Source organism: Xiphophorus maculatus, chromosome 8 (assembly GCF_002775205.1).
Source record: "Xiphophorus maculatus strain JP 163 A chromosome 8, X_maculatus-5.0-male, whole genome shotgun sequence".
Classification (NCBI taxonomy): Eukaryota; Metazoa; Chordata; class Actinopteri; order Cyprinodontiformes; family Poeciliidae; genus Xiphophorus; species Xiphophorus maculatus.
In genome coordinates this window covers 18685691-18737629 of record NC_036450.1, presented here as the reverse complement: position 1 = coordinate 18737629, position 51939 = coordinate 18685691, and the positions used below count along the sequence as shown (strand labels likewise).

Here is a 51939-nt window from a genome sequence, read left to right as displayed (position 1 = left end):
GTGAGAAGGAAGGGAGCAGATTGAGCAAAAGAGGGACGGAAAGTGAAAAGGAACAAGAGCAGTGAAAACATACAGGAAGGGAAAATAAACTTTAAAAAAAACAAAACTGTGGCCTTTAGAAAACCCAACAGTAAGACATGCCTCTTCTTAGTCCAAATACATTTTAAAAGTAATGCTGTAAAAGTATGCCTTTATAACAGTTTGCTCAAAAAATTTTAAAGAGAGTTTTGATATTTTTATTAGAAGTGGAGTTCTTGGATGTGCTGTGGTGGCGCAGGGGTTAAGCACAACCCACAAAAGGAGGCCTTAGTCCTCAATGCGGCTGTCGCAGGTTTGATTCCCGACCTGGCGACCTTTGCCGCATGTCTTCCCCTTCTCTCATTACCCACTTTCCTGTCAATTAACTATCAAATAAAGGCCACTAGAGCCAATAAAACCTTTACAAAAAGAAGTGGAGTTCTTTGGAGAAGTTATGAGGTGTCAAGGTTTCAGAAAGTCTTTCAAATGAGATATTAGAAAAGGTCCCTAAATAGGTTTTTCTCTCTTATTTACAGCCAGATGGTGTAAATTTCCCGACTTACAACTAAAACAAATTTGTGTCTTTGAAAACTTTCCAAGTTGTGAAAGTCAACCATGATGTGCCAAATAAAGGAGCGCTGCCTCCTGTCACTCATCGCATCGAAAGGTAATACTGTTTAGTAAGCAAACCATGAGTGGCATGTCTCCTAAGCAGCTGGCTGCAGGAAAGGTATTTGTGGAGCAATTAATAAATAAGTAAACAGTTATTCATCATATTTGTGTTAACCTATAGAGGTTAGCATTGAGCAAAACATTATGTGCTAGTTAAGCTAAGGTTAGGGTTAAGATCTGCTCTGAATCTCTCCACAGAACCCGAAAAAACAAAATCTGAACCGTCTCTTTAATTAGAATGGCTTTCAGCATCTTAGCTCCACTCCTTCAATTATTTATGCAACCAATAAGGCAGGGGGCTTCATGGACTGATTGTTGTTGGTGGTTTCAGTGTCATGGAAATATCTCAGTACACCTAAAGCGAGGCACTTGTTATGCTTATGTCTTCGAAGTTTTTTTTTTGTTTTTGTTTTTTTGAAACAGAATCCAAGATCGCTAGAATCAAAGACAAAGACAAATACAAAAGTGGCCAAAAAGGAACATGCTTGAATAAGACGTTAAGACAGTGCGCTGTAAGAAGGAGAGCATACAAAATAAAAGCCAGTTAATTTGTCTAAGCAAAAGATTTTTTTTTTGTTTGCTTGCTTTTGCCAGTGAGAGGGTTCCGATGTATATCAAACAGGTGAGTGCAAAACAGAACACAAACTAAAAGACTGGTTCACTTCATTGCAGTTTGTCCACATCACAGCATGGGGGATCAGAGAGATTGCATTGAATGGAATGTAACTAAGATCCACAGCACCACATGGGAGACAGACAGAGAGCAGGCTCAGTAGCTCAGTCTGGGGCCGTAAACATCGCATAGCCAGCTTGTGGAGATCAAACAGCAGGGCTATTTTTTTCAAAAAAATTTTTTAATATACTTTAAATGTTCAAAAAGTACAACTGCATGCAAAGCATTCCCATTTCCAACAATGCAAAAATGAGGTAATCGTTTTTTTCATAGCATTTCTTTTCGTTATTTCTAAATAAATAAATTATGATTCAGTCGCTCTCTCTCTCTTTTTCTCTCACTCTAAAAAAAAAACTCTATGAAATTAAATACATCCCCACAATATCTACAATTAGTAATAAATTATGATTGTTAAATACTTAAGGCATTTCAGCTGACAACACCCTGTGTAAACTATGAAAACTTCATCACAGATGTCTCCACCATGGGAGGAGGCAGTGTCAACACTCGCAGTGCACAAGACAGGAACTGAAAGGTCTAATAATCCTTTGCTATCACAGTGCATTGGATGGTGCGGGTCCTGAAGGTGATCTTTAAAACATGGCTTTGTTGGACTGAAGGAAAGAAAAAAAAAAGACGTGATTTCTTTTGTTTTTTCCTGCTGTGGCGTCGTCTTGTGTCTGTGTGCACTGCAAGAGCGAGGCTGCCTTCGTCGCCTCACGCCCTATGTGTTCTAGGAGTACAGCGTAGCAACCAGCAAAGCAACCACAAAGGGAGGCCTGTCACACAAACACATGGGATCAGGATGTAGAAAAAAAAAACAAACGCTCCTCTCCCATCTAAAACACTGCATGGATCTACATCTAATGCAAGTTCAAGGAAAACAGCTTGTTGCTATAACTATTATCATATGTGCTTGCTCTTCATAGGCAATAAGGTAAACATCAAGAGAGTCCCGTCGTCATCGAAGGGGGACAGGACGAACACAAGCTACGAGTCAGGGGAGCAGCCGCTGACTGACCTTTTTTTTTCTTTCTTTTTGTTAGTGTTGAGAAGATAGTCAGAGCTCAGATTAACTAAGTCATGCGCAGGAATCTTTTCACCCATCCCAGTTAAGGTGACACTGCCCAAGCTGACAGTTAAAAACCTCAATGAAACATGCAAGTCAGTACACTTTGTTTTGCCGTTTGGGTCAATTCCAGGTGAAAAAGAAATGCAGGCAGAAGGAAAACTACATCCTCCCACCTACATCTGCAGTGCATGAGAGGCATGGGCCAGTCTCTGGTATCCAGGGTTTTTTAAAAAAAAAATTATTTTCAGTTTTAAAACTGCTGAACATTCAATCCTTTCATTTAGATGCCCAAAAGTGTGTAAAATTGAGCAAAAGGAAGCCTAGTGCTTCAAAGGTGAAATAACTAAAACAATTGTCAAACATAAAAGCATGCCTGATTTTCAATATGTTCTAATATTTTAGAAGCATTTGGAATAATTGTTTATTTTCTGTCTTAAAACAATAAATTCTTTACATTCTTATAACAATTTACTGTGTAAATACAATAATACCATGACCCTCTGGTGTATTTACTGAAAGTTATGGTAACTTAAGAATCTCATATCACCCCATGCCTATTGCATAAGAACTTGTAATTTCATCCCTTTTTTTTTTTTTTTTTTTGGTTTTGTGTCTTATAGGAGCTCTGGCGGCTGCAGTATTTAACCTCTTAACTCTTAAAGCAAACTCAACATGCCACTGACACATATTTGTTTAGTTACACACACACACACGCCCACACGCCTGCACACACACAAAACTTGTGTGCAGACCCAAGCTAACTTAATAAAATGCATTTTGGTAAAAAAAATAAAAATACTAAAAAAAAACAAAAAACACTTTCTGCCTATTTTTAACATTTTAGACACAACACCACTCAGTCACCAGGGTTCTGGTTGCACAAGAGGGCAACCAAGTGACACCGCCCAGAGCAAAAAGTACGACTGTATTGCAAAAAGTCAAAGCTGTATGACGGAATCAAAACACTCAGCTAGCTAGTGCTTCGACCCAAGAAGGCGAGAGTCCACCAAGTATCACTTATTGGTTACTGCTACTCTACTACGACCACAGAGATCTTTAGGTAAACATGGCATCAGAGCGGTTAGTAGCTGTTAAGCTTATGTTTATGTCAGAGTAAGAAAAAGACAGAGAAACTAGAGAAAATAGAGAGTTCGGTGGGTTACGTGTTTACCGCTCTGCAGACATAAAGTCATGGCTTTGAGGACATGCTACACAGCCCGTGGCTACCTACAGTACAACACCACAACTGCAACAACACCCCACTCACGACCAGCAAGCTACAAGTAAACCCTGTGTACATGAGAAAGTGTGTGGTTTTGTGTTCCAGTGTCGTTTGCGTCCCAAGAGGATGTGCTTCTATATAAAGAGAGTCTTTCGTGGCCTCTCGTGTAGTCCTGGCTTGGCTCAATAAAGCATTAATTAGAGGGGGGGTTTCGTGTCGCGTGAAGTCTGGAGACATTTGGCAAAGCACCCACCAAGTGGAGAAGGAGGCATGGGGGTCGGGGCAAGGCTGCTGAGCCGAGATGGAAGAGAGAGAGGAATCTCACAAGACTGAGTGAATCACAAGGAGTCAAATCTCATCAGCTGTCGGGGTTCAGCTGTGTTTCGATGTCAACCCGGCATATTGGACACTTCCTGCTGGTAGCCAACCACTGGTCCACGCAACCCTGGTGGAAGAGGTGCATGCATGGCAATCGCCTAGAAGACAAAGAGACAACATTATGGAGTCACATAGACTCTCCTAAAGAGCCCCGTTATGTGGTTGCTAGAAACATTTAAAACTAAGGGAGATGCATTTGTTTATCCAGGCATAGATATAGCTTATGTTGAGTCATCATTCCCCACTCACTTATCAGACAGCTGAGTCTCCATTTGCTGTAAACCAACACTCTTTCTTTCCCCCATGGGGTTCTGCTTTCATTCCCCTATAAGATTCCGTTCCTGAACTGGTTCTTTAAGGAATAGATCCACACGCTACTTAAGTGTTGCTCGTAGAACTGTAAAGTTTACAATTTTCATTGTGTGTGTCCTTTAAATTACAAAAAGTAACTTTACTTCCACTTAGTACAAAAGAGCACCTGGTGGGCTCAGTGCAAGGGGAACAGTTCCTCTGGTTACAAAACAAGCCCAAGTCATGAGTCTTCCACCACCGTGCATGACAACAACAAATAAGCACAAGTGCTTGATAATACACTTTTGCTTCTTTTTAAAATTTTGAATAGCCAAATAAATCTGTTGTTTCTGCAGGTTGAGGACTTTGACATTTGGTAAATTCATTGGGTATTTTTCAAAAATTCATGGTCCCGGAGAAGACCAAAAATTATATTGAACAAATTTACTTGTGATTAGTCTTTCACCTACAATACTGAAACTCAATCTGATTTAAAATGTCCTTTATATGATGAAGAGAATCTACAACAAACTTTCTAAAAAATAAATACTTATGCTGGCATTGTGTTAACACGCGCCTGAACGTTTCAGAGCAGCAAACCGCCAAAACAGACATCAGAAAGGTGATTTTATAGCAGTGAGCCCATAATTTCATCAGCAGTTTTTTACCTCATTTTAAGGTGCAGTCAGAAAAAGATAATATTATTCCTGATATATCCAGCCTGATATGAAATAAAGTGTAATTGATTTTTGCTGTGAGTGTAAATTGAGGGTTAGGAGGTGGATCACTTCTTGGCCATCATCAGCAACATCAATATCTACTACTGTAGTTGCCTAGCAACTGCTCAGAGCAAAGCATCATCCCGTGAAAACTGAGCAAACTGACATTTTTACACTTGTACCCACTGCATGTATCATCCAGTCTAGATTCTAAGATAAATGAGCCAGTTGCTAACAGGACTACAATCCCACTGATCTATTTGTTTAATTCAAGAGGGACAAATAAATAAATAAATAAATACATATATTGCATCGATTTTGCAGCTATGGAGCATCACCCACCTGACATCTTCTCCATCTTCCAGCATGGACAAACAGATGGTACACTTCTCATCCACATCTGTTTCCTCCTCCTCCTCTCCAATCTTTAGCTGCAGAGGCTTTCTCTGTTAGCACATCAGATGACAAAAAGTAAAACCTATCTGAAAACAATCAAAATCTTGAATGCTTAAAGTGTGACTGCACAAATCTTGTCATCTGCAGTACCTTCTTGTATTTATGTGGAAAGGTGAATCTCTCTATGGTTGTTTGGACAGCTCCTCTGCTGACACTTCCCAGTCGATCCTCGAGCTGCAGCAGCTCCTGTTCAAACGGCAGACGTTCACGAGAATGACGGCACGCTTGGAGGAAACACTTAAAGGACACTAAGGTGAGAATTATTTTGTTGTTGAAGTGAAGACAGTAGTTAGTGATTTGTTGACTGACATATCTACACACTTAAGAGGATTTACCTCGTAACTTTCTCGCACAGCAGTGGCGTGCCTCGAGGGATTCAGACTTTGCAGTGCTAACAGATGCAGCTGGGGATATGGATAATTTCTGATTTCATGAACAACCTGGTCGAAGAACAATGTTTACAGAATTAGAAAAGCTAGAATTTACGTTTTTCTAATAACGAGACATGAAATTTTGTAATTTCATATCTAAAATCATTGATGCCCCTGGCATATTTTTGATTTAGTATGACTTTAATTGAGCCCAGAGACAAGAGATAACTAAGCAATGTTGAAAGAGTATCATATTTGTTCAAATGTGTCATTCATATATTTTTGTTTACATTATGACATGGCAAAAAAATATAATATCTCTCCAAATAATCATTAAAAAATCTTTATCGTGAATGGCTATCAAACCATTTTCACCCTGGTTTTCACTATTTATGATAGGGTTAAAAAAAAAAAAACCAGTATTGGCTTTTTCAGCTTCCTATCTTTTGCTTTCATTGTGTGACTCGTTTCTGTATCCTTAATTGTTCAAACAATTCTATGTTGATCATTATTCTTGGTCTTTTGCTGTTGTGTTTTGGATTGCATGGCTACTGTTCATTCTTTACATGCATCCAGAACCTAGAACATCAAAAAAGACACCCACAGAGAATAACACAGCATACCACTTGGGCAGATGATGTGTTCCTGGGGAAGTGGTGCATTCGAGGGGAGGCCAGGTAATGCTGATAGTGCTGCGGAAGCTGCTGGAGTTGGTACTGATGAGGGAGGCCAGCGTCAACACTGAGATCCCTGCAGAGACAGACAGGCATGGGACTAAATCAGCATTATTACTCTTGCCAGCCAATGTGACAGACAGATGAGTACAAAGAGGAATAGCTGGGACAATTTCTCAACTCTGCAGAATTCCTGTTAATGTCAGATGGGGACTCACCAGTCGGTGCCTTCCGCCAGGTACCGTGGCTGCTGCGTTATTGGCTGAGGGACGTGGATGGGAGGGGAGTACTCATAACCCGAACGCAACCGGTGAGAATTCAGAGGAATGCGCTCCTGGGTTCTTCTGCAATGCAATTCAGAGGGTTTGGATTCAAATCTCTGAGCGTACGCATGTGCATTTGCATGCGGCACCTTCACTACCTGGAGGCGTGGGGAAGGATCCTGCGGTGCTGCGCTTCAATGAGCTGCTGCTGGATGAGGTATTGCTGGTGTAAAGCCTGAGGTAGGAATGAAGGCCCTGGCACGTCCTGAAACTGAGGGGGTGCGGGCAGGGCAGTGAGAGTCGGGTGGTGCGTAGGGGGCAGGTGGGCGGCCAAGCCTGCCTGCGGAGGCTGGCCGGCATGTCCGAGAGGGAATTCTGCTGAGATGGGAGCCTGGGGAGCGCCCAGGTGAAAATGTCGGCAGGAGGTAGCATGGCTGTGCTGATGCCTGCTGAAGTGCGCTCCTATGTGACATAAAGGCAAGCGGTGAGAGGCCTGTGATCCTTTAAATAGAGAGAGAAACCTCAGAATGGACATATTGGCAATACGAGACAGCAAAAACGAATCTGAAGCTGAGTAAGAAACGTCAGGCCTCACTTCCACACTCCTCAGGGCCTGCATACCGTTTATTCAAAGAATAATTTTAGGATGGCACTTATCTGCAGTCCGGGGCTTCTTAACCCAAAGAATTTGAGCTCTATATTGTGCCAGCTATTGGAAGGAACATTAAACTCCTTACTTCTTGTAATGAACCTGATAACAAAAAGGCACCTCAGAAGATACAGCTGAGCACGCTGAAAAAAAAAAAAAGACATGCCTCCATTTCCACTTAATATGAGAGAGAGAAAAGCCATTAGATGGCATCAAAGTCAATCAATACAAATTACTCTCTGCTCAGACAAATTGGGGCTGGAGAGAGCTTAGAGTAGGAACAAAAAGAAAATGCTATTTCAACTTTCCAGAAAGCTCTGAGGCTTTCTGGACCAGTGGGATTTGGAGGGTGGACTGTTCATGATGTCGTACTTCAACACCAACTAGATTTTCACTGTTTCATGCTCAATTAGACAATTATAATCTGCTCCTCAGTAATATAGAGTGACACTATGTGTCTAAGTTGGGGGATTGGCTTACAATTTATTTTTCTAATAATTATTTTCAAACTACTTTAACACTAGAAGGTTGTTCAATGTTTACAGCAAAAGTTAGACATTGTTTAGGACAAGCTAATAGTCAATACAGAAGTAAGGCTGTCAATAAAAAAAGTTGTAGTCTTCTTTCATACCTAGACCACTAAATGCCATTTTTTTCTCACTTGTTAGGCATTTTTCATGAGCTATGGGTTTAATGTCCATGACCTAACACAAGAATACATATTTCTCACATTTATTTCTAAGTTATTTATGAAATATTTTATTTTACAGACTGTTTTGTAATGATTGTGGTTCTGATCAATGTGTGTACCAGTTTACTCTTCTGAATTTCAGAGGATTATGAACACTGATTAAATACAGATAACCAGCTACCTCCTGTTGGCCGAAACTATTATTGAAATCAAATGATCACATTTTTTATTTCAATAATCAAAAATGAAAAAATAACTCATAACTTATGAGTTATCATAAGATAATACTCTAGTTCTATTAAAAAGCTAGGAACCAAGCAGTACAGAGGGCCCAACCCTGTCACTGGTGACCCTTTTCAGGATTTGTCTGTGGGGGGAAAAAAAAGCCTAGACAGCAACATGATGTTACTTTGATCTGTACATTATAAAACCAGGAGAAATGATTATTCATTGAATGCTTTTCGCAACGTACCAAGCCTTTTAGCTAACATGCTCTTAAGTTATATTTAACATATTTTACCCACGATGTTTTGACAAAGCTACGCTAATTAGCTGCTGATAATTAACCAGACATAACATTGCTGCCTTTTTTTTCCTCCATGTTTTCACTTAGCTGCATTTAGCCCCAGGACAGAAGAAGCCAGTGAACCCAGAAAGGCAGAGCTAAACATTTGGCTGAGGAAGTAGAGCAGAAATGGCACACTTGATATTTCACATTGGTTTCTGGCTGCTGTACCTAAGTTGCTGTGTGCAGGGGGCATCTGACTTTGTAAAAGTGGACACTGTCTGAAGCCTGTTATAAACATCATGTTTTCACACCCTGACCTGCTGATATTTGAAACTGAGGTAATGCAGAGCTACAAGGACAAACTGCCATGATGTGAAATTTCTGACTTTCAGACATAAAATCCCTTTTTTTTTTCTGGCAGAGAGCAAACCATCCACCCAGAAACCCAGTAAGCCTAAGAAAATCAGCTCGTCATCCCAAAGCCTAAGCCCTGGCTGCCCCTCCCCCACAATCTGGCTGCAGCATGGTTTCCCTGCGTGAGTGACAGCCGATAAGCCCCGCCCACTTGAGACTGCAGCAGGCTGACATGAAACCTGCCTCATCTCCTCCAGCTTCCATCGCTGCAGCTCACCGGATCCCAACATAATCGTGTCCTGTGTTTCTTCCATTCATCATCACGTCACACAATAAAACAAAAAATCAGCTCACCTGATGAACTCACAGGCGTAAGCTGCGTCGTCGTGCAGCTGCACTGCTTGTTAAATAAGGACACGGGATAGTTTCACAGTTGGAGCACAGCCACTGCAGAGGAGCATCATGCATTGCAGCTGTTGAGTTATTTAAAACTCTTTGTCGCTGGAGTTTGGGAAGAAATGTGCCACGCTTGCATGGCTGCATCTCACTGAAGCACTCCTTCTGTCTCTGCGCATGAATAATATCTGACTCCCTGAACTAGTAGGAGTGGTAAAACTCAAGACAGCAATTAGCCCTAACTTCTAACACTCCTTACATTTATAGTTGCATATTTAAAGTATCTTAATATTTGATAGAACGTGCATTTAGAGGCAAACTCGAAATACTTTCTGAGATGAAAAATCACAGCCAGACCGTGACGACAGTGTAATGAGATACTCTCGACACCATTTTGACTTGCATGGTTCAAATCAAAGGTGACTTACAATGTTACAAAACCTTATCAACTTCTCTAATTTCAACTTAATGGGTTTTGCTTTCCTAAATTGCTGGTACACACACTGCGTGCTTTGCTTATTTATCTTCCAAAACGACAAACAGCATCTCGCTGCTTCGCAATTGAAGTGTTTATTTATAAATTTGACAAAATCTGTTCTACTAATTTTCAAAGACAGTTGGATGAGAAAGATTAGTTTTTTTAATAACCCCTACATCTTTGCTTGTAGGTATCTTGCAAAAATATGAATGCTTATTGAACTTTTCCACATTTTGTCAGATTTCAGCCGTGAAATTTGATGTGTTTTAATTAAGATTTTATGTAGTAGACCAACAAGTCAACAAGCCAGTCTTGTCAGGTGAAACCAAACCTGCACATCAGCCATAACACCTTTGGCTTGGTAAAATGTGGTGGTGGCAACATCATGGTTTGGGATGCTTTTCTTCTGCAAGGACAAGGAAGTTGACCAGAGCTGATGGGAAAAAAGATGGATGGAGCTAAATACAGGGCAACCCTGGAAACAAAAACTTCACATACAGCCAAACCACTATGAAGTGGGTTAGATCAAATAGATGTGCTGGAATGGTCCAACACATCTATCAGGAATCTGTGGCAGGACTTGACCGTTGCTGTTCAGATGATCTCCATCCGTTTTACAAAAACAATAGTAGAGATTGTCAGACACACCAAAATACCAGCAGATGTAATCGCATGAAACCATAAATTTCCTTCCACCTCACAACTATACGTCATACTGGGTTGGTTTATCACATAATTTCCTATTAAAATAGGAGGCTTGTGGTTGGAACGTGACAAAATGTGAAAGAGTTCAAAGGGTGTGTCTTTGACATCACCTTCATAAAACCATAAGTGAACTGTTAAATGTTTGATTCAAGTTTCTATTTTAGTCTACCATTACCTGCATTATTCACATGATACAGACAAAAATAAATAAAGTAGAATGATCTGACTAAGCTGACTTGTCTGACTGCTTCTTTTAATTTCGCAAATAATGGCTGAATCCCCGTATCGAAGCTTTGTCGTAGACCATTTCATTCCCATTACCTCGGATGTGCTCAGTTTGAAAGAAAAGCACCTCAGTTCATAAAAATCGGATCATTTGACTTCAGAATTAGACATATGGTGCACCAATAAACCCAAACTGGGGTTTTGCTTTTTTTTTTTAGTCCTTTTATCACCTTCTGTAGAATTACACAAAAAGTACGGCTTTTTGAAGGTTTAAAGGAAGAGCTTTTAAATACAAGGTAACCAGTTGGTTAAAAAAATATTTGAAATATATATATATTGTAGATATCAAATTTAACATGACCAGCCATGACCAGAGTAAAAAAAAACCCACAAAAAAACATTTGATATATTTAGTACAGTATAATAAATTTGCCAGATTTCTTTTTTTGTTGTTTATTTTACTTTATGATACATTTTTAACAACTTATTTGTGCAACCAGGGAAATACATTAATGTATCTGCAAATACCCAACTAGTTTAAAAGCAAATGAGACAAACAGCTACAGCACCTGGCACAGTTATTGGCCCCCTTGTAGAGATATGTGATAAGTGCTAAAATAAATTTGTAACCTAAACCCGAACTAAAAAAAACCCATCAACCTTAAATGTAGGTCTTTTGATTACTTGAGGAGGAAAAAAACAACAATAATGAATATTAACAAATCTTAAGGCTCCTCAATTATTGATGGTCTGCAGTATTAAATGCATTTACTGATAGATTTTTGTATTTATTTTTGTTTAATCACTTTTTGATTCCTTGGGGCATGGATATGATGTGGCAGAGGTAATCCACGTTGGCTGCTTTTCAAAACAAAAATGCTATTTAAGAAGGACATGTCTTGACCTTCAAAAGTCCGGAAATTTCAACAGCTACTCACCCACACTTTCTTAAGTTTACAGTGAGAGCAATAAATAAAAAATGTAAGCCAACTGAAAAAAATATCATCAAGGATGGAAAATAAAGTTTATTTTGGCACCATTCACGGAAAGGATAGTGAGAAAGTTTAAAAAAAAAAATAAATACTACAGCAAAGAGTTGGGGTCACCAGGTCTTTGTATCGACTAATGGACGCCGTGTAAATACCAACCAGTGTTTTGGAAGCCATGTCTTTTCTGTGAATGTCCTACTATCACAAACATAAATGTGAAAGATGTTAACTTGTAAAACTTTAACTTGTACCAAGTGCTCTGGTTAGCGCAGCCTGAATTTATTTATTTTTATTTCAACTAGCACTTTGGGTTTGATGTAAAACCAACTTTAATACGAGAAAAAGAAAATCTCACGGCCACCATCAAGTACAGTGGAGAACTGTAATGCTGTATGCTTGTATATCTTCCAAAGACTTTAGCAATCATGATAACACCATGAAGACTGTAAAGTACCATAACCCACAATCCTATGGGATTGTTTTCTCAAAGACTCATCCCTGTTTGAAGTTAGCAAGATGTACGAGACGACCAAGTCCTTTCCTACGGGCAAAAAGAGTGAGAATGCTATCAATTGTTTTAATCATGAATTTAAATAAAAATATATTTCTTAATGTGGAATAAAGAGCATTTCTTAAACCAATAACTGTGGAGGGTGCTGGATGTGGTATTTTTCAATTAACAGAGATCCCTATTGTAATTCAACACCAATAAACACCAATGAGTTGATGCGAAGGAGGAAGTGCTTTGTTTTATAGTGAAATGATTTAAGTTGATGACGTAAGAGAAAAGGAAATATCAGTCCTTTTGTTTTGTTTTTTTGTTAAATGGGTAAAAGGTTGCCATGGCTCCAAAAACAAGCCAAGTCAGCAACTTTGAGGAGACTCTGTCAAAGACGGCTGAGAAATGAGAGCACATACATAGAGTGAGGAGGACTGTCTCAGTGACAGCACAGTGGGCGAGGGAGGAAGGAGGGAACACATGGAAATCAGCAAAAAGCACACTGAAGGTTAAGAAGAGAACTACAGTCTTTATTGGGAAATATTAGTATGAGTGGCACTGTGTGATAATAGTAATAATAATATTATATAAACCTACAAAGCTATTGTAGTACCATGCAAATAAGACCAAAGACGAGGCCTGACCATGCTCTCTGTAGGGTTAACAGAAGAGAAGCAGCATCCAATGAGTAGATGTGTATGCTTACAGCACATTTCAGTACAGCAGGGACATCTCTACACAAAGATTACATTAGAATCTGCTGTTCAATGTGGAAAAAAAACAACAAAAAAAACAAAAGTATAAAATGAACATGCATTAGGTTCTAATACAAAAAAAACAACCCATAAGGTAGAAAACCACAACCAAAGAATAAAAAATAAGAAATTAAAGACATTTTGGTTCTAAAAGGAGTTCTACAGCAGTGCAGGATATACACATCCCTGTAAAATGGATAGCATTCTGGAGGCGCTGGAGGATTTGAAAAGGAGGAAGAGGGGGCGAGGAGGAGGGTAGGCTGTGCATGATAGTGGGTTATTTTCAAAAATGGCACAATGAGTTAGAGCCGCATCTCGCCAATTTACTGTGAAATCAATTCGGCTAGCGGGAACACAGGCTTGGACACATGGACGGGGTTATGGCCAGCTGTTTGGGCAGCGCTTTTAAAACAGGTGCAGTGGACCATCGGGGGGGGAGAAAGCCTCAATTAATTTGTGACATCGGCGTCCTAGAATGATGTCCAATTGATAATTTGGATTACACATAGCGTAAAAGCAGCTGCTTGGGTTGAGTACAACAACAAACAGCTGGTACAATGCACCTTTTGGCAAATACAGAATGGAGACGGTAATCAAGACAGTTCGATCAAGCCTGGCTGTAATCGAATCCGGGAGGATCAAAATGTATCCACTTTACAGAAATTTACAGCAGAATGTAGTCTATCCACACTGAATGGGAGAATCACAATGACAGCCTGTAGTAAACTCTACAATGGGTTATCCACTAAAGAGCAACATGACAGTTTAAATCAAGACAAACTGTTTTTCCTACAGAAAAATAAAGAGTGTTATTCTTTAGTCTGTTACACAGAAGGATACGGTATGAGTGGGAGCTCGGTTTGTTTGTTTGTTTGTCTGTTTTAATGCCAATGTCTTCTTCGGATGGAAAGAGGAAATGAGGAAGAAGGGGGTTCACAATACAGCTAGATGCAGAGAACAGGCAGAGGCTACGGCAGACAGCAGCAGATGATCGTTAGCTACACAATGGAGGGGGACAAAGGTCTGAGAAATGCGGAATGTAGAGCCAGCCTCGATACTATGGAACAGGAAAAAAGAACACAAATAAAAGCACAATGAAATCATTGGTGCTACTGCATGTAGTTTTAACAATCAAAATAACTAATACTGCTATTACTACTATTATTATTATTACATAATCGACACAGATAGCCTGCTGCACTTAAGAGGCATATCTCTGTTTTGATTGGCCGAATTAAGACATTCAAATCGAAGCTACTTTTTTTTTTTTTAAATGACCAATTCTACAAATTCAAGAGGCACATGCTTTTCATTTTTTTCTCCACCAAGAGTAGTTTTGACATTGATAATCTATGTGTGTCGTATGTATTGATTTGGCCATAAAATGTAAAAAAAAAAAAAAAAAAAAGGAAAAAAAAAGTGATTTTTTCCCAATACTTATGGCCAAAGAAACACATTTGAAAAGAAGGTTTTAGTTTTTTTAAAGCCAGTTGAACACATTTGATAAGAATTTCAGTTTTTAAATTTACGATTCTAGACATTGTGAAAGCAACAATTCTAATGTAAACCATTTTTTCCCCCCTTTGGCCAAATAAACACAATTTTTAGGCATATTTCTGTTCATTTATAAACAACTCAAGATATTCTAGAGCTATATTTCTAGTTTATATTTATTTTTTTATTATTATTATTGAACCAGTGATTTTTATTCCCCTCTTCTTAAAGGACATTTCAATCTGATTTGAACCTTTGTTTGTTTCTTCATTTTATGTTTCATTCGTCGAAATTTCAAGGATTTGCATAAGGAAAAAAAAACAATCCTAATGCCCTTAAATACTCCAAAGACATTTATGTCAGGGAGGCTGTAATTAAACTTAAGAGATATTAAAACAAGCTCAGAAAAAATGAACGCACGTCATCAACACAAAGGAGCGAACAGCCTCCCTGTCACACTGATTATTTGTTAGTTTTTGGATAGAAATACTTGGGTTGGCCTGAATCGTGTTGAACTACACTTGCTTAAAAGCGAAGCGGCTCCAAATGCGACAGAGACCAAATCACGCAGATAAAGGAAGACGGCGCCGAGGATAAAACAAAAGCGAGCCTGAAAATCTGACAGCTGCGATTTGCAGGCCTGCGGGCCACCATAAAACAAACACCTCCCCGACTCTTCTCGCTTTAGCTGCCCTCATTCGGCTCCGGGCGCGTTAACGCGTTTCCTGCCGGGGCTTCATTTAGAAGCGGCGCTGCAGCGAGCAGGACGGCTAATGTTTGTCTCCCCATCGCTTCTTATTGTCAGCTAGCAGGTGTCAACTCTTATTTACATCATCTTTATCGACACTAACGGGAAGGAAACGCCGAGAAAATGTAGCGGCGGGGGTTAGGATAAGAGAGAAAAAAAAAAAAAAAGACAGCAACAACGTAAAATCTAGTCATACCTCTATTTCTAACTGAGCCGAAGACGGGGAGAACCAGATATCCAACATGGACTAACACCATCCTGGGTCCTTCTTTGTTGTGAGCGCAGGCAGCGAGACAGATGGTCCATGGAAATGATCCCCTGTAGCCCCCCCTCCGTCCTCCAGCACCGTGAAACGGACGGACTCAGCTGTAAGCACACCCCGACCAATCACCGCCTCCCTTCCAGCTGGACCCCGACGGCTTTGGCATCCCGATGCACCAATGGGATTAGAGTCTGGGCGGGGATGTCTGATTATGGACAGCCCGCCCCACCGTGACGGGACCATTCAATATTGATTATGTCTCACAGATCAATACTAGTCAAAAATTTGACGTTTTCTATGTATATTATTTTTCTTTTTGCAGTAGATTAAGCATTAAAACAATAATATTTAATGATTTTGTGTCAATGAAGTGTACTTTCACAGATTAAATGTCTAAAACTTGGGACTGCATGGAATTTTCTTAAACATAGTTAGAGTCAAGGGGCTACATTAAAAAAACTGCTTACTTGATGAAGGAGGAACACAAGTCAATGTATTTAATGAGATTTTATTTGATAGACAAACTTTAAGAAGTTAATAACTGCAAAGTGGAAAATTAACACCGCACCATCCTCTACCATCTAAAGCATGGTGGTGGTAGCATCATGCTGTAGAGATGGCCTTCTCCAGGGAATGGGGAAGCTGGTATGGAAGATGAATGGAGGTAAATATAAGGTTTGGTGAAGAGGTGCATCTTTCAGCATGGCGACGGTGTTAACGTAAGCTTACAACCAGAGTTACAATGAAATCCTGTAGGTTAAAACATGTTCATGTGTTGGTCCAGTCAAAGTCCAGGCCCAAGTCCAATCAGTATCTCAATCAGCGTCTGACAAGATTTGAAAACTGATGGCCACAGATAATTTCTCTCTAATCTGACAGAGTTTAAACTAATTACAAAGAAAACTTTCAAAAGACTTTCTGCTGTAACGGCACCAAAAACTGACAAATTGCAAAGGGGGCTGAAAACAAATGCTAACTTTTTATATTTGTATATGCACAAAGTTCTGAAAGCAACACATTTTTTTCTTGTATTTCACAATTGCACACTACTTTGTGTAAATAAAATCCCAAATGAGATGCATCAGGTTATTAACTTAATGGAGGACGTGAAAATCATTGGGGTTACTTTTTCCTCCTCTCCCCATTAGGCATTTAACTCAAACATCATTTGATTAGAAGGGTTTTTTCAAAGCAAGTCTGAATTATGTGTAACATAAAACATTTTTCAGTCCACTTTAAATGCTTTTGTTGTGATACAACTTATCTCATAGTTCTGCACTGTTTGCTGTGGATATGTATGTGCAGTGCACCTTATGGAGCCTTAAACATTAAACACTGCAGGACTCCAACTATTTGTATTATTAACACAAATAATGTGCAAAATCTAAAGGGTCACCTCAGAAATTTAAACATTTTCATCTATATCTCCCATCTTAACTTATGTTTTAACAGCCTCCTCCACCAAATTTGGACTATAATTCTGTGGAGCAGAAAACTGTCCAGAAAAAAGTCCCTGCCTGGAGCTTTAACCCCGAAGGATGAGGGAACAGATGGACATGGGGAGACTGAGAGGGTCACAAAACTTTCAGCTCCATATGTTCCCCATCTCCCACAGGTCTCACCATAAAATGTTTCAAGCAGGAGGTGAAATACAAAGGCTCTTTCATTTTGCTTTATGTTCACTGGAGTGAAAATTCCTGTTCTTGAACTGACAGGTGCTCTTAACATAAACATATCGTTTACATAGAGTTTCTCTGCATCATTCTTAAATTTATTTCACTCTTTAGACATATTCTCTCAAAATATTTAGATGCCGTGTAAGAAACCAGTGCAATTTCAGAGCAAAAAGTATCTAGCTCAACAAGGAGTACAGAAAGCAGTTTCGGTTTTTTGCCCTCTGGCGGCAGCAGAGCGGTGCCAAACAAACGAGCTCTCACTCTGAATAACCGGAGAAATCACTTGCGGGAAAATGTGCAGAGCAGAACTTGGAGTGGCGTCATTCAGCCATCTGCAAGGGGAAGGAAGACCGTTTCTTGCAAGGAGCCATTCATCGTGAGGCCACTGCTTGCTCGAAATAAATTAGCATACAGCTGAAGTTCTGCCCCAGGGGTGAAAAGAAACCAGCTAAAGGGGCTTTAGTTTATGGAAAAGGGCCCCGCGGACCGCATTGCGTTGCTCCACTGCCTCATTGTACTCTTCATGTGAACTCCATATGTCCCCCTAGTGGCAGGTGTTGCAGTGTGACCCCTGACCCAGCAAGCCATATTGCTGGGTGAGGCTAAAGTTGAATTGTTCCCAGTTGTCTAGACTGTTAGGCAGAGAAAAGAAAAGCATGGGGAGATCTCACTGAGATGGGAGGTGGAAATACTTTCGCTCATGGAGAGGCTATGGAAAGTGTTCATATCCCTGAATAACGATAAAAATTCCAGGATAAATGATTTTGCTGTTTTTTTTTTAACCTTAAATATGGACTATATCCTGTACGCTCCAGCTGAAAAACAAACTAAAACTAACAAAGTATAGTGAATCTGATTAACCTGAGATAAAGTTCAGCTGAAACAGTAAGTTAAGTAAAGCAATCAATCAAATCAAAATTCCACTGCTGTATCACTTTCTACCTTAGAGCAATAACTTTAAATCTTTTTACTTTTTCAGACTCAATGGTATACATACACGCACACATATACTGTGTATGTATGTATATATATATATATATATATATATATATATATATATATACAAAAACCATTTCACCTCGAGTTCTAAGGCAGACACCTCAGGATTTTAATGCATCTGTAAAACACCACAGACAAGAGGGAACATGACTGATGAATAACTGGACAGGCAGACTGAAGGGTTGGTGGAAGAACGGTTGGAATCAAACTAAGCAACACTCATTATTTCCATACTCTACTTATGAACTGAACTGAAAAATAAGTTCATACTTTCCCAGAAGAAACCTTACATTTTAAACATCTGACTAAATTGTTGCAACACATGACCCAAAGGAATGAAAACAAATCCTGAATGTTGCAGTCATCAACTTGCGGTTTTCAGGCAATGCTTCAGTGGCAAAACAAGCAATTTGTTCAAATTACTAATAGCCACATAACAGCAGATTGACTTCCTATTTTTGATTGAGTTTTTTTTTTTTTTTTTTGCATTCATTCTAATCCATTGTATGAAGTCCTAGACATTTTTTTTAAATGGAAGAAGGGCGAGTTCTGTGAAAGCAAACAATGCAGGTACAAGAGATCATTAAATAATACTATTTATTTACTCTTAAAATAGTTTCTTTTTGTTCTACATACATGATTTCAAGGAAGTCAGGGTCCTGCAGAAGCAACAAGGACAAAAAAAAAAAAAAACCCAACCAAAAACAAATTTTTTTTTGCTTGTTAAAAATACTGAGAATCAAGCTGAATAGGAACAACAGAAGACCAAAGCTTCAATAAGCACATTTTTTGACCTGGTTTTTTTTTTTTTTTTAAAAATGCTATTAAACATGCAATGTAAAACCAGTCGGGCATCCCTGCCACGTTGCCTACTGATACTGTTGTCACCAACGAGCAGAAATGTTGTGGTAAAGATTTAATAAAGGTGGAAGCTGCAAACTGTGGAAATAACTGGCCAAGTAAAACAAAGATATACTGACATCTTTGAGTTTTAAAACATAATCTGTGTCATATTTCCAAGTTTACAAAGGCTCAAATGCATAAAGGGACTCGAGATCACACAATAAAACTGAAACAAACTGAGAACAAAAATTCCATTTAGACTTTGGTATAGATTGCTAAAATTTGAAATGTTCCCTTTCTGACATCTGGTGAAGTTAATTTATAAATTATGTTATTAAGTATGGTATAGGAAAGTGAATGTTATTCAATGTTTAACAAGAACCCCATCCCCCCACCCCCCAAAAAAACAGCAAAGCAGTTTGCAAAGGTTATCTATTGATAGAAATTCACCAGCTTGGATCCACTACAGTATGAAGACAAGGTATGACTGGAGGAAAGAAGCAAGAAGACCCTGAGGAGACCGAACGGGGGAAAAAACCACACACATTAAATGCCTCACAATGCCTCACACATGAGCACAAACTCAACACCCCTTTTACTTTTTAGTATATATACATGTATGTATATATATGTATATATATATATAAAGTTTATATATATATATATACTTATATATGTACTTAATTCACAACCATTATTAAAATATATTTGTGGATGAGACAGCAAAATCTGCTGCTCCGTAAAGTTAAAATAACAGGCTTTGTACATTTTTAAAATCAAATAGTGCACATTCCAAGGCATTCAGACCATCTTGCTTTGCAGTAATTAAGGGAAGAAACATTTCTTTTTTTTTTAAAAAAAGGGTTTCCCAGAGTTTCTTTTTTTTTTAAAGGAGTATGCACCTATTCAAGACAAGCATGCAAAACGGTAAAAATGGAGCCAGCACTGCAAGGTCATACATTCACTGATAAGAGTCTCTCAGATGAAAACGTGGCTTCCATCCTGACACCACTCAAAACTAAACTTAAACTAGAACAATGAATTATTTGCCAACTCATAGATTCCGCCTTGTGTTTACATGAGGGAAATGAGCCAAATGTTTTAGTGTTGAATTAAAGCCAGCGCCGCACTCTTCCTTTGATGCAACAGTAAAAACTCAACCTGTAAGCACGATTTAAACAAAACGTTTCGGAAAAAGTTCGACTTCATTCACTTCTGGCACCAGCGTCTGTCCTGAGCAAGCCGTTCGACAGGATAATGAACTGATTTATAAATGCTTAAGTTGCATTCTAAGTCTCTGTGTGAGATGACAATTCATTTTGAAGTAGCGTTGTGTGTAGGATAACAACTGTGTGCAGTTCACAGATGATGGTGAGAAGTTGGGCGTTTCACCGAGGCGTTGTTTGAGCGGTCAAAATTAACGATGAATCAACCAAGCTTTTCCTGGGTGACTCTAATTTCAGGTTTTCTAATATAGAGTTTGACCTATTCAGTCATTTTTTTCCCTAAATATTAAAAGACAAAAAGAGCAAAAACTTAAGTGACCGAGGTAGTAGATTTGAAAGCAGAACAGGTAGTAATTAGTTTTATCACTTATGTACGAAGGTATACAGCTCTGGAAAGTATTCACTGAACCCCATTGAAAGCCCCATGGTTATTCCACCAAATACTGATTTCTGAACTCTTCCTAAGTTAAAACATCAGTATTGTTGTTTCTAAATGAACATGAACTTATTTTTTTTTTGCACTATTTGAGGTCTGACAGCACTTGTTATTTTTACCATTTCTCATTTTCTGCAGATAAACCCTAGATTTTTGCTTGGAATTTCAGAGACATGTTGTCAGTAGTTCAAAGAATAAAAGAACAATGTTCATTTTACTCAAACATATAGCTATAAAAAGCAAAATCAGAGAAACTGATCATTTTAAGTGGTCTCTTAATTTGTTCCAGAGCTGTATGTCTTTAACCGTTATCTGATCTTAAGCCGAACATGCTTTAAAGTACGTGTTGCTGGTTGATACATCTAAGCGAAAAGAATTCAAGTTCTTTGATGCATTAAATGAATAGGGGGAAAATAATTTTAATTCCTTGCATTGGACCTGCAAATCACCGATTTAAGACAATTAAAAGGAAAACAGGCTGATTCCGATCTCTGGCAGATTTGTAGTTAAAATGCTGGCTTTTGTAGACTCAGATGTTATTTACCCTATTCTTCTCTCGTATTTAACCTAGATCTAGGTATGTAGATGTTCAGAGGCTAAATTAATTTTAATTGGATGAACTGTAGCTGATGTGATTAACAGTATTTATCGCGAAGCGCCAACAGACGGCCCACTCTGCGACATGGCGATGCGTTTGGTCTAACATTTAAAGCAGGTAATTGAGGTCTCTCAGCTGTGAATGCTGGTTAAACTCGTCTACATAGATCTGAATCAGCCAGAACAGATGTTTAAACCAGGTCTGAACAGAGACTTTTGTTTTTCTATATGAATGGAAGCAGACAATCACTCCAATGTCAACCAGTCTTAGAAGTTTAGATGGAAAAAAAAACTGATCAGTCATGTGTCAAACTATATAATTATGACAGTAAGGTCCTGTGTGCCAGATATAAGTCTTGATTAGTGAGTTTTAAAAACACTACCCTTGGATGTAAATCTATCAGAGCTGAAGCATCACTGGTGTTATTAATCCTCTCATTTAACTCGCAACAATTTTTGTAACATTTCCCATAAGGTGTGACTGAAACACTTTCTGAACAAACTGGAGCAGGCGGCGGTGCCGGTGTTGGACACTGTGCAAAGCGAACTGCGTGTATAGCGACTGATCTGAATGCACATCCAGTGTTGAGACCTCTAAAATTAAACTCCCTCCACAACTTATTTTGATCAGGTACTGCTGTCATATATTTACGCTGTATTAAAAAAAAAAAAAAAGAGGAAAAAAAGCATGCCAGATTCAGCTTGATTTTGAATGCTATCGAAAAAGAGAGACAAAAAAATCTGATCGAAAACATTCCACTCAAAGTGTGCAGAGATGCAGCTCAACAGCAGTGTAACAAAATCTAAAGCAGCAGGCGCAACGTTCTTTAACTTGCGAGCATGAGAAACAAAAAAAAACAAAAAACTACCCAACTCAGGTATGCAGGAGTGACCGAGGTAATGAACGAAGGGAGGATATTGCTATTGTGAACAGATAACCTGCTCTTGTTTAAGTTTTACTTTGCACTCACAGCACTGCGCCATTTCATTATAGCTAGGTCGTAGTTGCCGAGCGTGGATTTTGGGAATCACATCAGTAGAATGGCTTTAATAAACAAGGAAGTTAAAAATAGGAGTCCAAGATAACAAGGAGTTTAGAAGCAGGTAAGGGCTAGGCTGCAGCCTATATCAGACTAGGCGGGGCGTGCGAATGCTTTTAAAGTAGATATTTGTGCCCGCCGTCCTCGTCCAACGTCAGGTCCACCACTTCGGGAGGGGAGACCCAGTTTGGGCGAGGGGAAACATTAGTCCAGAGCTGTGATTGATTTGTGCTGTTTAACTGCTCCACTGAATTGTCCTTCCAGGAAGACAGACTTTTTATCACCCCTCCACATGGATGGGAGCATCTGGATATGAAGAAGAAAACGACAAACATCAGGACTGCTTCAAGTGCAGCTTAAACAAACACAAAAAGAACCCCCAAACTCGTCTTTACCGTGCGTTCTCTTGTACTCCGACAATTTCCACCTCACTGTCTGAGGAAGCAATGTTAATCTGGCCTTTGTGCTGAGAGCCCTCCTTGTGCAGCAGCTCTGCCTCCTCACGGCCTGAAATAAATAAGAGGGACAGTCAGACATCAGGAGGAGGATCAAAGCAGTAGCGAGCTGCAGGCCTTGCTGACACACGAAGACTGTAGCTGCTTTGACAGAGACAGAGACAACGAAGAGACTGTTATATTTCAAAAACTGATTGGATTAAAGGAAGTAAATCAGCAGATCACAGACTTAATTCTCATGGTGTTTATAAAAAAAAAACAAAGAAAAAAAGAATCAGCTACGTTTTCCTGCTTTAGAGAAGCGGCACGTTTTTTTTTTTTAGCAACACCAAATGAAAACCAGGGATGTGCGTGTGTGGGATGAAGTGTACTTCAAAGGCCTCTCACTGAGATTAAAAAGCCCAGTTCCCCTTCCCCACCGTTACTTATGGAAGACACCCGCCCCCCTCTCAAAGCCAACGCACTTCAACCGAGAGGAAACGATCAGATCGGATACACCGGGTTTGTAACTGACCTGAGATTGAGCTCAGAGCTCTTATACACCCAGAGTGTGCTGCCATGTCCTGGCCTCTGTGTGTTTTTAGCTCATGCCTTATCACCGTAGGCCGGACTGTCTCCACACTCAAACTCTCCTGGTTAGAATCAGTGCCTGAAATATCATAGTGACCCACTACCGGAGGCCCGTCTGCAGGAGACAAAGAAAACACTTCATTATTCAAACCATGCCTTTAGGGAGTAGATGCATTCTTCTTGGAAACGGACTGGACGCTGCATCTACACAACCTCAAGTGACATTAAAAATAATAAAAAATAATAAAATCATCCTCATATGCTGGAAAGGAGTCTATACGCTGTAAAGCATGCATAAATAAAACGGGTCTGCAAAAACTGTTTGTTTTTTTTGGGGTTTTTTTTTTTTATGTTTATTGGTTTTTAAAATAACAGCCATCCACATAAAAACTACACTACAGTTTTTACAAAACACTTAAAAATAACCTTGCTCTGTGAATTAAACACAGTTAAGATGATAAATAGCCAAACAACAGAAGAATAATCGTGGAAGAGCAGAAGCGCACGGCTAATCTACCCTGTAAAGAGAGTCCCTCAGAGTGAACGCACACTCTGTTATCCAGACATTTGTGTAGGTGTTACAGCAGGTTTGTCTGCACAGCATGTACAATGAGACAACTTATGAATAGCTGACAGAGCTAAGATATACTTCAACCATGGTAACCAGGGAAACAGAGCTCCTCCAAATATAAAGGTCACGTTTTGATGATAGAAAAAGGACTAATGTAAACCAGGAGAGTCTCTTTGGTAAACAATGGACTGTCCCTTAGTGTTTTCAATGCACGTTTTGATTGTATGCACCAAGTTTACGTCATAGTGTTGGCAATACTACTACTTTTTTTTTTCATTTAAAAAGGTAACTTCAGTTTGAATAAATCCAAAAAGGAAGATGCTGGATCCATTTAAATCTAAGCAGCAAAAAACAAACCAAAAAAAAAAAAAAACCCTTAAAATGTTTTACCTTAAAAAACAACATTCAGAAAAACCTGAAACAAAACTACAGGGCAAGGGAAAAACAACCGGTAAAACGTCCCGTCAGTCGCCATTCATATCAGCATCAAGCACAGAAATACCTTGAACACATGCTGCTGATGAGAACTAGTTTGGCCTTGCACTACGTGGTTATATAATCACATGCAAACAGGTGGTGGGGAAACGATGTGTTCGGCTTTGAGATCCGGGAAAGCAGACAGTCAAGTCATTTACATACGGAGCGCTTCTTTGAATCCCGGCTGTGAACGTTTATGAGTGAAGGATTCCATTCACAGCTATCTGATGCGTTTGGATGTCAGAAGCGTTGTGTGTTACAGATGTTGCCCCTCACATACAGTAGCTTGCAAATGGATTCGCATTCCTTCAAACTTTATCAAAGTTTTACTCAACGCAACTACAAATTCTAATGTATAGTATTGGAATTTTATGCGATCGACCAACACACAAAGAAGTGCATACTTGTGAAATAAAATGGGGAAAATAAATAGTGGACGGAAAAGGATACATTGACTTAAACAAAAGAAAAAGACATGGTAGTGGCAGCGTTATGATGGGGGAGCACTTCCTCTTCAGCAGCACATAAAAACGTGTCTGACTTGAGGCATATGGCATAAAGTAACAACTTGAACACACCATTCCCACCTCAAGAGAAGGTAGTGGCAGTGTCATGCTGTGGGGTTTCTTTTCATACAGCCAGAGTTGGACTGGGAAGGATTTAAAGAATGCATGTTAGAATGGCCTACTCAAAAACCAAAGTTAAATTCAGTTGAAAGACTTAAAAAATGTTCGTAGCGTTATAAATCTACCTCAACTTGAGATGTTGTGCAAAAGACAACAGGAAGATTTTTTGTCTAGATGTGTAAATCTGTTGGAAACACACTGCAAAAGATTTAGCTGCAATTGCAGTGGAAGGCATTAACTTATAGGCGAGCTTGATATTAATGCACAGAATACATTTAAAAGATTTAAAAAAATAAAGTCACATATTTCCCTGCCACTTCCCAATGTACGCACCGCTTTGTGATGGTCCATCATAAAATCAATCCAAATAAAACACAATAAGGTCTACAGTCATGAGAAAATGTGAAGTCAATGAGTTCTGAACACTTTTGCAAGGCACTGTATGTCATTTAGTGTACGAAGATGTTCGAGGATGAATGTTTTCTATAAGATGAACCAGAGAAGACAATGATATAAGTCAGATCAGTCTGTTCTTCCTTCCTTTCTTTCTTTTTTAGGAATAATTTGTAAACATCATCATGCTCCATGTCGCAGGTCAATCACTTCAGTTGATCCTTACGTTTAAGCTAATAAGACACTGTGTCATGGAGCTCAAGGCCAAGCTGGGAGGCAAAGCCAGTGCAAACAAAACACAACAAGGCAAATACATCAGTTATGATTTGACACTCTTGCCCTTCCAAGCCAACTTCCACATATTTATCTAGCACTTTTCCTGAAGTCCACAGTCTAACAAGGCTGAAAAATAACAACCTTTTCCCCCCTCAGTAGCTTCACATTGCTAGAAAAAATAAAAGAAACAATTGAAACAAATGTAACAGAAAGGCAACATCAGACATGTGTAATAGCTTAAAAGCAGAGAAAAAAAGAAGTAAGTATATTGCATTTTATATGTATAGGCAAATTTATGATAAATGTTCTGCTGTTAGTAAAGCTATGCCACCAATATAGATTAAAAAAAGAGTTGATGCAAGAGCTTCCTGAACCATTTGCAAGCCTGATGCAAACAGTTCAAGAAATCATGAATGACGTGGAGTGTTAAACCTGATTGCTACAGAACCAGCACTAGAAAATGCTTTAGAATGACAAGGCACATGCTATTACTCAGCAGCACCCCACCTAGCGCTGTAATCATTTTTCTGCCCAGGTGCCCTAATGCACACTTTAGTAGGAGTTAGATACTTTGTATGTGCTTGAACAACTGATAAAATAAGAACAAACAAACCAAACAACCCATATTGAAATAACAGCCCTGATTGATTTATCAGTGTTGGAAAAGATTCCGTGTCCGTGACACAGAAGCAGCAGCAAATCAAACGGCCGAGTTGGAGAACTCTGAATGTCAAATCTCACAGTGATTCAGTGCCAACAGAAACTCTGAGCTCAAGGTCTGCACAGAGGCCAGTTCCAGTGACCAGCTCAGGTCTGGCAGCTGTTAATAGTGTATTTGCTCAGACTCCGTCCCATCATATTTAGCTGTAACAACTGACTGCAACGCTTTCAGCATCATCTAGTTCTAGATTTTTTTTTTTGTTCGTTTGTCTTTTTTTTGTTGTTGTTGATTAAAACTACAGGACCTGAAGTAGACTCTAAACATTCATGAGCCCAGGGTCTGGACTACCTATATTCCCATTCTGAGCGACCGCTTCAGGAAGGATGTTATTGTTGTTCATGGGAGTGGGAGCAAGGCTGTTGTTCTCTCGCGCCAGCATGTAGGCGGCCATAGTCTCCGCAGACTCTGACGAGGGCAAAAACGAGCTCGGGGGGGACAGCTGGGCCGCCTGCTGGCCCTCGGGGGCGTCGCTCGAGCGCTTGGACGAATCGTTGTCCGAGTCGAGGTGGGCCAGCTTTTCCATCCAGATGCGGAAGCGCTCCTCGGTCTGGCGCTGCATCACGGCAAAGCGCGTCATGGCCTCCTCCAGAACGCTGCCGATGCCGTTCCTGTCCCACGAACTGGTGTCCAGCAGCCCATGAATCTGGGCTCCCACTCTGGATCTCTCCGACGCACGTCTGAAGCCAGCTTTAAAGACATTGAGGCCAAGCCATAAGAAAATACAGTGGCACGTTTCATGCTTCGGAGGTGGACTTGTGTATTAAAGAGAAAATGAAGGTCTGTTTTGGGTTACGTGCAGATCGACTCTTTTTCATGCTGATGGACTACATCATGCAGTTGAAGCACTCAAATTGGAATCCGGGATGTAAAAGAAAAAAAAATGGCTGAAACAGTTTCATGTACTACGAGATACCGAGAGGAAGAAAACTGGATGTGTTGGTGACCCATTCAGTGACTATGGTTTGGAACACAACTAGTGAGTCTTTGAAGTACACTCATCCGTCTAAAAGGAGATACTCGCAAACCTTTGGAGACAGAAATGCCTACGGAAAGAGTTCCTGAGTCGTAGTCAACAAGTGATTCTGGACACTTCAACTCACACATGAGCATTTTAAAGAAACAGGATAACTGCCAGGCTTAGAGTTTACTAGAGACGCATCGAGAAATCAGCTGGTGACCAGAATTGGCTGATTTGCAGCTTGGCCTATTGTAAAATCAAAAATTGGACCTTTTTTTCTGACCATAGTAACTAAGTGATGTACAAAACTACTTTAAAAGGAAACTGGATTTTCTACAACGCCTGCTCTTTATCTAGTCTGTAAGAGAGTGGTAGAGATTCAGATAATACAAAGGCTAAATGTAGATTCAACCTTTTTGAGCTGTCAACCCCTGTCTGCTACATCTGGAATTTGAAATGGTTGACAATCTCTTGGAAACCTTAGATTTATGTTGAGGATTTACGTTTTCCATAATTTCCACTGAGACTTTTTTTTGATTATGCTAGCAAAACTAAGGCACCTACTCGGAAATATTACAATACTGTCACAATTTACGGAATTGTGACATTTCACAATTCCGTAAACATTGTGAAATACCAACTCCAAAGTAAGTCTTGTGTCCTAAATGTTATTAAACCTACATTTTTCAGACACTCACCCCTCACAGCCGTGTGACCTCCCCTCTGCTCTTAATAAAAATAATTGCCTGGTCACAGAAGGAAAGCTAGAAGGAAAAAACGCCATATCACTTTTCTTAAGAAATTGAAATAGGTCAAAAATTGCTATTGGCAGGTTAAAGTTTTACAAAAAAATTGAGATTGAAAATGAGCCACAATTTTCTGACTGGTGCATTTCTACTAATTACCTTCAGCCTTTGATTAGTGCAAAATTTTTACTCCTTATTTTAGCTCAGAAAAGCTCCACCTGCATGTTTGCATCAATTATTATCTACTAGAAATAAAGAGTTAGCCCCTTACACTATTTTGACTGATGTAGACATTCAGTGACTCCTAAATGTAAGTAAAAGTACTACCAGTTGAATTTTGAGGCAAAACTTAATAAAATAAGAGTCAACAACTCAAGCTAACGCAGTAAGACTTTCGGTAGAGTCAGTTTAGAACAGAGGGTGAAAGTACCGATGTCTTATTTGTTAAAAATGAAAAAAAAAGCAACTACATTTTTAAATCAGTATCACTCAGTGAGTTGAACAATGTAGACTACACTTCCAGCATGCGTTGATGAGACAGAACAGAGAAAACATGAAAAGTACATAAGACACTGGACATAGGCCCTCTAGATAAACTACACTTTTAAAAGACAATGCAAATGACTTTAGATGATGAATGGCAAAAGATAAAACCCACTAGGAAAAGAAAACAGTGTGACTGATAAAACAAGCACAAGAAGCAAGCTCTGCATTACAGTGACAGAATGAATTATATGTAAAACTTTTCTATTCAATTTGCCTAAAACCTCATATTCATGCAGGGAACTCCTTGTTGTTAACCCGTGTGACTGATGACCAGTTATATTTGTTATATGCTCTGATATTCTTTGATAATGTATTATAGTATTTTACACATAAAATCTGAATATCTGCTCCTATTAACCAAGTGTATTAGTGTGCCATATGCATGTAATAGGACAGGGTAATGGAGGTTACCTGGAATATCTGTCTTGATTGTCTTGCTTCCTCCAGAAGTGTCATCATCGTCGGAGGAACTGGTGCTGGAGTCACATGTGAGCTCACTGTCACTGGTGCTGCTGTCCTGCAGCAGGTTATACTTCTTCCGAGCTGCCGCCTCTCGCTTCTGCCTCAGCAGACGCATGCGCTCCTTGTGTTTCTGACTCCGGTGACCTTTCACTTTTCCCAACTTGCCATTGGTTTGTTTTTCCTGCCCTGGCGCCACTGTGGTTGGCTGGCAGCGGTTCTTCTTAGCGGCCATCGCGTTTGGAAGCATTTCACTCTCCGAATGCGACCGGCGAGACTTTCTGCCCCCTGAAGCTGTGGCAGATGTCTCTCTTTTTTCTAACTGGCCAGGATCGTTTGCAGCTTCCATACTGCCCTCTGCGCCGGCAGGACGGGCAGCACCTTCTTCCCCTGAGGAAAGTGTGTCCGAGTCCGCCAGGTGGCCACTGGAAGAAGGAGACAACATGCAGGGATTCGAGGAGTCGCTTTCGTAGACGTGACGCGACACAGGCTTGTCACTTCCTGTGGAGGCATGTTGAGACTCTGGGGAGTCCCGGCGAAGCTCCTTCATTAGAAATGGCATGGAGAGAAGACTTTGCTCTCCCTCAGTATTCAGGGGGCTGTCTGCTTCCTTCTCCCTTGGGGGCGAACTGGTACTAGTAGTCGTCTCCGTTTTCAGATGTTCATCCTGTTCTCCTTGAGCAGAAGCCGCAGCGGTCTGTGCTTCTTCGAGAGACTCGGGGGTGCATACAGCATCCAAAAATTCCTCTGCTTTCTCTGAATCAGCCATTTCTTGAGAGAGTTAAGCCCAGAGCCCAAAGGTCCAGGAAAGATGGACCAATGTGCCTGGACAGGAAGCTAACAGCTGCAAATAAAAACAAAGAAAAAGACTCTGAGATCAGATTTATTATATTCATCCCTGCACATAAAAAGATAAAGATGAAATCCTTAAATAGGAAAGAAACTGAAAGTTTTAGCATGAAATAAAAATCAACCTTTTTATTTACTTTACATATTTTGGGCATTTTTATATAAAAAATAGCCTAATGGAAATTTTTGCATATAAAATTTTAGCATAAATTCAAGTTACTGCTATTCTGTTTGTTTTTATAATTCTATTAGATACAATTATATTAATTCTACAGTAAATATAGCACGTATTTGGGTTTTTAAAGGAAATGTGCAGATTTGAGAAACATCCTCCACAGAGCATATCAAAATTTAAGTGTAAGCAATACAATAGTAACACGGTTTAAGTTTGCTTCAAAATATAAACTTAGAAGTTGTGAAAAGTGTAAAAATCTACCCGCCTTTTCATTTGTCATGCCCTTTAAGCATTGTATCACAGTCACCTCAAATCAGACATTTTCCTTCATATGCAGCGTTAGCGCCAATCAATAGTCTACTTTTACATAATCATACCTACAAGTAATCACACAATATTAACCTACATTTAAGCACATAATGACTTCGACTCTTCTGTGTCCGTTTTCCTTAGAATAAAAATGTATTTCTACCTGAAGAATGACTTCCGTCAGTTTAGTCTTTGACTAGCGGCTAACGGAATCTTTTAGCTACGCAGCGAAGCTAAGGTCGGCTAAAAAGATCAACCTCCGCAAACTTGACTGGAAAAGCGCAAGTCGTTAAAAAAATCAGGTTGCAGGACAGCTGCACTGCAAGATCCTATAAATGGAAACAGTATCTACCCAGCCACAGTGACCAGGCAGGTTGCAGGGTCAAGCCAGCAGCTAATGCTAACAGCCAAAAGTGGTAGCCTCCACATAGCAATCTGTTGGTTTAGACTTACCACGGCGTTAGTTATTCGTACATCGACGTCAGACTTTTTGTCATTTTCGGAAATGGTTGTTTTTTTCTTATTTGCACCGCAAACAGAGTACGGAGCTGTACTCAACTTAATCTTTATAAATGGAAGATATTTGTGTGTGCTTTGACGCAGTGCGCTCGAAGCTCTATCAGCAGTTAGCTTGGTGTTTATTTTAAAATGTCTCCATCGCTATGTGGTCGACTTCCGGTCCCTTCGACGTGCTTGCGCCTACCTCAGGATGGAACTAGGTACTACGGGAAACATTGCTGTTTGAACACATGCATGGAGCTCCATCAAATTTTGCTTCAGGTATGCAGATAGCATAACTGAGGACTAAATAAACCTGGAGTTACAGGCAGGAAAAGGTACGTGAACTTTTGAAGTTTGTATGCAACAGAACACAAATGAGTTCAGTTATTAAAACAAAAAAAATAACTGAACTCATTTGCTTCATATGCGCAAACATATGTAACGCGTTTGCGCATATGAACTCACATTTCTTGACTACATTGCGATTTTTACTAAAACAATTTAGTCAAGAAATCTTGGAAGGGGACTTGTCGATGAAAAATGCAAACGTGGAGTGCACAGCACATTGTTTGAATACAGGTTGATTTGCAGCCTCATAATAAATTTATGTTTTTATTGTAGTAAAAAAAATGGTGAAACTCATACCTTTAATCTCAGCTCTTCTTGAGTGTAGGAGCTGATCTGCTCAAAAAAGTATCGTTCAAATAAAAAAATGTTTCAGTTATCTATATTTTTAAATGACACTAATATTTTTGGTACATTTTTGTTAAGGAAAATTAGTTTTTATTTGGATTTTCTTCTACACCAAATGATTTTTTCCGAATTAACGGGTGGATTTTCAGTTTGCCATCTTGCATTATGCATTTCTTTTAAGAGTTTGTACACATCTTTCCCAGGGGTGAAAATGAATGTGGCCAGTGTTGTTTTTGCTAAGTCACATCAGAGAGATCATCTGCGGAAATTATTAATAGTTCTGCAGCTCTGTAGATTTATTTGCAATGACTGAAAAACTCACAAAATATTAACATTGTAACCTTGAATTTAAATACTTTTACACTATTTGATTACATTATCAGTACTGAAAATAATCTGGCAATTTCTGTTTGTAGCAGTGTTTTGTCTCACATCCTGTTGGTTTAGTAAGTCTGGACATTGTTGTTTTCAGTTAAGCTTTTTAATATCACCACACACATTTTAAATAGCAACCAGTATTAGCTTTTAGCCATGTCTCCAACAAAGACATATGTTCTCAAAAAAATTCTTCTGTTTTGATTTGCTCTGAGGATGAGTGAGCTGGCTGCAGGTTTCCCTAGTTATGGTAGATTCAACAATAGAAGAAGGGTCCGGCTCTTCCTGTTTGATGGTAGACTCCAAAGTTGTGCTCGCTGCTGGTCTCTTACCATCTATCTTCTGTGAGAGAAGTCTGTTTTCTACAGGTGAAGGTTTGCTCAACTGTTCACAAGATGGCTGGTTTATGCTTGGCCGTGGAGGCAGTTTCTTGTCTAAATCTTTTGACTGCTGTGAACTGTAGAATAAACACACGCAGAATTAATAGCAAGAGCAAAAATAGCAACAAAAAAAACTAATACAAAAAAAATTATTGAAATTCACGGTCATGTTCAAGGATTTAAGTTTTGTGACATGGAGTATTAATTCCTTGAATGGAAGCAGCCATCAGAAAATGCTAATAAATGGATGGATATTGTAAGCAACAGCACTAAATATCAAGGTGTACCTATTTTCTTCTTCTTCTTTTTTTTTTAAATGTACAACCGATGAGCTATTTTTGTGTGAAAATCAATGAACAGTTTCTGAAATCCTTAGATCAGACTGTCTGTCAGCAACAACTATGCCACTATTCATAGTCACCTAAATCTTGATTCTTCTCCATTTAAATGGACTCAGCAAGTCATCTTCACTGTGTCTGGATGCCTAAAGCATTGAGTTGCGATCCAGTGAGTGTACATAATATTAACAAGTCTACAGTGGTACTTACATGTCATATGTTCTTCTCTTTACTTTGACATCTTTCATATTTTGACTTGCGATTTTAGGATGAGCCGTGACCTGGCTGGCGCAAGGTTCCTGCTTGAATGCAGTGTTAGATTCAGGGAGAGGGCTGCAAGGACTGTCGCTTTTCCTGACAATAAAGGAATGTCTCAGGATGCCTTTGGGAGTAATCCTCTCCTTTGCATCCCACTGAAGCATTGCCTTAATCAGCGCTATGCATTCCTTCCTCTCCTCTGTTGCAGCCAGTTTTTCATACTTCAGGTGACTCTTATTTACAAAACAGCACAATATCATCTGAGAGATCATGAAGACAAACCTCAGTGCCAGTTGATGCTGTATTATATTAATGGCTTACCATTTTAGCTTGATGCAAAAAACGAAAGTTGAAGCACCTTTTGTGTTTATGGTGTTCCTCTCCCCAGTATTCCACAGGTGACTGTAAAAGGATTTGTCTTTAAAATGCAATTTAGAGTACAAAGATAATAATGTCAAAATATTACTTTCCATCCATCGAAACATTCAAAAATATTTAACTGCTTCCATATAAGGGATTTAGGCAGTCTTTCTTTTGTACTATTTTTGTGTACTTTAAACCAAATTTCTCAGAAATAAGAAGAGACACCCATTTGCCTTATATTGAAAGTCATGATTCTTAATACATGGAGGACATTGTTCATTGTACCTTCAGTATCCACTGGTTAGAGTTTGACTTTTTAAAAAACCCTTTTGATTTGTTGCAGGCGTCAACAAGATAGTCTGGTGCTGGTCCCAGAACATCAGTGAAGTAGCACAGCTGAAAAAAGAGAACCAAATATACATTTTTGGATTTATATATTAGCGTGAAAGAACTTCTGTCATTTCAAATTGGGTACTTTAGTTGTAGCAAACTTAAGAATAGGCTGTATGAGATTTCTGAATTATGATAACCTTGAGTTTGCTTTAACAGCATCACGGTATTAATGCCCATATTTAAACAAAAAAAAAAAACAAGTTTAACACACAACCTAATTTAATTTCTTTTATATAAAAAAGCAGCAATAGTGGTTTCAAAGTATAAAACTGTATGAATACAGTAAATTACTCACATTTTCATAATCACTAGTCCCCGGGAAAAGTACACAGTTTAAAAGCATCTTTCCCATTACACACCCCAGTGACCAGATGTCCAAAGCTGTAGAGTATGGGAGCCCGAGAATGAGTTCAGGAGCTCTAAAACAAGGAAAGTTGTCATTATTCAGGAGTGTCTGTAACACATTTATAATATTGCATCAGTGTAAAGCCTGTTTTTCTTGATTGGCAGCCTAGAAACAACTCAAACATTTCTTTTTACAATTCTTACTTGTAAAAAAGACATTGATTGATGGGTTGACCAGTTTGGTTGCTGTGGAGAGCCAAGCCAAAGTCAATCAGCTTGACCTGCAACGGTTTTATCTTTTGATTCACCACCATAATGTTGTTTGTTTTGATGTCACTGTGGATGACTTTAACTTTCTTCAGTCCCTCTAAAGCTGTGGCCAACTGAAAACATGATCATAATACAACATAGAAAGTGAGACTCAAATGGAATTGTGTTCTACATTAAATCATAAAATTTCCAGATTTATTCCTTTTTTTAATTATTGCCATACCTGCTGGATAACTGTTCTAATCTCTTGCATTTTCAGTGGGTGTCTTTGTTTAATGTAGTCCTTTAGATTGATGTCACACATTTCAAACACCAGACAGGAGTTTGAGCTGAAGCTGTGGTGAAACTTTATAACATTCTGCTGGTCCAACTTGTGTTTCATGAGATATTTCATCATCTCTGCCTGCAAATAACATAAAATAACCTCACATTTGGTCACTTGAGTCTGATATTCTCAGCTTTTCACGGTATCACATATGGTTGGCGTCCTACCTCGTGCTTCAATTTGTATTTTCCTTTGGCAAACTTCACGGCAACATCTTGGTGTGTGAAGGTGTCAAAGCATTTGAGCACGACTGCAGAGCCGCCTTCTCCCAGAAATTTAATGATTTCGAATCGCTGGGGAAATGGATGATTGCTATCAAAGCGTATATCAGGTGTAGATGTAGAAGAAAAGCTCCCCATTGTGGATGATGTCTCACATAGCTTATAAAGTGAAACAGATGCTGAATTTAAAAATACATACAACTCAAAATATGATGACGAAATTAAGCATTAAGAAAGAAATTACCGGCCATGTCCAACTTGATTGTCACAGGTAGACTCCTTGGGTCGGTTGATTTGTTGGTTAACAAATACGTTCCGAGAACATTTCAAAATTACTCTTTCAAAAAATGCACAATGCCCAAGAAATAGCCACTTCCATAGAACTGTGATCGATCGGTACACAACAGGAGTATAGTTCTAGCAGATGCACCAGATCTATTTAACACTTCATTTACTGATGTTACAGATTTGCGAGCTACACAACAATTTCATAAAGTCAACAGCACTGATATTCTATAAGATTTGTATTTCTATTTATTTTTTAATGGACAAGGACCTTGCAATGACAGATGAAAGTAGGGCTGGATTTAAGAACTAGTAAATTAGGTAAATGGCTAGAGCTTGGTGAATGACAGCAAAATTTGTCTGAAGAATTCACCTTAACTTGCTTTGTGGAACGTGTTTAAAAACAGTTCAATAATTTTATTTGCAATTGCTGAAAAAACAGTGTTCTTCTGCCTACCCTTGACATATAGCCTTATGTTAATGCTGGCTACCTATGGATGCTGATATGTGTTATTTTGAGTTTGATATTGTTTCATTTTTAAAACTAATGACACTGGCACAAGTCTGTCATGAAAAGTAGAACAAATTGACAAAAGATCTCATTATTCTTAGTTTTCTTTTGCTACATGTAACCCTGCAAGTATGTATTAAACACCTGTATGTATTAAAAATTTATTTAATGAACTCATTTTGTTTGGTAAAGGATGATAAAAAAATGCTATTGGAAATGGACATTTTTGTTATATCTGGTCTGCACTGTTTCTAAGATATTTTTGATCAAACTATTAGGCTATTGTGCAATAAACCCCACACATTTACCAGGATTATTTTAATTGTACAAGGCATCCAGATAGCTTGGATTTTTAGAAAAAGGTCTTTGGATTGCACCCAGACTCACACACACACAAAAAAATACCTTTGTGAAGCATAATTTTATTATTACAGCTCCATTCTGTAGCCCTGAGGGCAATGTTTTTATGTGAGCTTTCTAATTGAGTATTTGGCTATTTTAACAATAAAAAAATTTTTTATTCCAAATTTAAGTCTGCTAATTTAATTATGTATGTAGTGGCTTTATGGTTTTAGTTTGACATGATATGGCTATAGACAAATACTTTAAACTGGGTTTTTGTTTTATCAATGGGATTACTGTACTGACATTTTAAATCGGTTTTCATAATAAAGTCTGTTGTGTTGCTCTTGTAAGAGAGGTACAATATAAAAAAATAATATGAGATTAATAAACTTTAACGTACGCATATACTGTATTTCTGACAAGAAATATTTTATTTATGTAGTTATATATATATATATATATATATATATATATATATATATATATATATATATATATATATATATATATATATATATATATATTCAGAGTGGCGGAAACGGGTTTCTATGCATATAAGATTAGGTAAATTAAATTTGTATATCCAGTAAAGATGTAAGAAAGAAAAAAAGGACAATTAATGCCGTCGTTTATTTTGAAGTACTTCCGGGTTGCTGTGACCTCAGTACACAGCGCCGCCCTTTCCGCCACCCTTCTCTCTCGGCCCCGGGAGCAGGACGTATCTTCAGGTCTCAAACATGCTGTCAGTTCGTCTCGCAGCGGCTCTTGCCCGCAACCTGCCACGAAGAGCTGGATTTGTAAGCACTTCTAACCTATTTATGTTTTGCTTTTCTTTTATCTTGACATGAAAAACGGAATTGTTCATATTGAAACCGCTGCTGTTCCGTCGTCTTTGCACTGGAGGACACAGAGCCCTTCACATTCCCAGTCCCCTCTGTTGACATTATGCAGCTGACGGACATCTAGGATATTGCAATATATTACTGAGAATGTATAAATAATAGGTTGGTTACCTGGATGCGATTCTGTTGTCACGAAGGCTTAATAATTTAACCCATCGGTTAAAGGTTAGGCTCGTTTCTCTTTTAGTTAGCTGCCACAATAGTGGATTGGGAAGTCTTTTACAGATGATAAGGTACAAGCAACTGTGGATTGTCACCCTTTTTCATTAAACTGTAGATAGTTCTACACAAGTTCTGCTGCCAAATTATTCACTTTGAGATATTTGAAACACAAGCATTTTCTAACCCAACAAGTGTTCTCAGGTGACTGTATTAATTTTGGGGTGAAATCTGTTCCCTGCTTTTTGTATACTCTCTGTTAAGTTTTAGGCTCATGTGAAAGTGAGCCTGCCTTTTTAATTATGTTATTATAATGCTGCTTTTAAAAAATAGTTTAGCTTTTTCTGATATGACTAGATCATTTTATAATGAACAAAAATATGATATCAGCCAAGATTTGAGCTTGCCTTAAATACTTACTTTGTACAAATATAGTAAAAATACTCTAAACAAAAAACCTCCTTGTCCTTTCAGCTTTGGCATGTAGTAAAGTGTTTTGGTTCTAGTACAGTAGAGAATTTTTAAAAAATTTAATCATAACTTCTGACATTTTTTAATCGATCCTGTGACAAGGCATATTATGATTCAGGCATCAAATTGAAACAGCATAAAAACAGTAGTTATATTGTTAATAATCACTAGCAGCCAGGCAGTGGCCTTAATGATATGTTTATGGTATCATTACAAAGTTTCACAAACCTTTCTTAAATGCTGCATGTAATGGTGTGATTGCACCTGCTTTCTTGTATATATGCTGTAGATGAGAAATGTTTACTTTCAGACATCTGAGCTACGTTAGGTTCAACAGCAGGACTGCTTATCCATCCATCCATCCATCCATTCCATCCATTTTCTGTTCACCCTTGTCCCTAATGGGGTCGGGAGGGTTGCTGGTGCCCATCTCCAGCTACGTTCCGGGCGAGAGGCGGGGTACACCCTGGACAGGTCGCCAGTCTGTCGCAGGGCAGGACTGCTTATATTGTTGTTTATTTTTTTCTCATCCAGAAATCTTTCCAGAGAGCTGAATATGTACGGGGTTTTTGTATAGACAGAAGCTATTCTTAAAATCAGCTGAATGGCAGTGTGCAGCAACATCTAAGGGAGGGGGAGAGTTGCGTCACTCATATACAGTCACTTCCTGCAGTTTCTCTGGCATCCCAATAAAATTACTTAAAGTAGGGACAAAATTATTTAAAGTTTAAGCAGTTTTGAAATGTAACCTTGGTACACCTTGAAGCATTTAATCTAATTCATTTATCATTTCTTTCTGTGTTAAAGGTATCTAAGAATGTTGCGGCAGCATGCGTCGGAGCCAAGAATCTGCACACTGCCCAGCATTGGCTCCAAAAAACAGGTCAGTGTGCCAGGAATCTCCTGCAGGTCTTTATGAATTTTTGGCTTTATCCGTAACAAGTTTTTTTTTTTTTTATTTACTCTGTAAAGGCACAGCTGAAGTGTCATCCATTTTGGAGGAGAAGATCATGGGAGCTGACACCAGCGCTGATCTAGAGGAGACTGGCCGTGTCCTGTCCATTGGTGATGGTATTGCCAGAGTGTACGGCCTCAGGAACGTGCAGGCAGAGGAGATGGTGGAGTTCTCCTCTGGTCTCAAGGTGACGGTGTAAACCTTCGATTCAGTACCCAACCTGGAGAAACTATTGTTTTTGCTTGATAAACAAAGTTGGTCTGAATCTTTGCACTTATTTAACATCTATTATTTTGTTGTGTGTGCATTTGATGGCTGCTTCTGAAATCAAGCATTTTCTTTTCCAGGGCATGTCCCTGAACTTGGAGCCTGACAATGTTGGTGTTGTGGTGTTTGGTAATGACAAGCTGATCAAAGAAGGCGACATTGTCAAAAGAACTGGCGCCATCGTCGATGTGCCTGTTGGTGAAGAACTCCTAGGCAGAGTTGTTGATGCTCTGGGAAATGCTATTGATGGAAAGGTACTCATTTTAATTTATTGCTCCCTTGCGTTGTTGTGCTGTCTTTCGGGGGTTGTTCTAATATTAATTCCACAAGTTCTTAGCTTCTAGAAGAAACAGAATGACTTTTTCCCTCTGTCCTCTCCAAAAGGGCCCTCTTGGCTCCAAGGTGCGCCGGCGTGTGGGTCTGAAAGCCCCCGGTATCATTCCCCGTATCTCTGTGAGGGAGCCCATGCAGACCGGCATCAAAGCCGTAGACAGCTTGGTCCCCATTGGCCGTGGACAACGTGAGCTCATCATTGGAGACAGGCAGACAGGGTAACGGGATGCTGCTCAAAGAGAATATTTTAGCACACAGCATGCTGAGATGTTATTCGCAGTGGTTTTAGACGCCCTTGCATCTAATCCATTAAAGTTGGATTTTGGGTTCTACATAACTTCTGTAAGTTTAATTATTATTATATAGTAATTTCTTCTGCAGTGATGAACTAATTTAAGGGACACAGGAGCTGTTTGTCTTCCAGTTTGTCACTGTGGGAACACTAAGAATCACCCCAAACATCTAGAATGAAATATAGTCATATATATTTAATTCTAGCAGCTATCAAGTAAAACATGTCCCTGTTTTTCTTAAACAGGGACATGGAAGTTGGTTGAAATTAATGGGAAGGATGGATGGAGCTAAATACGGGGCAACAATAGAAAACAAAAGAAAAGAATAGAAAAGAAAACCTGTTTGATGCTGCAGAAATCTTCAGACTAGTGTGGAGGTTCACTTCCTGGCAGGACAGTGACACCAAACATACAGCCAGAGATACTATGCAATGGTTCAAGCATATTCCAATGTTAGATCCAGATTGTATTCCAACTGCGAATAAACTGTTGTAGTTTGTGGTTGTACTGTGATTAAAAAAATATCAAGGGCTATAGATATTCATCATATGTATATCATTGTGGATGTCAGCTAAGGTTTCCGTGTTTGTTTTGCAGCAAAACTGCCATCGCCATTGACACCATCATCAACCAGAAACGTTTCAATGACGGAACTGACGAGAAGAAAAAGCTGTATTGCATCTACGTTGCTATTGGCCAGAAGAGATCCACTGTGGCTCAGCTGGTGAAGAGGCTGACAGACGCCGATGCTATGAAGTACACCATAGTGGTGTCGGCCACTGCCTCCGATGCTGCGCCTCTGCAGTACCTGGCTCCCTACTCTGGCTGCTCCATGGGGGAGTATTTCAGAGACAACGGAAAGCATGCCCTCATCATCTACGACGATCTTTCAAAGCAGGTGAAACTTCAACTCCTGCCTCGGGGGGGTTTTAGAAAAGATGGCACCCAGGTCCTGGATTGAACATTGATTATACCTTGTTGATCATCTCTGTAGGCTGTCGCCTATCGTCAGATGTCCCTGTTGCTCCGCCGTCCCCCAGGTCGCGAGGCCTACCCTGGAGATGTCTTCTACTTGCATTCCCGTCTGCTGGAGAGAGCTGCCAAGATGAATGATAACTTTGGTGGCGGCTCCCTCACCGCTCTTCCTGTTATTGAGACACAAGCTGGAGATGTGTCTGCCTACATTCCAACAAACGTCATCTCCATCACAGATGGACAGGCAAGCGGCTGATTTGTCATGCTGGATGCTGATATACTCAGTCTCTAGCTTTTCCTTAAATGAAGTTTCCTCACACAGATCTTCCTGGAGACCGAGCTGTTCTACAAAGGTATTCGTCCGGCCATAAACGTCGGTCTGTCAGTGTCGCGCGTCGGATCCGCTGCCCAGACCAGGGCCATGAAGCAGGTTAGTCTTCACCGAGGTATCCTCTCTTGTCAAATGCTTCACTTTAAACAACCTGTGCTGTCATTAGGTGGCCGGTACAATGAAGCTGGAGTTGGCCCAGTATCGAGAGGTGGCCGCTTTCGCTCAGTTCGGTTCTGATCTGGACGCCGCCACGCAGCAGCTGCTGAACCGTGGCGTTCGTCTGACTGAACTCCTTAAACAGGGACAGTACTGTGAGTGTCAGCTGCTTGTTCCAGGTTTTCATGTGGATGAGATTCATTTTCAACTCTAATTGCCTGTTTTTCTTTCCTTTCAGCTCCAATGGCCATTGAAGAACAGGTAACAGTCATTTATGCTGGAGTGAGAGGACACCTTGACAAGATGGAACCAAGCAAGATCACTAAATTTGAAAAAGCTTTCCTTCAGCACATCTTGAGTCAGCAGCAAGACTTGCTGGCAGCTATCAAGTAAGAAAAAGATATTGCATCTATTTCTTCCCATTGTAAGAATGCGTTGTAACAGTTTTGCTCTTCCTTGCAGGACTGATGGGAAAATATCTGAAGCTTCTGATGCTAAACTCAAGCAGATTGTTTTGAATTTCCTCTCTAGCTTTGAGTGAAATGAAACTCATTTGGTCTTGTTTTTGTTTCCAAAGCAGAGCACAAATTATGCTTTCAATGAATTTAAGAAAAATTCAAGGGATTTTATGTACAGATATCTCCTAAAGCTAAATAAAGTGTTCCAACTAAGTGACATTGCTGTCTTTTTCTCAATAGCTTTTTCTTGTTATTCTGCTGTACACAATCATATACGTGCCACTGTAGGCAAGGAAACCAAAATTTTATCAACAATGAGCTTTAGTCTTTAAGTAGTACAAAATCTAGTTTAAATACCTTTACGTTCATATGAAAAGCTCAGTGTGAAAGGTGTGAATGTAACTGTAGGTCCCTCTGCTGGCCAACAGCAGCAATAATTTTTTTAAATTTCCTTATAAATTAAGGAATTTCTTTGTTGCAGTTCCTTTGATTTATATCTGTTAAGCATTTTGACTTTTTGAAATTCCACATTTTTTCTTGGAATTTTATATGATGGATCAACAAAATTTTAGATAGTACAATTTAAGTAAAAGGAAATGCCAGGTTTCCATTTGTCTTTTTTTACAAATTTGAAAAGTGTGGCATACATTTGTACTCAACTCCCTTTTACTTTGAAACCCCGGTATAAAATTCAAAGCAACCAAATGCTTTCAGATGCTATCTAATTAATAAATCCTAAATAAAATCCCAGGCTTTGTACATCTCAATTAGTCCTCTAAAAATGGAGGGTGCAGAACCACAAGCCATATCGGGTAGATGGAAGCACATGGAAGATGGTATTCTCTTCAGCAGAGACTAAAATATTGTTTTTTTTGGCATACTTGCAAAGTGTTGTGTGGTGGGAAACACTGCACATCTCTCAGAACACACAACCTGCACTCCTAAATATAGTAATTGCAGCATCATTCTGAGGAGACCTGGCAAGGAAGCAGATTAGAGTTGATGGTAAAGGTTGATAGAGCTAAATACAATTCAATATTGATATTGACTGAATACTGGAAGCCCTAGAGACACACTTGAGACTGGGGAGGGTTTTCACATTGCTGCAAACTAAGGAACCTAAGGAATAGACTACAATCTAATATCTTAGATCAATGCAGAGCACACTTAAAGGTGAATGGGAATCTGTGACAAGATTTTAAATGGCCAGTTTGCTGGCCAATCAAGCAAAGAAACACTGCATTGAACCACCCTTTGGTGCATTTGGCAGAGCTGTCCTGCTGGAAAAGAAAATCAGCATGTCCAGAAGACCTGTCAGTAAAAATAAGAATAAAATGCTCTAAAAGTTACCTGGTGGACGTCTACATTAACTGTGGGCTTAAGAAAACACAATGGATCAACACCAGTAGATGACACGACTCCCTAAATCATTACAGACTGTGGAAACCTTACGCTGGAGTTCAAGCAACATGGATTCAGTTTTTAATAAAATGTAAGACTATTATTTCAATTTCTTAAAATATGACTCTTTATTAAATTCATAAGCCTTCATTAATTGGGTGAATAACAACCACTTACGCAGTGAAACAAACTTGATCAAGGTGAGGAAATAGTGAAGCCTAAAGCCAAATCAACCATAAATAGTGAAAACAAAAATAGTGACAACCTCTATGAATGTTGAGTGAAGGACGCTGATTAAACATTTAACAGTAACTGAAGTGACAGTTCAGTGTTAATGTAACATTATGAACAGTGGGACAGTGCATTCTACAACAAAATATGCTTAACAGTGCATAAATTAAGTGATTACTTTTAAGACAAAAACTCATATTAAAACACGCACACCGGTATGCTATTTGGAACAAACATTTAAAATCTACATTAAGAAAATTGCTAACTATACCCAGTACTGTTTTGTGTGGATCACAGGCCTGTGGTGATTATGTTTGGGTATATTATTCTGTCTGACATAACAGGGATCGTAATAATCCCACTCCAGCGCTGAAGACAGCAGTCCGTTGGACAGGCCGTCGCTATCTGCAGACAAAATGCGAAGGGAGACACCTGGAAGACACGATACCCACACCTCTGCTTTGTTATAAACGACGCAAATAACTGCTAGTAACAAAAATGTCATTTTGTCTCATCCACATTATCCAAGTTATAGAAGTCGGAAAATTAATGTCACGTGAACTTTGATCTGACAATTGCATTTAATACAGTCTGGGTGGAGGAGATTTTTGTACCTGCACTTGCTCCGAAGTCACTGTCCAGCCCAGGACCCACAGCAGATGAGTTCTGACTGGATGTCTCTGAGGTTGAGTTCATGTGCTCACACTCCATGAACAGCTTGTCGTACGGATGCACAGGAGCGGCTGCATTCACTTCCGTTAGCTTCTCGTAAGTACTGCTCTGACGAATGTGATCCACATGCTCCGCTTCCTCCTGTGAATCAAGGAAAAATAAATGTTTAAGCTGACAGATGAGTTAAAAACCTAACCCCCAGCAGTAAGCTGCAGAAATCCACTTCTTGTTGCAGTCCCTTTGATTTGTCCTCAGCTGGTAGAGATCCAGTATCTTGTGCTGACCCCCACTGATGCTTAAAGAAACCTGAATCCACAGTAACATCATTTAGACTGACGGTATCAATTGACATACATATACTCTTCACAAACTGATTTAAATATGCACTGTTTACTGAACAAGTTACAAGTAAACTATATGCTGTTGCAATAATCAAAATACTTCTGGAATGGATATTTGACCATTTCTCTAGTTAGGGGTTAAATATAGATTGGTTTATTTTACATGCACAGATCAAGTTCTTTAAGCACAATTCACAATTTTTCAATAAGGTTGAGGAATAGTAGCCTAATGTTTAATTTTCCCAAATTTGTCCCAGTTTCTGACATAGTCGCCTTCAGATTGGGTTTGAAAAAATTGGTCAGCATGTTCAAGAACCACGAAGACTCAAGCTTATCATAAACAGAAATATCCAGCAACACTAATCCTCCGGTTGACATGGAAGCCAATTTGACATTTGCTTAACAAAGGGTAGTGCCCAAGAATAAATGTAAGAGCTCCAAAATAGGTACAAGTCAATGTGAGGTACTCGGGCTTAACAACATTGAATAAGCCATAAAGTATGGTAGTGGTAGCATCATGCTGAAGCTCTGTTTCCCTGCTAATAGTACTGGTCCAACTGGGTGAAATAATGAAAATGGAGGACATCCTCCCAATCTTTGATGGAAATTATCCCACACACATTGAAACTGTTTGGTGAGAGTAACACAGATGATGGACAAATAAAATTGGGATCTCATTAAAGTTCATGTGTGAGGAGTGAATACCTTTTGTAAAAAATGATAATCTGCTAATGGGGGAAAAAAACAACAACAAACAATGTCAAATGATGGACAGGCCCTGCTCTAAAATCTAAGTGAATTATGAATTAATTTGGGTTGAAATAAGTTGTGTAAAAGTCATCTCTGTCTGTAACAATACCTGGAGCACCGTAAAAACCTTGATGAGAAACATACAAAGTCCTTAACACTTACTGAACGGATCTAAACTAGCATTTACGCAACGGTCATCCTCTGATACACAGAACTCGCTCACCATTGGAGAGTTTGGTGGAACCAGGTGTACTCTGGAGTTAGCCTCTGAATCGCTGGACTGCAGTAAAACCGGAGCACTCCGACACCAGCCTGGCTTACTGTCACTGTAAGATGGTGAGCTGGAAGGCATGTGGAGCCTCGGAGTGAAGCCCTGCGCGGAGGACGCGGCCCGGATGGTGCTCGGCGCCCTCAGAGACCCGGAGCCAGTCGCACCGTCGGGCCTCAGCAGCCGGATCCTGTTAGTCGACCCGGCTCCGTCTCTGGACGACGCCCTTGAAGAAGTGACCGGGTGGGACAGGACGGGCTCCGACAGGGACATGTAGGCTGTCCTCCCGTCCCGCAGAGAGGAAAAGGCCACGTCGGATATTCTGAGTCTCGGCAGGGCGGATCGCAGGAGCATCTCCTCGGTGTCCTCCCGCCTCGGTCTGCTGTTCTTCTTTGACAGAACCAGGACCTTGTAGCCCAGGAAGAGACAGTTCAGCAGAAGGAGAATGACCACAAAGGGGATGAGCAGGAGGACAACTAAGGTCAGGTTTGCCACAGGGTAGCCTTCAGTCAGATTGTGTGGGGTGGTCTGACGTGTTTGCGACATTTCATTTCCAAGCGCATTGCGGGTGAATTTCTTTGAACGCAAATCTCCGTGAGCCCTTAGCCTAGTCTCTGTTCACACAGGTGCTTTAATATTCCAATCAAGTGGTAATTACTTTAAGTTTGATCTTGGAAAATCACGCAAGTTCTACTTTTCGTCACATTCTTTTCCATCACCGTGGATAAAAATGTTACTGATGTAAATATCGCAAAAGTGAGGACGCGGCCATTGATTAAGCCGGTAACAAACAGCAGTTCAACAGGTGTGTTTCTTTCCCCCTCCCCCTCTTTTTCTTGCAAGATTCTTGCTGTTGTAGGAATCACCCGCCGCTAGATGGCAGTGGATTTCTCCTGAATTTCAACAAATTTGAAGCTCAGCAGCAATGCAGTAATTCCGCCAAACGGATTTGAGGTATTAAACATAAGAAAAAGGCGTAAAGGTTATATATGCTGTTATCTATTGTCTCAGAGTGTCACAGTGAATAACAACATCTCCTAGTAATCGAAGCTGCCAGAATAATCAAAAACAATCTGTCTTTTGTCTACAGTGCTTTGGTTAAATTAGTTAGTATTTAGTATTTGTAGCTAATGATTACATGTTTTGTAGTTATACAGAAGACAACATCTGGGAAACTATAAAAGGACATAAAATGTGGAAATTTGCCGAAGTTACAAAACCCAGACAAGACTTTATACAATAGAGAACAGAACAAGGTCCACAGTGACTTGAAGAGTAATCATGCCTCTTACATGTTCATGAACTGGAACTAAAAACTTGATGCATTTTAATCGGAATTTATGCAATAAACAGACACATAAATTGTTTATTTATGCAATAAACAGATTAAAAAATAGATAGCTATGGAATGGAAGAAAAATGCTACCTTGTTTTCAAAGGGTTTTACAAGTATAAATCTAAAACAATGTGGTTTTTAATTTAGAAATTGTCTATGACTCGAGTGAAAGATTGTGATGGCTGAATAAATAATTAAATAACAAAATGATCCCATGGCATCAATCAAGCTCGACTTTGAGCATAGTTAAGCTCAAAGTCGTTTTAGCTGTGTACTTGCTTCAATATATCTAATTCAAAATAACTGAATGAACCCCTCAACAGAGGCCAGGAATCATTTTGATTCAAAGTGGAGTCAAATCAACACTTTTGCTTGAGGACTGACTGTGGGCACAGCAGGTATTAACCATTAAGCTATACTGTAGCTCTGGCTGTACAGTATTTTCAGTGTTAGTGTCCTACTGGAAGGTGAACCTTCAACCCAGTCTCAAGTTTTTTTGCAGTTTCCGACATGTTTTTTTTCCCCTAATAGCTTTCAAATGTTGAGCTTCATCCATCTCCCTTTTTGTACCTCGGTAGGATTTCCTGTCCCTGCATAAAATAGCATCCCCACAGTATAGACAGCTCCACCAACGCACTTAATTGTGGGGACGGTGTGTTCTTATTTGTCTGACACATTACAGTTTGCTCATCTACATTGCATCCAGTAAGTATGCGGCAATGAACTTTTTCCACATTTTATGTTTCAGCTTTATTCCAAATTGTATTGAATTTATCCTCTTTCCTCAAAATTCTAGGGTTATTTAACACGGGTTAAATAACCCCGTTATGATAAGATGGAGAAACAATGTGAGCACTTTGCAAATTAAAAATAGAAAACCAAGAAATCACATTTACTGCATTTGTAGATAATTTCTGTTAAAATATCTATAATAAATTTCTAAATTTTATAAAGTTTATTTATAAAATATTTGTTCAAATACATTGGAGCTCTAGAAAAAAAGCACTCTACATTTTAATTTGAGTAACTTCTAAATAGTATTTCTGTTTTTTATGTTAATGCAATAAAACTGATTCTGTATATTTGTATTATAAATCCATAATCATTGATAACATTGACCACCAAATGTGTTTTGGTGAACAGAGAAGGAGATGTGCTTATTCATTTGTTTATAGACCTAATGACTTAATTATGTCTATAAATTGAGGTTCTTGTACATATGCATCAATAGAAAACCGCAGTCAAGTTTGTGTTTTTTTTCATTATTATTTTATTTTCATTGTCATGCCGTAGAATAAAGTAGGAACACATCAGCAGTTCTTTTTGTAGATCATATACAAACTTTTCTAGTCATTCAATAGAACATTTGACAAGTGAATCTCTTTTAGAGACAACATTTTTTCATTTTGCACACAAAGTAGACCTTTGCACACAAGTAGTTTTTGCTATTGTAAAAAAACAATGCAAAAGATCAGTCATATGAGCACCATATAACCATAAGAATAATAATAATAAGAAGAAAAGAAGTAAGGTGGTGTTTTTTTTTCTTCGCTTGTTTCTACCACTCAGGTTTAAGTAAGTCTGTACAGACTTAAATAGCACACTGATATCCTGCCATAAGCTTGCAAGTATAACAGTACATGTACACCTTTTCGTCTAGGAGAAGGCTGTTGAGTGAATGCTTGCCTCAGACAGCTAAGAAACCTTCCATTAGTCCAACAGCTACCACTCACATGGCACCAAAAGCTGTTGTGCATTGTACTAGTTCAGAAAGTCTCCTCTCTAAAGTCCATTTTGACTTCCAACTCAGCTCTGCTTGCCTTTTCCAAGCACAATAAGAGGTTGTGATTGGTTGTGACATTAGCACCGTAGGCAAGGATGTGTTTCAGAATTGAGAAAGACACATGGTGATGCTGTGTCCAGTAGAAGTGACGCAGGCTAGCACTGTCCCAGGCTGTGCTTGATGATCTCGCGGGACTGTGGCGGGATCCTGTCGGGGAAGAGCACCTGGAACTCCACCACCAAGTCGCCCCGCTGGGACGGGCTCTTGGGCAGTGGGAGACCCTCGCCCCTCAACCTCCGGACTTCTCCTGGCTTGATGATGTCGCTGCACGGTAAAGGCATCATGCGGTTGTCCAGTGTTGGGACATTGACTGTGCATCCACAGAGAGCCTGGAGACAAATCAAGAGGGAGGAAAAGTTAGTCATGGAGGCCTGTTGTCAATATTGGCTTCAAAATCAATGAAGGAAAGTGGAGCATGAACAGTTGTGTAACTGCTAAATGTTATGTGTGCGTTCTTGTGAAAAGATTTTCTGAGTTATGCAACAGTGGTACAGATGTTATAACCGGCGTTCTATTTCGCTCCTGTGTGTGGGAGTCAAGTGTTTCTGTGACTGATAGGGAGCCAAACGAGGACGGAGGAGCTATTTGAAATGTCAGTCTCTGTGACTGCTGCTCTGCTAATCTGTGCGTGGGCTGGAGGAACTGAGAGGCTGAGACAGAGCGAACCAGTAGGACTGTCTCTTTCTGTCTTTCTCTGCCTGGCCTGTTGAGGCTGCAGTGAGTCTAGTGGCTAAGAGGGAGGCTGAAGTGCGATTCGTGGGTGCAGTCACCAGGCAAGGCTATATTTAGCCTCTTTTTTTCTCTCTCTCTCTCGCCCTCTGCAGGGGCTGCTGAGGTAATGGAGGTGTTGGCAGACTGCTGCCATTTGGTTTGTGGGGGTCTGTCAGGCGACTGTAAGTGGTAGGCTTTTGCCCATAGCGGTACAAAGCTTTCTGTTAAAAGACTGAATTAAGAATATGTATGGTTTGTCTTGTGAATTTCTAGAACAAAGAGTGAATTGGTGAGTGTTTTAGAATGTGGTTCATTGTGTGGACACTAACTAACAAGAAACTCACCTCTTTAAGGGTGATCTGGGCTGTGTAGACAATGTTGGACCCATCTCTCTTGTACTCTGGGTGGTCTTGATCCCTGAGAATGAAGGTGATGTCTGCAGGAGGGCTGTTGAGGGTCTCATCCCCCTCCCTGGGGAAGGTGATCCTGGTCCCAGCCTTCCAGCCTTTCTTCACCACAACGTTCAGCACCTTCTCCTCGGTTCGCAGGCTTCGGCCGTCGGGGTTGAGGCGGCTGCGTGTGATCTTCATTTGCTTTGTGCAGCCATGCATCACCTCGTCCAAGGTCACCGGCAGGTCGTGCACCACGGCCTCGCCAGACAGGTGCCGTGCGCCCTTCCGCAGGCCGGCCTCGTAACCGGCGAAGCCACCCAGGTGAGTGAAGGTGGATCGCCGGAAGGGGTTGAAAAGGTCGTCGTCGGCATCGGGGTCGCTGCCGAAGAAGATGTCGAAGTGGTCAGAGTTGTGGAAGAAGGAGGAGAAGGTGGCGTGGGGGTCGTTTTGGAAATTTTGGCGGAAAATGTTGCCTTGGCCTGCTGAAATTCCATTTTTAAGACCTTAAAAAGAGAATAGACAAATTGTTAAAAAAAAACGAAAAACATATTTCCTGACAGATTTGAGTTGTCGCTATGCAAATGTTGTGCATGAGAGCTTTGATTGAAGCAATTCAAAGTTTATACATGAAGTCACATCTGCTCACCTTCTTCTCCAAACTGGTCGTAAATGCTTCTCTTCTGGGGGTCGGTCAGGATCTCATAAGCTTCTGCGATCTCTTTGAACTTCTCCTCCGCGTCAGGGTCACTGTTCTTGTCTGGGTGGAACTTGAGGGCCATCTTCCTGTAGGCCTTCTTGATCTCATCTTCATTGGACTCAGGCAAGACGCCCAGGACCTTGTAGAAGTCCTTGCCTGTGGGTTTGATGGAGAGGCAGGGCGTGTCCTGCTCAGACTTGGTGCTCTCCTGAAGGAACACAACAATTTAGATTTTTAGATCACTTTGTCATACTTTCTATATGCCGACACATATGTTGTGACATTTAATTTAACACTAGTTGTCGATTATATATCTATCCACAAAGTGCAATTCCAAACAGAATCGCTGATGAAAACTGAAAAGCAGTGTATGAGCTACAAAGATAGAAATGATTGATTTCTATCCGCAAAGATAGAAATCACCTTCAGCTTTAATTCCCTAAGGGGAAACACCCTTATCTGTGCTGCTGAGCAGATGCATACATTTTATAGGCTGATCTCAACCCAACGTGAGAGAGGGGGGTGTAAACCATGTGAAGGGATCGTGAAAAGACTTTCCCCCCCCAACAACTGAGAATCTCCGCAACGATTGGCTGATAGGGAATCCGCGTTTCTAGCATGTGAATGAATAAAATGACGGCATCTCCTACAGATGCCGGCGGAGTACAAACGCGGGCAAGGAATGCCGTGTAACTTTAAAATACATAGAAAAACCTTAGTAAAAAAAAAAAAAAAAAGCCAACAAAAAAACTGTACTTACAGCTGACGATGATGATCCGGAGCTGTCACCCCTGTGCATGACTCGCACTTTGCACTTGACATTTCCATTCTTTTGCTTCACTCCGAACTGGGTCCAGATGAGAACCATGATCTGAAGGGGATTTTTGGTCCGTTTGTTTTAAGAGCTGTTTTAAGTCGCTGTCCACTGGATGTGTGGTGCTGAAATCGCTCCGCTTTTGCTCCGGGCTCTCTAAGCTCCGTCTTGTCTGAGATCTCTGCTCGGCTCTCTTAAATACCGCCGCCGCAGCTCCGTTTTTCACCGTCCCCCCCCCCCCCCCCCCTTCGCCGCCCACGCATCCCGGTCGAGCTTTCCCGGGACCGCCCATTTCCTCACGGGATGCCGGTGTGCTCAGCGCACCCGGTGAAAGGCCATTGGTGCCCGAGCGATGATCACGCGGATGTTGCAGCCTCCTTTTCCATCTCGAGGCTTGTTTCCGGAGTTCTAGAAGACAGACCGGAGCAGACTGTCACGACTGGGTACACTGAGTCCTCTTTCCTTGAATAGAACAGACTGGAGAGAGAAAAAAAAAAGAGAGGAAAAACTATGTCTGCACAGACAACTCTGGACGATGGAATCCCTCCGCTGAGATTCTTATTAATATTTACAAATATATTTGTCAAGCAAGCAAGTTCATCGCAGTACTAAATTGCCTTTTGTTAGATGGCAATTTAGTACCATCTAACAAAAGATGGTACTAAAATAAAAAAGTAATATATTTTATTTATTAAATAAAATATATTTATTTAATAAATATATTTATTTGTTAAATAAATATATTTAATAATAGATTTGTTAAATATATTATTAATAAATAATAACAATATATTTATTAGTTATTATATTAAATATAAAATAATTATTTTATATTATTGCAAAAATAATGCACACTTGCACCTTTTTCACGTTTAGTCACATCATCACAACCATGGTCAAGTACAGTATAGTTACAAAGTATGCAGGTATGATTTTCAATATTTTTTTATAACATTTGAAAACAAGTAATGTGAATTTACATGCAGGGCTATTTGCTTAGATATCCCTTTAAAAACCAAATGCAACCAGCTGCAGTGAGACGTAATTAAATTAGTTAATAGAGTTTGTGT

General features: G+C 39.7%; 5 protein-coding genes and 1 long non-coding RNA gene across 8 annotated transcripts; 1 reads left to right on the top strand and 5 right to left on the bottom strand.

Annotated features, from left to right (window-relative positions):
- Positions 1–858: 858 nt before the first annotated feature.
- LOC102231835 (E3 ubiquitin-protein ligase RNF165) lies at positions 859–15805 on the bottom strand. Its single transcript, XM_005798656.3, is given in 9 exon segments — positions 859–4133; positions 5388–5491; positions 5592–5687; positions 5837–5941; positions 6496–6622; positions 6765–6890; positions 6968–7271; positions 15497–15629; positions 15632–15805. Coding segments are annotated over 9 exon segments (1287 nt in total). The 3' UTR covers positions 859–4015.
- A 4951-nt stretch (positions 15806–20756) lies between these two features.
- Positions 20757–31165, bottom strand: c8h18orf25 (chromosome 8 C18orf25 homolog). Of its 3 annotated transcripts, XM_005798654.3 has the most exons (5): positions 30964–31165; positions 29130–30021; positions 23349–23519; positions 22775–22886; positions 20757–22685 (listed from the first exon to the last, which is right to left on the bottom strand). In XM_005798654.3, exons 2-5 carry the CDS (start codon positions 29944–29946, stop codon positions 22496–22498), a joined length of 1290 nt encoding a protein of 429 aa, XP_005798711.1. In that variant the 5' UTR covers positions 29947–30021; positions 30964–31165; the 3' UTR covers positions 20757–22495. The 3 variants fall into 3 exon arrangements, with proteins under 3 accessions (XP_005798711.1, XP_023193946.1, XP_023193945.1); XM_023338178.1 differs by lacking the exon at positions 23349–23519; XM_023338177.1 differs by lacking the exons at positions 20757–22685; positions 22775–22886; positions 23349–23519 and adding an exon at positions 23527–27155.
- A 1092-nt stretch (positions 31166–32257) lies between these two features.
- LOC111609404 lies at positions 32258–33805 on the bottom strand. The gene is made up of 4 exons (XR_002753109.1): positions 33704–33805; positions 33377–33457; positions 33008–33288; positions 32258–32536 (listed from the first exon to the last, which is right to left on the bottom strand). It is a non-coding gene; the product is annotated as an uncharacterized LOC111609404 (long non-coding RNA).
- Positions 33806–36791: 2986 nt separating this feature from the next.
- LOC102227224 (ATP synthase subunit alpha, mitochondrial) lies at positions 36792–41630 on the top strand. Its single transcript, XM_005816605.3, has 11 exons — positions 36792–36910; positions 38453–38528; positions 38618–38787; positions 38948–39121; positions 39252–39418; positions 40091–40391; positions 40488–40712; positions 40791–40898; positions 40966–41110; positions 41194–41344; positions 41418–41630. Exons 1-11 carry the CDS (start codon positions 36851–36853, stop codon positions 41494–41496), a joined length of 1656 nt encoding a protein of 551 aa, XP_005816662.1. The 5' UTR covers positions 36792–36850; the 3' UTR covers positions 41497–41630.
- Positions 41631–43231: 1601 nt separating this feature from the next.
- On the bottom strand, positions 43232–45664 carry LOC111609577. Its single transcript, XM_023338751.1, has 3 exons — positions 45032–45664; positions 43660–43858; positions 43232–43477 (listed from the first exon to the last, which is right to left on the bottom strand). Exons 1-3 carry the CDS (start codon positions 45620–45622, stop codon positions 43311–43313), a joined length of 957 nt encoding a protein of 318 aa, XP_023194519.1. The 5' UTR covers positions 45623–45664; the 3' UTR covers positions 43232–43310.
- A 2005-nt stretch (positions 45665–47669) lies between these two features.
- LOC102227839 (dnaJ homolog subfamily B member 5-like) lies at positions 47670–51072 on the bottom strand. Its single transcript, XM_023337856.1, has 4 exons — positions 50816–51072; positions 50005–50263; positions 49311–49861; positions 47670–48584 (listed from the first exon to the last, which is right to left on the bottom strand). Exons 1-4 carry the CDS (start codon positions 50921–50923, stop codon positions 48351–48353), a joined length of 1152 nt encoding a protein of 383 aa, XP_023193624.1. The 5' UTR covers positions 50924–51072; the 3' UTR covers positions 47670–48350.
- Between the last annotated feature and the right edge of the window lie 867 nt (positions 51073–51939).

What these genes read in the sequence shown, in the direction of transcription:
- LOC102227224 (XM_005816605.3), top strand. Translation starts at nt 36,851, where the DNA reads ATGCTGTCAGTTCGTCTCGCAGCGGCTCTTGCCCGCAACCTGCCACGA. An exon ending in ATTGGAGACAGGCAGACAGG is followed by an intron (nt 39,419 to 40,090) that starts GTAACGGGATGC and finishes TTTGTTTTGCAG; the next exon opens with CAAAACTGCCATCGCCATTG. An exon ending in CCTTAAACAGGGACAGTACT is followed by an intron (nt 41,111 to 41,193) that starts GTGAGTGTCAGC and finishes CTTTCCTTTCAG; the next exon opens with CTCCAATGGCCATTGAAGAA.
- LOC111609577 (XM_023338751.1), bottom strand. Translation starts at nt 45,622, where the DNA reads ATGTCGCAAACACGTCAGACCACCCCACACAATCTGACTGAAGGCTAC. An exon ending in TTCCACCAAACTCTCCAATG is followed by an intron (nt 43,859 to 45,031) that starts GTGAGCGAGTTC and finishes CTTGATTCACAG; the next exon opens with GAGGAAGCGGAGCATGTGGA. An exon ending in TGACTTCGGAGCAAGTGCAG is followed by an intron (nt 43,478 to 43,659) that starts GTACAAAAATCT and finishes CGTGTCTTCCAG; the next exon opens with GTGTCTCCCTTCGCATTTTG.
- c8h18orf25 (XM_005798654.3), bottom strand. Translation starts at nt 29,946, where the DNA reads ATGGCTGATTCAGAGAAAGCAGAGGAATTTTTGGATGCTGTATGCACC. An exon ending in AATCAAGACAGATATTCCAG is followed by an intron (nt 23,520 to 29,129) that starts GTAACCTCCATT and finishes TGTCTCCTGCAG; the next exon opens with ACGGGCCTCCGGTAGTGGGT. An exon ending in AGCTCTGAGCTCAATCTCAG is followed by an intron (nt 22,887 to 23,348) that starts GTCAGTTACAAA and finishes TATTTATTTCAG; the next exon opens with GCCGTGAGGAGGCAGAGCTG.
- LOC102227839 (XM_023337856.1), bottom strand. Translation starts at nt 50,923, where the DNA reads ATGGTTCTCATCTGGACCCAGTTCGGAGTGAAGCAAAAGAATGGAAAT. An exon ending in CGACCAGTTTGGAGAAGAAG is followed by an intron (nt 49,862 to 50,004) that starts GTGAGCAGATGT and finishes TCTCTTTTTAAG; the next exon opens with GTCTTAAAAATGGAATTTCA. An exon ending in CCCAGATCACCCTTAAAGAG is followed by an intron (nt 48,585 to 49,310) that starts GTGAGTTTCTTG and finishes ATTTGTCTCCAG; the next exon opens with GCTCTCTGTGGATGCACAGT.